At 44.6% G+C, this 72089-nt stretch overlaps 1 protein-coding gene across 2 annotated transcripts; it reads right to left on the bottom strand.

Annotated features, from left to right (window-relative positions):
* Positions 1–24270: 24270 nt before the first annotated feature.
* LOC136662722 (general transcription factor II-I repeat domain-containing protein 2B-like) lies at positions 24271–56241 on the bottom strand. 2 transcript variants are annotated; one of them, XM_066639841.1, is made up of 3 exons: positions 56180–56241; positions 44096–44203; positions 24271–25877 (listed from the first exon to the last, which is right to left on the bottom strand). In XM_066639841.1, exon 3 carries the CDS (start codon positions 25292–25294, stop codon positions 24362–24364), a length of 933 nt encoding a protein of 310 aa, XP_066495938.1. In that variant the 5' UTR covers positions 25295–25877; positions 44096–44203; positions 56180–56241; the 3' UTR covers positions 24271–24361. The 2 variants fall into 2 exon arrangements, 1 of the variants encoding a protein (XP_066495938.1); XR_010794996.1 differs by lacking the exon at positions 24271–25877 and adding an exon at positions 43212–43293.
* Between the last annotated feature and the right edge of the window lie 15848 nt (positions 56242–72089).

Raw genomic sequence — 72089 nt, forward strand, 5'->3', positions numbered from 1 at the left:
GCACCGGTCCCGGGACAGATCCTTGGGGCACACCACTTTTCTCCTCTCTCCATTGTGAAAATTGCCCATTGACACCCACTCTCTGCTTCCTGGCCTCCAACCAGTTCTCAATCCATGAGAGGACCTGTCCTCTAATTCCCTGACTGTGGAGTTTTTTCAGTAGCCTTTGGTGAGGGACCGTGTCAAACGCCTTCTGAAAGTCCAGATATATAATGTCCACGGGTTCTCCCGCATCCACATGCCTGTTGACCTTTGATACATTGGCTAGCTATACCACCCCTCATTCTCACCACAGGAGTGCAAAGGGAAGCACTGAACATGCCAAGGTTTCTTCACATTTTAGAAACCTGGCAGGACGTGCTGGGCTGTAGCTAGATGGCACACCAGCACAAGACATAGCTGGCTATGGCTGGTGCACTCTCCTTGGACCTCTTCCCCACATCCAGGTGCAACTTCAGAAGCTGCTTTGTGACATGGGATTTTTTTTTGTTCCAAGACTTAGATGTTATAAGGGATTTGAGGTGTCCACAGAAAATGACTCTCTCTTTCAAGTTTGTTCAATGTAGGAGCACTTACCCCATTTTGTGATGCCATTACTCTGAGCATTTCTCTACCTCCACCAGCAAGAACCTACCCACATGGAGAGCTGGGTGTGAAGATGCTTTCATACTCGTAGAAGTCTGCATTCTCCTGATAAGCCACCCCATGCTGGGCATTCCCCGATGTTGCAGCCAAGCCAGTCACAATGGACAGAAGCTGTTCCCTAAGAGCATCTAGCATCTGTTCTTTTCCAGGTCTTTGCCATGCCAGTTTTACTCTTAAGATGCAGCTATAGAGCTGCACACGAGACACTGGAGGGGTTCAGCTTGATGTAAGCTGTTTAGCCACATTAGGCAGAGAACAGCCATCCATCCAAATGTGGCTTGAATGGTTGTCTCTATGGGACACTCCACACAGGAGACACTCCACACCCTGCTTTTGGGGTGAGGTCTAGGACTGTGACCTGTTTAGTCAAACTCTGAATGTGAAACAATAGCACACATTAAATAGAGGTCAAAGCTCCCCATTTCCCCTTTATGACTTCATAAAAGTTGCCTTTATCCCAGAATGGATCTTGAAAACTTCAGCTATACAAGATCAAGGATCAAATCAGCTACTGAATACTGATTTATACTAAGAGTTTTCTTTTTTAAAATCAGGATCTTTGTATAAATGCCCTGCTCAGTGTCAGAGGGGAATGGGGATCCACCTATTGTCCCTTGAATAGGAACAGATGAAACAGGAGGCACTGTAAAGTTACAGGGCAGCTGATTTAAAGCCTCTTTCAATACATTGCACAGTTAAATTTGTTTTTCTTCTTGTTGTTTTATAGCTAGAGAGATCATTAAATGTGTGGGTTTCTTATCTTCCTGGCTATTGGTGTTATTAATTCATTTCTTTTTCTATTCCTATCATAAGCTATGTGGGACTCAAACTGCTCTTTTCAATTAAAATGGATTTCGCCAGCATCTTGATATTTCCCCACAGAGTTGATACACAGGAAGCCGGCTACAGTGGCTTGATTGAAACATGATCATACAGAAATATCATAGAAGGTCATTTTGGGCTGTTTTAGAGTCTGTTTGCTTTTCTAGTACGCTGTAATTAAACACTTTATGGGGCAATCCTATCCCCTGACAATCCATAGCAAGCAGTTACGCCAACAGAGTGCATGCGGAGTCCTATGGTGGTAGAGGGGAGGGGGGAAGCAACCAGTCAACTCAGGAAAGAAAAGTCAAAAATATTTTATACTTACCTTCCTGTAGGCTGCCATGTCACCAATGCGTCTCCTTGGACCTCCTCCAGCTATTTAGCTGGTTTAACCAATATCTGCCCAGCCCACAGGAATACACATTTGATTCCTGTTGCATATAGGCAACATTGGGCAGATATGGCTTAAGTCCGAGGGTCAGGTCTGAGCTGGGAAAGGGAGGCAGGATCCAGTGTGCACTGGTGCTGCCAAGTTCCATCCCCTTTTGTCCTGAACTGCCCCTGCCCTTCCTGCCCCCTGCCCCAACCCTTCCCTGAACCACTCATGGCTCACCCCCCCCACCCACACCTTACCTGCTCCAGTGCAAGTTGGGTCCATCTCTGATACCTTTTTGTTGCCCTTCACCATTGGATACAGCGCACCAGGATGAAGAAACCAGGATAGATATCAGAATGCAAAAAATGGAGCTATGCCTCTCTTGCCTCATGCTGTACACACATATAGCACACATAAACATACACGCACACAGACTGTGGTAATGGGAACTCTGCACACAAAGGGAGCACTTTGCACAAACAGCTTTCTGCTCTCACAACATGTATGGTAGGAACATTGTTAACACTTGTGCTTTCAGGATTGTTACTACAAGTATTCTGCTCCATGAGGACTCCACACCTAAGCACCCAAATGGAACCCAACAGCAGGAGCAAGGACTCTCCCTCCCAGGGAATATGCAGAGACTACATGATGCAGAGACCACATGGAGCTGTCTATGCCCTGCTACACCCTCTGTAGCCATCCAACAGGGGAAGAGGTTTCCTCCACCTGTCCAGGCAGACTGCAAGGGAAGCCTATATAATGCCTTATAGTTACCAACATGGTCCAAGTTGCCGGTTTGTGGAACTACTGACCTACTTGTTCCAGACAGACCCCGATGACTTTGCAAACTCCATGACAAACAGTGAATCAACTGTACAGCCAAACCTCACTGACACCTGCTACTTTTCTGTCTATTGGATAGCTTCCAATAGACTCACCTAGGAGGTGTTTGTGTGACAAGAGGACATGAGCTCCACATTCTGGGATTCTGAACAGGTGCCAGCTTTTGCCTCTTTGCTGTCTGCAACAGTGGCTCCCATGGAGGGGATGCTGTGGCATCTTTTTGTACTCTGTCTGTATTGTGTCACTGTGGCATCTCCCCATAGTGGGTGGCTGTGGTTATGACACTTGCTCCTGAGGAGCACGAAGGGGGCATTGTCCCAGCAGTCCCCACCTACTGGACCTGACCCTGCCACTGCCCCCTGCTTGGTTCACCTTGCAGTATTTCTCTGACTGCCTGCATTGGGGCTGGGTAAATAACAGTAATTGGTTCCTTGCAGGTTGGGCCAAGTTAGGCTGATATCAGATCATCACCTCTTGATTGGTGAGCTGTGCCAGAGTTTCCATGAGCTCTAACCGAGTCACTGAGAGGGCTGTATCAGTGTGAAGTTGCTCTAGTTTCCCCTGCTCCTTTGTGCTGGATGGGCTTATTATATAAAGGACATTGTGCCAATGTAGCTGAGACCATAGGTGCAAAATGGGCATAGGATTGCACTATAAAGTGTACAACTAACCATACAACCCTAAACATTTTTACGCAGATTGAATTTCCACTGTATTCAGTGGGGGCTTACTTTCCCAATAAGTGTGTCTAGAATTGCAGCCTAAGGGACACTGTTTTTGTGAAATGACATATATATCTTTTGTGTAGCTAAATACAGTACAGAGATAGACTCTATTATTAAAATACAGCCATGAGACCTGAACAGGAAAGTCATTCCCTATTACTGAACACAAGGCCATTCAATATTTCAGACTACAAGGTGCTATGATCTGAAGTTCAGAGGGTAGATTGTTTACCATGAAATGCCACATTTGCATAGGGTAAGTACTTTCTTTTATTAAAAAATCCAAGCAAATAGTCACACAAATGCTGGTGTAAATAGCAAAGTGGAATATGTACACACTTACACTGGGGATTTTCAGGACCAAGATCAATAAAAGAAAATGGCCAATGCATTCCAAAGTGCCCATCTTTAATTTGAAGCAATTATTCATTCAATTTATTTGGTTCATCTGTGCCCTATCATTTCATCAAGAACCTTGCAAAGTCATTTTAGACCCTCCATCATTCCTGTGAGAAACAAGCAGACAGTATCATGCTGAAAGCCATGCAATGAGTTTGACTGTTGAACAATTGTTTGAATTTTAGATTCTCACGTCCAAGACCATTATGATGATGATGATGATGATGATGATGATGATGATGATGATGATGATACTTTTACTGCTACAAGACGGGTCCTGCAACAAAATATTGTAAAGTACGAGGATCTTTACAACAACTTTACAATGAGGGACAGAAGTTCAGGATTGGGAAAATCTGATTTGGTAGCAGTATGTGCAAAAAGGATCTGGGCACTTGACAGCCCAATCCAGAACGGTAAGGCTAGTTTGCAGGACTTATTGCCAGTCCAGGCACCGGTTGGAGGCCGGTGGTCTGCCACCTGGCATTCTGTGCAAAGCACCAGGTGTTGGAGAGTTAGGGCAAGGCATGGGGGAGGCATTCCAGGGTGGGGGAGGGCAGGGAGAAAGTGTGGCAGGGGAAGGAGCAGGGCATCAGGGTTTGTTCTTGCCAGGTTCAGTTAAGGCCATCACCCAAGCCTTTGCCCAGAAACTAATTTCTGTTGTATCTGACCAAAGAGAATGCCCCCCTTTGGAGGCTGTTCTCTCCTCCCATTTTGACAGGAGATAAGACCAGCTGTCTGCCCTGATTTCTTCCAGTCCCTGCTCTGATGGGATAAGGAAGAGATTGCTCCTCATCACCTCTTCCCAGGAGTCTAGGGTTCCACTGATCAAACATTCTTCTCCCAACCCTCTTAAGGGCTGCTCCCACTCCTTCAGTCACACTCTGCCTTACCCTTTGACCACACTCATCCTCTTCATTATTTCAATTCTTCCTGAGACTGGGCTGCAGTCTTCTGTGGTACCACTAGAAGGCACCCCCAACTGTGATCATGTTGTCTGCCCCTTTCATTTGTGGCAGCAGCAATGCAAGAGCGTAGCTTACATCTAGGTTTGCTCTGCAAATGGATGTGTACTCTCAGGCATGCATCCTCCTAGAATAGATCAAACCCCTCTGTAGGGGTATGAAACTGCAAGGCAGTAATGAACTTGTCGCCATTGCGCCCCGGGTCAGGTCTGTGACATGTCACCCCCCAGACATGCCGTCCCCCCTCCCTGGGGTACTCACCAAGGCTCATGGAGCCTCGCACAACTCCCAGTACAGTTTAGAAAGCCTTCTGTGGTTTCTTGAGCTGTTTTAAACTATACTTCCAGTTTCTTGACAAAACTGGAAGTATTGCTTAAGACTGCGCAAGAAAGCTCAGAAGGTTTTTCATGCCCTAACGAGCACCACGTGGGGATTTTCCTGCCTGCGACTAAAATGATTACTGGGCTGGGGCAACTTCCTTATGAGGAAAGGCTACAACATTTGGGCCTCTTCAGCCTAGAAAAGAGGCACCTGAGGGGGGGACATGATTGAGAAATAAAATTATGCATGGGAAGGATAGAGAGATGCTCTTTTCCCTTTCACACAACACCAGAACCAGGGGACATTCACTAAGATTGAGTGTTGGGAGAGTTAGGGCAGACAAAAGAAAATATTTCTTTACTCAGCTTGTATTTAGTCTGTGGAACTCCTTGCCACATGATGTGGTGATGGCACCTGGCCTAGATGCCTTTAAAAGGGGTTTGGACAATTTTCTGGAAGAAAAATCCATCACGGGTTACAAGCCATGATGCACATGTGCAACCTCCTGATTTTGGAAGTGGGCTATGTCAGATGCAAGGGAGGGCACCAGGATGAGGTTATCTGGTGTGCTCCCTGGGGCATTTGGTGGGCCACTGTGAGATACAGGAAGCTGGACTAGATGGGCCTATGGCCTGATCCAGTGGGGCTGTTCTTATGCAGAATGACTCCAACAGACAGGCAGGATGATGCGGAGGGCAGAGGTGGCAGTGGCATAACGAACACAGCACTTGAGGCTTTTGCCCACCTGCCCCCATCCCAGGTCTGCCACTGCTGCAAGGGCAAAATCTGCCTTGGAAGTGCAAGGAATTATACTTGGTGACTACTTGCCCCTCAAGTACACATTGTCTGAGGACAAATTATTTCCCCTACACAGAATCCCAAGGACTGAGGTTGAAAGGACAGTAGGCTTTCACATGAAACCTCGTGTGAATCTAAATACACATCCAAATGCAGATGTGGGTCTATTCAGATGCCTTGCTTGAAACAGAGAGCCTTTAATTTGAAATGCACTTCCAAGGTCAAAGCCCCTTCAAATTGATGCAGGGCAGCTAGACTGGATTGGAACTGAATGTGTATTTGAAAGCGTACCCCATTTACTCCATCACAACATTTTTCACAGGTTTACAAGCATAAAAAAAAATACTTAGCATAGATATCTATGAGTCTTTAATTGCCTAATATCTTGAGAGAATAACATGAAAAAAGAGAAAACCTTACATTATTGCAAGTGCTTAAACAGCCCGACACCAGTGTCTGTAGGATATTAAAAAGGAACTAAATATTGGCTCTAATACATTTCACCTGTGCAACAGTGCTTTGGGCCTTGAAATATCAAAATATGTTGGATAAAAATATTTCATTTCTCTCCCTCTGGCTTGCAAAATGAGGATCCACTGCAACAGCAACTGCTCTTTGGGGGATTATTTATATTTACCGCAAAAAGTCATTAAAATGCCCAATTTCTGAACATTTCCAATAAGGTAACATATCCTAAGGATTAGCAGGGTATTGCCTCAGATTCCCAAATTATATCTCTTAATCAAAAAAGGTGCCACAAGGAGAGCCATAACCTACAATTTGCTGCACACAAGCTTGTGTGTGTGTGTGTGTGTGTGTGTGTGTGTGTGTGTGTGTGTGTGTGTGTGTGTGTGTGTGTATTTACACAAAAGAAGCTGGTATTATATTCATATCAAATAGATGGACTGATTAATTTCAATGCAAAACAATTTTGTTGAGCATTATAGTTTTTTTTACTAAATAAAAAATGTTCTCCCATTTGTTTGTTTGGGTCATACTAACTGAGTAAGAGGCACTTTTTCAAGTGGGTACTCTTCTTTTATTTAGCAGGGGGAGAGTAACTGGCCTTCCTCACCCCAGCAGTGTCTTCTCTAGTGGCTGCCTGCTGGTGTTCTTTTGCATCTTTTTAGATTGTGACAGGGAGCCATTTTTGAGACAGGGAGCCATTAGTTATTTGGTTTTCTCTGTAAACTGCTTTGTGAACTTATTGTTAAAAAGCAGTATGTGTTGAAAAGCGGTAATAATAATACAGAGTGCTCGTGGAGGTGGGAAAATATTTCTCTTCCCAACAAACCTTAATTGTGATACTGTTCTCCTTTTTTGATCAAGTCATCTGTTATTTTCCCCCATTTGCTAATACTGCTTCAGCACCATTGCAGTTTCCTTTGAATTACTGCACCTCCTTCATCCTAGATCAGTGTCTCTCAAGGTTTTTTCTTCCGCCATACCACTTCACATTGTCCACCTATTCAAAGTAACTGACATAATCACTAGTTACTTCTGTCATGGCTAAATGTGATGGAAGTTACTTCTACCTCCGCTGTCACCAGCCCAGGCTTTCCTAGATCTTCCAAAAGGCCCCCTTGGCAAAGCCATTTAACCTTTCAAGAGACTAGGAAGACTTCTATAACTAGAAGTTTTATCACCTGTTTTGCTAGATTCCCAGTCCAAGCTTCATGTAGAGAACCTATGCCCACTTTAACCTAATTAGCTCCCCTTTGTTCCCAACAATGGCCCCAGTTCTCCACTGCAGCACTGCTAGACCTCACCACCAGGGTAGCTCGCCTGTTCAAACTGCAGAGGTCCTCCTTCCTCCCCTCTCCTGCCAGCAGCTTCTCCAGCCACTACAGCAACACCTTGGTCCTCAGTAGGTCTTGGGCATGGCAGCCACACACCAATCCCAGTGTCTCCAGCAGTCTCTAGTAGTCCTCAGAAGTCCATTCATCCATCTGTCCATTAGTCAGCTAGTCCATTGGTGAGACAACAGGTTCAGTAATCTATCAGCTAGCCCATTAGTTCAGGGCTTTTCAAACTAGAGCGTCGCGACGCCCCAGCCTGTGGGCACTGGCCTCTGCCCCCTTAAGGGGTGGGAGCAGCCTGGAGGCAGGGAAGAGGCAGCAGCGCAATCCCCAGTATTGCTGGGGATTGCGCTGCTCATGGGGCTGCAGGGGTGCGGGGAGCCCGGCGCGCCCTTCAGCAGGGCTCCCTGCAGCAGTGAAAGTGGAAGTGGAGCGCTTTAGCAGAGGCAGGGCGCGATCACTCCGCTTTCACTTTCAGTGCTGTGGGGAGCCCTGCCGAAGGGCACACCAGGCTCCCCACATCCCGGGGAGGCTGCAGGAGGCTTGGGTAAGTGCTCCCAAGCCCCTGCAGCCCCCTGAGCGGTGCGATCCTGGGGGACGCGCCACTGCCTTCCACTCGCCCCCGCTACCTCCTCCCACCCCTGCAAGCACTTACAGTGGCTCATACTCTCCATGAGAGTTTGAAAACCACTGCATTAGTTCCATAGTCCATTAATCCATCATATCAGTTCAGTTCCCTTCCTCCCTCCTAGCTTTCCTCCTCCAACTATCCACCAAACACTTCCTTCATCAGGTGCTGCATTTATCCCTAAACAACCTGGTTGCCAATAGTGGCTGCAGCTGTGTAGAATATCCTCTGCTAGTCAGAGCCCTGGGATTAATCCTATGCTTGCCTGCCAGAGCAAGTGGCCACTGTTGACATCACACCCTATCTTGCGCATTTCCGTTACATCACCCATAATCCAAACAAGGGAAAGGTAAATAAGGATTTAATACTAAAAAAAAAGAAACAGAGGAAACAAAGCTCCAATCAGTGGTGTAGCTAAGGGGGTGCAGGGGTAGTAGTTGCATCAAACTTTAGGGGGGCAACAAGCTGAGCTTGACACTAGTGACCAAAATTGTGAAATTGTGAATAATACCATCATGTTATATATCATTGGAAAGCTAATTTAATGCAGAATGCAATTGAACAAACAGCACTGGAATATCTGTTTTCTATCAAAAGCTATGGCCAATTAACGAGAAAATGAAAACACAACTGAGGGCCAAATCCTATCCAATCTTCTAGTGCAGGTGTAGCTGTGCCAATGGGGTGTGCACTGTATCCTGTGGTGGGGAGGCAGTGACAGAGACCTCCTCAAGCTATGGAAACATTTGTTCCCTTACCCTGGGGCTGCATTGCGGCTGCACAGGTGCTGGAAAGTTGGATAGGATTGGGCTCTGACTTGTGGAACAAAAAGTGGATTTGCTTGACTCCAAACCAAACTATGAAACTGTTTGTTCTGAGTGCCAATGAGATGTTATTATGATACAGCATGGAACCAATAACTTTATTTATTTAGTTAATTAAATTTGATATTGTCATGCAGGGAGAACTACAAAATCTTCTTTCACCCCAGGTTGCAGAAGATGCCTCAGCTCTGCCACTAACTGGGGGGAGGCAGCAGAGCAAGTGGGTGATGAGCTGCTGGGGGGAGGAAGTGGGTTCCTCCCAGTTTTCACTTTTTAAAAAGCCTGGGTGTGATGTCACTTCTGGTTGTGACGTCACTTCCGAGGCAACATTTTGAGCTTGGCATCGGGCTACAAGATCATTAGCAACGCCAGTGGCTCCAATCCCTCAATTACAAGAACTATATTGGCAGAGCAAACTTTTGTCATGCATGGAAAAGCATGCATTGGAGTTGTGCCCACCAAGCCATTCTCCAGCTACTGTTTGTTGCATCACATTTCTTGTCTCACTGCCTGGTGGCAAATATTCAGAGGTCCTTCAAGTACCACCAGATACTACCTCAAGTACCACTGGTGGTACCTGTACCACTGGTTGAGAAACACTGTCCTAAATTAGTCATATGAGCAAACACTGGCAGAAATAGCCAGCAGCTCCACATGCATGCCAAACTTACCTAAACTTTCTGCTGGTCCAGGTAAGGTGGAATTGGGGGCAGTTCCTGGGAGGTTCAGAATGGGAAGGGGAGAGTGGGGGCTGGGATGTGAGTGGGAGGTGTTGGATCTCAGTGGCAAAAGGCATGCTAGATCCTCCCCCTTTTTTCCAATGGACGCCATCCCGTTCCTCTCCTTGGACTTACAATGGTTATATAGCTGGTGTGGTTCTGAGGAAATCCTTAGGCAGCCAGAAGGCCTACCAAGAGGTAAGAAATTTGTTTATTTTTTACTCAGTTCTCATTGGCCTTCTGGTCACCTCCTGCACCATATCAGGCTGTTAACATGACTACATGCTGTCACATGGCAGGGGATAGGACTGGCTGTTGGAGAGAACTACATAACCAGTTGGATTAGATTATGAACTGACATCCCTAAGAGGAAACAAAGTCAGTTCAGGGACATGTCGGAGATAGGGACATGCTTCTTGAATAAGCAAACACTTGAAATTGTTCAAAGCTATGACAAATCAAGAAATAGGGCAGGGGACTCATTTAGTTTTGACACTGTCAAAAATATTCAAGACAAGCAGTAAGTTATTTTACCCTGAGGTTTTTTTCCTTAACTTTTAATGAAATTCCTGATTGATAAATTGATTGATAATCGATGGATACCTATTAGAAGGGATAAACAGTTTGTTCATTACTAATGACTATATTAGAAAAGTAGCATGAAATAGAAAGTCTCAGATAATGTGTACATTTTATGAAAACATAATTAACATTACCTGCATAAAATATGGATGAAATAAACCAAATGCACATTCATATTTGCTTTTCCAGTGATGCTATGTGCAACATATTTGGAGTGCTCTCTCTCTCTCTCTCTCTCTCTCTCTCTCTCTCTCTCTCTCTCTTTCATATGGAACATGGCAAAAATCAAACAAAATTTTAGCCATAAGTAGATTTTCCAAACAGTCAATATGGCCCTGTGAAATGTGTGCTGAACTTGGAGTTTCACATTTTGGCAGAGTTTAATTGCCTAGTCCTATTTTCCCTACCACACTACAGCATGCACCTGCTCTAAAAAGGCATGCACTGCATGTGACAGAGACAGTGACAGGGTGACTTGAAGGCAAACGGGATAAGTAAAAAACGTTTTCACTTACCTGGAAGCAGTAAGGTAGGAGGAGGTCTGGTCTAGAGGGTAGAGCCTCCATTTGCCTGAAGATAACATCCACAAGGTCGCCAGCTCGAGGCCACAGGCACCGTGCGACCTTGCAGCAGCTGACAAGCTGAGCCGAGCTATTCCCATCTGCTCTGAGCGTGGGAGGATGGAGGCCAGGATGGAGGCCAGATCAGAACGAAACATCTGAATTTGTTGTGGCTCTTGAAAGATAGAGCCTTCTTTCAATTGTAAAAATCCCTCCAGGGATTTAAATTAGCCTGCCTATGTAAACCGCCTTGAATAAAGTCTTGAATAAAGACCAAGAAAGGCGGTATATAAATACCTGTATTATTATTATTATTATTATTACCTGTAAAAAAGGCATAAGCCTCCAGGCCATCTATGGGTCTCCTCAGACATACGCCATCCATTTTGGTGGCATATGTCTGAGGAGACAGACGGGGAAGAGAGGTTTTGAAAATAGAGAATAAGATCTGATGTATGTGACTGCCATCAGATCCCTCCCTCACCCCTGCTCCCCAATCCTCCCACAAAATGACCCTCCCTACCCACAAACCATCCCTGTGTGGTGGGCCTTCGATTCTGCTGCCACCACTTTGCTGCAGCAGTACATCATTGGCAGCTGCTTTACGATAGTGGAACAGTGTCTCTCAGCTGTAAATCCGCCAATAGGATTGGATCATAGAACTGGTAGTGTGATCCTGAACATGTCACTGATTCAGAATGCCCAAGATGGGCACTGCTGAGATTCTGTACATTTGAATTCAACCAATGTATGCTCACAGTTCCCAGTCTAGGCAGTAATATACCTGTCGGAGCCTGGCTGTTACGTGGTTCTTTTTTTCTTTTATCTTTTTTTTTTTTTTGCTGGATTTTGGCAAGTACATTCATGTATGAAACTGTGAATGTGTGTGTGTGTGTGTGATGTATGTGTATGCAAGTATATTCAAGTATGAACATGCAGTTCATATGTTCATAGTTTGCAAGTTTGCTATCTTGTTCGATTAACTTGCAACATAATCTACTGTGAATTAATTCAGGGGTTGGCAACCTTCTTATGCATAGGGGCCACACATAAGTTCCATCGATAGTAAGAACACATGTGTGTTTGATTTGCATGTGTGAACCTCCCAATTAGGCCACAGAATTTAGGAAAAAAAGAAATGTGCGTGGTTCAGGAAGGAGCAAGTCAATTCAGAAAGCCTCAGACAAAGGATACTCAGAGGAAGCTTCTGCCCTTGGTCTGTTTATACTATATGTCTTATAAAGGGAGAATTACAAACTTGAATTCTTTTTAAGACTACAGTGGATTGGGTGGATATATCTTTTTGGGACTACGGGCCAGATGATTTCAGGTGGCAGGCCAGAGGTTGCCTACCCCTGAATTATTTGATACAAAGTTATGGTCCACCAAGTCTGAAAAGCAGGAAGAATTTCTTTCCTCAACCCCAGTTCCCATTCACACTTACCTCCCTACTCCCTCGTCTGTCTCCCCACTCCCCAATTCATCATCCAGACCATTGCCAGGGGCTAAAGCAAAGACCCCTCTCCCCCACTGATTCCTCCAAACCAAATATGACATTCAGGAAAAGATAGAAGAATGATACTTCTTGTTCCCAACCTGGAAACTGCATTGCCTCTTTGCTTCCTCATCTCATATCTAGGACTGGGAGGCAGTGGTATTGCTAGGGCAGTGCGGGGGGGGGGGGGTGCAGGCCACACCAGATGACATGCATGGGGGGCAGGGTGGTGGAACCTCTACTCACCAAAAAATTTTTAATCTTGGCATTTTCAAATAATACCATACATCAACTGATGCATAATGTCATGCAGAATGCAATGAAACAAACTCTGTTGAAATAGCTCTATTCTATCAAAAGTTACCGTAAAAAAAAATCCACAGCGGAAGTGGGGTGATGGCACATCACCGCACCTACCTTCCGGGGCATTGCCCTGGCCCAATGCATGGGAAAAGGCCCATCATAGGGATGATGCGCTGGCCTCCCGCACTAGGTGATGCAAACCCTAGTGACACCACTGCTAGAAGGTGCTTTTTAGAAGTAAGAATGTTGGGAACGTATCACATTTTTTCCCACAACCCACTTAGGAAGGAAAGGAGACACCACAGGTGGCAAGCAAGCTCCTGTCCACACAGCACCACACTGGCTTCTTCTATTTCATGGTTGCGGTATCAAATATATTTATCAAATATATATTTAACATATGGATCAAATATATTTAACAATCTATGGTTCTTTTGAATATATTTTGTTATTCTTTTGAATTGCTACCTTCTCTTTTATAAATAGATATGCTCATCGCAGCTGAGAGCTTCCTAGCAGCCAATTGCTAATACTGTTTAGTCAACTTGATGAGCATGTATTCTGCGTTGCTCGTGACACCTGAAGGAAATGTACTGACACTTGCAAAGTATGCTTCTTTCCTAAAATAGTCACATTATTCTGGGTGACTGGAAGCAGGGCCAAGCCACAGTGGAAGGTGAGACCTGGGACCTTATGGTCTTTGCAGTTTCTGCTTCTTCCTCCATTACAGTGAGGTAGACACAAACTCAGCAGTTATTGAAGCAGGTGCACATGAAAAAGCCATGTGTTCCCTCTCAGGTGAGTGCCATTGTCTTACTATGCATCTGTTGTTTGACTTCTCAGGCTCCTTTGCTGTTTGACTCTCAAACACCTGCTACAGTATTTGACTTCTAGACCTTACTATCAGATGACTTCATTTTCAAGTGGGGAAAAGAAGGGGCAATGTTTCAAGTGTGAACCCGCCATACAAGGCTGCAAAAGGAAAGCTCTCCTTTCCCCAGTAGATGGCTGTCTTCTCTGACAATGTCAATGCCCGATACTTAATTTTAAAATAAGAAGTGCATGATGTCAAGCCAGCCTAGAAGTCACTCTCTTGACCAAGAGTGTCCTGAATGACACACTGGGCCCAGTCACAGCTACTCAGTGGAGTCAATGGAAAGCATTTGGCATGGTTTCTTCCTCTTGCCTTTTGCCGTCTTCATCTGTTGTGCAGCACAAGGTAGAGCAGCATTTTTCAACCTTTTTCATCTCATGGCACACTGACAAGGCACTAAAATTGTCAAGGCACACAATCAGGTTTTTGACAATTAACAAGGCACACCATGCTGCCAGTGGGTGCTCACATCCCCCATTGGCTCTACTAATAAATGACCTTCCCCCAAATTCCTGTGACACACCTGTGGACCATTCACGGCACACCAATGTGCCATGGCACAGTGGTTGAAAATGGCTGACGTAGAGGCTTGCACATCATGGCATTATAAGTGAAAGCTCCAGACAACAATGAAGAGGGGAGCCTATGGTTGCCTCCTCTCTTGATTCAGTGAAGGGATTCAGGGATGGCATACAAATAAAATGAACTGATGCGATTTCTTCAGACAGTGGATGGAGGAGAGAATGGAGCACTCACCACTTCCCTGAAGTGGGCCACTGGTTCAGCCAGGTTATATGGGTTGTTCACAGTTGCCTCATCCTGGCTGGTACCTGCTCTATAAAGAACAGGACATGGTGTCTTTCCCTGTGCCTGCCTCACTGACTGGGGCCATGACACCAAGAAAGGAAGAAGGCAGGGCACAAGGGAAGGAACTATGCAGCAAGGCCATCTGAGAAGGAACTTGGGATGCACTTGATCACCCATTCAGTTGCCCATCTTAAATATCATACCATCTGGAGGGAGTTAGCATATGTATGAGAATTGATCGTTATTATGATGTGCGTTATAAAAATATATATATCCTTATATATATATATTCCTGGCCAATTTCCTACTTCTAGTCATCTTTTAGTGTTATTAGTTTTGATTGGCTGATTATAGGCAGAAATGCTTTTAAGCAACCTACATTTAAATTTGCCATTGGATCCTCAAAGCGCTGTGCCAGCGGAGGACTGATTGTAATGAAGAGGATTCATGCCGGTGTCACCATGTGAGGATTGCAGCTTTCAGCTTAAAAAGAAAAGTGGCCTGATTATCTGAAGGACTGGGCAGACATGGGCTTCATTGCCAGCTGCAGGCACTCTCCTGCAGCCTTAAAAATCAAATGAATTCTCTAAGTGCCAAGCTTAAGACACTCAACTCTGAAAACGACAGCTTCCATAATGAGCACCCTAGCAGACTTTCTGTACCAAGCAGGCCCTTACCATGATTTTCCTCACTTCAGGCCACTAAGTGATTACTACAATTTAACATTATTTGTTACAAAAAGCAGCTTGTGGTTCCTAGGAATCAGAGACCCCATTGTGCAACAGACAGCACAGCGATGGAGAGAGAGGACAGGCAAGGTGACATAGAGAGAGACTCCGGCCACCTCAGGCAGCCAGATACCTTCTCATCTACAGACAAGACATGTAAAGGAGATAGTATCATTATTATTACAATGGTAAGAAGATGACAAATGGCTTGTATAACATGTCTAGTATCCTCACACCAACCTGCTGAGGTGAGATATTCATGTTTTCATGCTGCCAATGGTGAATTGAGATGAAGACATTGTTATTAGCTCAATCCCATGCAGTTGGTGCCTGCATCTTTGGCTGAGCTTTCAAATGCATCACACCAGGCTCAAATGAATTTGGGTCCCCAAACAAAGTGAAATCTAAGGGCTCGGTCTTATCCAACTTTCCAGCACTGATGCAGCTGGGCCAGTGTGGCATGCACTGCATTCTGTGGTGGCAAGGCACTTCACACTTCAGTACCTTTATTGGCTTATTAAAAGTTTACAGAGAATAAATAACGTAATAAATAGAACAGCTGTGGAAATGTTAACTTCAAACTTTGGCCTTAGAGACTACCGCTAAAAATTCCGCCACCAGGTTGGTAATAGGAGGGGAATAATCATTGAGAAGAATTGGGAAAGGATCGACAAGGGAAACATGGTGGGGAGGCTGTCACTGAGGCCTCCTCAAGATAAGGGACCATTTGTTCCCTTACCTTGGGGTTGAACATCAGTGCTAGAAAGTTGGATAGTCCTGGAGCCAGGCAGCCTTCGCATCCTGCGCACTTTGGGCATTCACTGGCGGCGCCTCAGGAGAAAGGGATTTTCATAGCCCCTACCCGATTAACCACCAACCAAACAGTTGGCAGTGAATCAAGAGCCTCTGTGTAGGGCAGCAAGCCCAGCACAGTGGCTCTGGATCGGGTGGAGCATCACTCCACCAGTCCCTGTTCCCTCCTCCGGCACACCTCCTCCTCGCCTGCCCCCTCCCTGGAATGCCTCACCCTCTGCTCACCTCCCCACCTCCCCCTCCCTGGAATGCCTCCTCCTCACCCTCTGCCCGCCTCCCCCCACACCCCAACTTACCTCTCCATGTGACCGCTGCGGGAGGTTGGGTGCCCGCCTGGTAGTAGCTCGGCGCTGGCCAGCACTGGGCTACCACCAACACTCACCTAGCAGTAGGGCCCGCAAGCATGCCTTACGGCACATTTGCACAGTGCACGCCGGCGGTGAGCTGGCGCACTGAGCCCAGGATTGGGCTCTTACAGCTCAATCCTATGCACACTTTTCCTGGGAGTAAGCCCCATTGACTCTAATGGGACTTACTTCTGAGTAGACATGCGTAGGATTGGGCTCTTCATTAGCCTACTGCAGCATTTTAACTGAAAAGCAGTGATGGAAGGGTCCAGTTTGGGTCAGAGTCGCAATGCATTGGGGAGAGGGGAGTTATGATTGCTAGGTCAGATACATCCCAAACCCTGAAATGTCTAAGGGGATACCTGGTGATGTCACAAGACTGCCAACCCTTGAAAAATGGGGGGGGGGGAGGAATCAGAGACAAGGCAGATAGTGAAGAGGTAGACACCAGTGATAAAAGTGGAGAATGGTAGTCCCAAGACTAAGCAAGGCCTGTCTCCTTAAGGGGGGGGGGGGAGAGGGAAGAAAAATGCTGGAGAAAGAGAGCAAACTTGACAACTCTATGGGTGAGGTGCTTATGTTATACCTTTCACTTCTATCTGCAGGTCCCCTTGCCAAAAAGGCACACACTGTATCCTGGGGAGGGGGGGGGGAGAATTGGGAAGCTTTGGAGGGGAAAGGGGATTTGAATCCCCTTACCCCTCCATGAGCCTCCTACTCTGCAATGGGTCTCCTAGGACCTGTGCCTGCTCTTTAGCTAGGACAAGTTCAAAGAGAGAAAGGAGGTGGGGAGGCTGCGAAAAGGGAGCATAGGATCTGGCAAGTGCCATTACCATGCATCCACCATCTCCCACAGCCTCTTTGCCCCTGTTGCTCCCCACCCTGCTTCGCCCTCTCCCTGTCCCTGCCTTACCTGCTCTGGTGGGTCCAGCTGGAGGTGAGCTGTCATCCAAGGAGTGCTGCCCTATCTTGTAGTAGTGATCCAAAAAAGGCCACTGATGGAGTGCTGTGCCGTTTTAAGATTCTGTTCTGCTGACATAAAGGGCTGTCCATCCTGTTGATGTGGCTGACTAATGGCCCAGTCCTATCAGGGCCTTATAGTGGCAGTTCTTATGAGCCACCATTGCAAGTTCTGGAACAACAATGCAAAAGTCACTCTATCATTCTGTGGACCAGGCATGCCAGTGCAAACAGCCAGAGGCTACATGTAGGCATAACTTCCTCTACTGTAGCAGATAGGCTGGCAAAGAGAGTAGTTTGGGGGTGGTTTAGGGGAAGATCAGGGGCAGAACAGGTCAGGGAGTTGGCCGCAGTGCAGGACCTCAGCTGCAGCTCTGCATGCAAGGTTTTATTCTCCCTTCCCAGCTTGGACCCACCTCCTGAGTTTCCTCAGACATACAGCAGCTAAATAGCTGGAGTAGATCCAAGGAGACCTATTGAAGACCAGGCAACGTATAGGGAGGTAAGTAAAAAAAGATTTTAACTTACTTCTCCTGGACCATCTGGTCGCCCCCTCCATAGCATCACATTTTATATGGGACGGTGGGGGATAGGATTGGACCCTAAGTCACACAGTGATGTACGCAGAAGGCGATTTCATCCATCTTTAAAGATGATTTAAGATTCCATCTTAAAAAAACAACAGGTGTTTTATATATAGTTATATAAACCGGAGAAGAGCTAAGACATTTCTATAACCATGAAAAATGGGACTAAATTTTGAGCATCTGGGTTCAGGACTTTGGACTAGCCATTTTTATTGTTTTATTCTGTTGCTTCCATGCTTTTATTGTTTTATTATACTTGTCACAATCCTGTGAGGTGTTTAACCTAAAAAAAAAAGATATAAATATTTAAAATAATAAGCACATAAATAAAATACTGCACTTCAGAAACAGCAACCCGAAACCCCCTGATGTATCAGGATGCGCATTCTGTTGGCTCTCTTATTGCATTTGCAAGTTCCTATTAATTCAACATGCAATCATCTTGTAGTGACAGAAGATGATAATAGCAGATAAAATCCAATTAGTTTTGCAGCAAATTAATGACTCTTTAATGTTAATATTTTTTCTCTTCTTCTTCAAAAAGGTTGTGCTGAAAATTTGAGGCATCTGAAAGAAATGCAGGTCTCAACAACCACCCTGCCCTCCCCAATCCACAGCCATGGGCTCCATTAACAGCACATAAAACTATGCTCCGTACCATTCTCATTTATTCATGCATATGGGGAAAGCCTGTGAGGTCACTGGAAGTTATACGTTGGCAGCCTTTTCATGTTTACAAAGGCTTGTGGATATAATTTGAATGCAATGAGTATTTGTCACTGGATTGGCGGTGGATAAATGTGTGTTTATTACAGCTATATTTGCTGAGCTCGATTTACATTAAGATATGTTGGTGTGTCCCCCTCCCATATTTTTTATATTTTCCTATATAAAAAGTAGAGTATGTTAAAAATAAATGGCATCTCTTTGGAAAACACATTTTCCACTGATATTGGGTGGTCATAAAAAATCTAATAGCGGGGGGGGGGAGGTTTGACTGACATTCTTTTGCTATTCACATATAATATCGCTTAATAATCTGCCACATCATTTCAGTATGCGCTTGCTCTGTTTATATGTTTTTGAATGTCAAGCATAGAAAAGTAAGAAAGATCTAAGCCCCAATCTTATTCAGATGCTGAACCAATTTTGGATGGATGCTGACATGAGCTCCATCATGCCCAGCCAGCAAAAACAGGGGAGGAAGGGAGATGGAGGAACCCAAGCCATGTCCCACCAGTGTAGCCAACCCAACACCACCACTGGTGGCTCCAGCAACCATGATACTGCCCAGATGCCACTACAGGCCATGGTAATGGTACTCACAATTGAGCTGCACATGCATGGTAGTTGCCTAGTGACTGAGCAATGCCACACAGATGCCCTCCCAAGACCTGCCTGCTAGACAGCAAAGATGCTGGCCAAGCCCATACCCATGACCTAGCCCCACCCCCATGGAAGCAACTGTACAATCCTAGCCTGACAAAGCCAGGCAAGCTGCACCACCCCTGAGGAGGCCCCATGGACCTTGATTCCAGACACAACTGCCTGGGAGCAAGCTTCCTGAAATGCAATGGAACAGACTCTCCTGAGGAGACCAGCATAGGACCAAGTTGATAGCAGATCAGATTGCCAAGGGGACCAGCAAAGATGCACTACTGCCAACGTTCAAAGGCCAGCCAGTTCACCACCCACACATGCTGCTGCCCACCAGAAACTGCTTCGCCCACACAGGCCAATGTGGCCCAAACAGGTCACAGGGGAGACTGTGTAAGAGAGACATAGGAGACATGCTGCAGGTTAATGACCCTAGGAAGGTCACACATGGTAGTGACATCCTGGCATGTGCCATGCCCTGGCACATGCCACCTGCATCAAGTGTAGCCACCTCTATGCCACAGTGATGCTTCATGAGGGGAAGGATGGGAGCAAGGGGAGATGCAGAGGCAATTGGAAAGAGGCAAAGGAAGAAATTGAGGTTCTCAGATTATGTCTGGGGATGCAGACGGTGGGCACTAGCCCTGTTCAGCAGGGCACCCACAGCAATGCCCACATGGGGACATGACCCCATTCCACATGCCTTATGACCTAAGCTCTGGTGTCCTTGGTAGGGGTTTCTATAGTGATATTAGTGTGATGCCATTGACTGCTAAGTGTAGTCTATTTGCCATGCTCCATCATGGTGGAGTGGGTGGGGCACAGAGGTGAAAGGAGTTGCAGTTTTCTGCTGCTGTTGCCTTTGCCATTGTTCCCTGTAGGGTTCCTCCTACCAGGTCTGTCATTGCCTCAGTATTTTTCCATATTAGGTGCGTGTATTCATCTGAAGAGGGGTTAGGATCTGACCTATGTCAACTACTCCTTGCCCTTACCACATCCCTCCCATATCATGCCCCCATCTCTTCACCATTTTCGCCTCTCTGCCAGCAGAGTTGCACTATTGTGCAAGCCCTGTCCAAGTTATGCCAGTACATCATTTTTCTAATGTGCCAGCATCCATCAGTGCATCTGTTGGCAGGGGGGACTTCTATGCTGGTGGGGTTCTTGCGCTGGCATATGTGGCAGTGTGCAAGTGTATCCCGAGGATAGGGTTGGGCCTTTATTTTACTTCACCAGAGTTGTTTTCTAATATATTTGAGCTTGGAAATTTGTCATCTCGTTTCTGGGAAAACAATGATTTGAAAACAAATCTGTAGTGACAGCTGTTCCATGCATTATGCAGAATAAGGTGGTGGAATAATGGATTTCAGTCTAAAATAGTCATATTTTTAATGCTTCCTTACATTAAAAAGAACTAATTCTGCATGTAGTTAATTAGCAAACCAGGGAAGGGATGACGCTAAACCTCTGTCCCTGTTGTGCTAGTTACTACATGCAGGGAGTTTTTTTTGTTTTTTTTACATAAACAAACACACAGTGTTCTATATGCCATCTGAAGAGGTAGAGCCCAGACTCCCTCACCCTACCATCTCATTGTATATAAATGTAAAAGCTGACTATCAACAAGTTGCCAGTCAAGTGAGGAAAGGCCAGTATATATCCAGGGAGCCCATATTGTGTCAACTGACTTCTAGATTGCAAATATGGTGTTTTTTTCAGAGTCAGCACCGATGCAACCTGGGAGTTCCAAAATCCGAACTTCTAACTTTTTTTCTGGCTGTAAAGGCACCATAAGAAATGTTGATAGGAACAGCAATGCTAGAGGGCTCTGTTTGTTTAATTCTTTCCCTGGTGCCATTTTTTTAAACCTTGGTTTCTAGTTCTTCATAGGATTGCAACTAAAGAGACCTTCTCTACATTCAAGACTCTTCTTCTTCTTCTTCAGTTCTTAGCTAGCACTTGGTGAGCAGGTTGACCTTTCAACCAATACACTGCTGTAGGTGCTGCTGGGATCCATGTGTCATTCATAACATGTTTCTATTCTTCACAATGGTTGGCAATATTTCTAGTCTCATTGATGGTCAATCGCTGGTTCCTTAGATCTTCCTCAACGTGTTTGAGCTGTGTTATCAAGACTAATATATTTACTGTGGCATGACTGTTCATAGGCTAGGCCAACTTCATCAGATGCATTAGAGTCATACAGGTGACTTTTCATGGCAGCCATGTGACTAACTTCGAGCTGAAGCCTTGAGTCTCGGTTTCTACTGGGAGTAGCTTAGTACTAAGGTCCTGGGAAGCTGTGAGCCTCTATATATCATTCTGGGCAAGGGTTGCTGCTTGAAATCATTGCCTCTATAATAGAGCACACCAGAACAGCAGCAATTTGCTGGCTATACAACAGTGGCATGGAAAGAGGGGAGGAGAATGTTTGGCTTTTCTTTGTGTTTGTGTACATGGGTTGGGAAAGTGTACCTCTTATGCGCCTGTTCATAGATAATAAACTAATACCTCATGAAGGTGATTACAAATTCAGGAAGGACCAGCATCTAAATTCAGAGAATCCGATTTCAACAGTTCTGCTGCATTTACAAGTTTGCACTGCATTTGGTAATGGTACTTAATGGTAAAAGAGATTTTAGTAAAAGGAAGCTGGAGTCCCAATCCTGTCCTCAATACATGCCAGCATATCTCCATGCATGAGCCCCACCAGCATAGAAGACAGCCTGCCGGGAGAGACACCACAGACACCCATGCAGTGGCAGAAAAATGCCATATTGATGTTGCTCAGATGTCATTCAGATATCAGAGCAACTCCACCAGTAGAGAGACCAAAACAGGGAGGAGTTTCAGGTCTATTGTGGAAGGAATGTAAGAGGGACATGGACACAGGCTGAGAAGCAAATGAGTCTAGTTCAGGGGCTCTAAGCTGTTATCTGCTTTTGACTCTTTGTTGCTGATACTACTGTTATCATTGTGGCATCACTGTGTCATGTTGTGTGTGCAAGTACAGGTGGCCTCCAGCATCCACAGGTGTTTCATTCTGGACCCCTCCCCCAAGGATGAAGAAATGGGGGAACACTATATACATAGCCCCCCCCCCGTGTCCATTACAAGTACCTTAGCCATACTGTAGTAGTTCTTGCAGCACAAGTCCTTCTTGCTTAATATTCTTGCATAACTGAAGAACCAAATATGCAGGCACAAGCCTGCATGCTACAGAGAGACTACCAGGAAGCAGGAAGTGCCATTTGCCTGCATGTTCAGTTCTTCAGTTAAGGCAGAAAGTTATGTAAGAAGGACTTGCGCTACAAGCACTACTGCAGTAAAACGAAGGTACTTCAAATGAGCATGTGGGGCGCAGAGGGTCACCCCAGATCCGCAGATTTGCAGATAAGTGTAACCATGGATTCCGGAGCAGCTGAAACAGGGGTCAGCCTGTGTGTAGTATCATTGGGGTATCTCTCCATGATGGGGGGTGGTGGTTCATTCAACTGAGTTTTTCATTTCTAGTGGATGGCAGGGGGGTGGGGTGGGGTATCCTCAGTATTGGCTGTTCATTGGCCTTGCACCTACACCTAGTCCCTGCTCAGTTCACCCTGGCAGCATTTCTCTGGCTGCCAGTGTTGGAACTGATTGAATGCAGTGTTTGGCTCCTTGGGCATCATACTAATGATGCTCAGATGTCCCACAGTTGACGTACCGACATCACAGTGACGAAGCACTGCTGTCAGGATGCTGCTTCACAGATAACAACCTGGGTTGATGTTTCCATGGATGCTGGGGGTGTTACTGGGGAGATCTGCACTGCCAGGGCAGGCTTGGCACTCAGCCCTTGTTGCATTGGTGTGCCGTCGATATGGCAATGCCAGGCAGGCTTAGGATATGATGGACATCACTCCATCATCCATGCAACATCAGCAAGGCGTTTGAAAAGAATTGGGTCATAGGAGAAGGACAAGACAGAAGAGATATTGACTCCAAATGAGTCTCAATTAAATTAAATGCAATATTGATTAGCCCCAGTCAAGAAAATTGGAATAAACAACCTTTAAGTGCTAGATTTTTTAAATTTTCTCAAAATGTAGACTGTAGGTGCAATAGGAAACTAAATAAACCAGATCTAAGATTCTCTCTCTCTCTCTCTCTCTCTCTCTCTCTCTCTCTCTTTTCCAGGCATTCACACTGCCTCCTAAATTAACCTATGTCTTAAAATAGGATTTGTCTGGATTTATCAACACTGACTTCTTCTGCAAAGTAATTTATTCCTCTTGCCTTCTTTATATTCTTTCAGCACTACCTGTCAGGTCAGCCTGTAGCTTAATCTGATTTGAGCGTCTGCATGTATGAGGCAGCCAGCATAGCAGAGCATCCCTTTTAATGACATGGGGGTTATGGGAAAAGTGAAGAAAACAAGTGGAGGAGTCACGAATGCAGTTCCTTGAATGTTCAAGGTAGGCTACCATGTATAATCATATTAGTGCATAAACACTTACGGCAGATAATACCAGTAGGGATAGCATTCTTTGACTTTCTTTGTATAAATTCTACAGGTTCTGAGTTACAAGAGTTCAGAAGAAAAAAAAAATTGGAATCCATTTCACCAAAGTGAAATGTTCTGGAAGAGTCTGTCTTGCTTATCATGCCTTATCTCAGGCATGTCCAACTTTGAACAGGTTGTGATCTACTTTTTCCGGCCAAAAATGCCGGTGATCTACCACCATGAAAATTAAGTTTCAAATTTGTTTCAAATTAAATTTTAACCCAATAAAGTTGGAGGATTCCCCCCCCCCATTTTTAATGAACCTTCTGTCATTTACTTGGATGTGATCAGCTGTTAAGCAAACTAAGCAAAAACAAAACAGAGAGACGAAGATCCAGTAAGAACTGCGAGGGGAAATGGAAAGTACATTTTTTCTTAAAGTTTTATTGAATAATAATTTTCTTTAACTGTCTTAATAACTTTCTTTAACTTTTATTGAGTAATTTGTGTTAAATTTAGGTCGAGTATTGATCCAGGCTGATCGTGAACAATCTTTAATATTTTGCTCTTGCTCATTAGTGAGACGTCTGAGCCTGCATTTCATCCACCAGCTTTTTGAAGTTGGGTGAATGTTGCGTGAGGGCCAGTCTCAGGGAATCCTGGAGATGTTCATCTGTCATGTTGGAACATTGTGTACTCTTTGTCATTTTCAGATGGGAAAACGCAGATTCACACAAATAAGTTGAACCAAAACAGGAGTGTACAGCTTCACTGCATCTTCTCAAGTTGAGAAATTTGTCTCTAGGCACTAGCTTCCAAAACGATTCTTGCTCAGCATGGGTCTTGAGAAAAATGTCATTTTTAAGGGTTAATATTTCGTTTTCAAGAGATGGCTTGTTCAATGAGTAATTTTTACTGAGAGCAGCTGCAGTTTCTTTAATGTCCACATCTACTTTGAATGGGTATGACAAGTACTCCACAACTGTTCCAATTTTTTGGAAGTCACAGAATCTATTTTCGAATTCCTGGATAACAGAACAGATTTCTGCCACATACTTCTCATTCTGAAAAACAAAATTTGGATATTGTCCCAGATGGTCCTGCATATTAGGAAAATGATCAAAAGTATTGTTTGCAAGGTCAGTCATCATTAGCTCAAATTTGCTCTTGTGGGATGAAACTGTACTCATCATCTTGCTAATGCATTTGTTTTTACCTTGTAGTTCAAGGTTCATATCACTTAGTTCACCTGTAAAGTCAGCAAGAAATGCCAGATCACATAACCACTCCTCATCTTCCAACTCTGCTTGGTCATCTTCCCTCTCCTTCAAAAAATTTATTTCATTCAGCAAATCATGAAATCCTTGCAGAAATTTGTGCCTACTTAGCCACCTTACATCTGTGTGCAAAATTATTTCCGCTGCCCCTTCATCAAGAGTAAGATTGAAAAGCCGTCTTTGAAGTGATCTTCCACGAACTGAATTTACAATTTTGAAAGCGATGTCCATGACAGTCTAGGTATTGAGCCTCTTGCTTGCCAAAACTTGCTGGTGAATGATGCAGTAGTAAGAAAGGAAATCTGGGAAGTTGTCATGCTGTCTGCAGAGGGCTATGAAACCGTTAACCTCACCTGTCATTGCTCTTGCTTCGCCATCAACTGCTGCTGAGTAGCCAATTTCGATTTAAGTTCTTGGAGCTTCAGTTTACGAATTTCACTTTTGGGTGGAAAATCAGCATCAAACTTATTGCTACGCAGAGCCTTATAATGACGTTCCAGATTACCCTTTTTGGACAAGGATACTGGGGCATCACAAATTAGACAACAACACTTGTCTTTCACCATGATGAAGAAGTAGTCCATTTCCCATTCATCACGAAAGTGATAGGTTTTGCTCCTCTTTGGAACACTCATCTTTGTTATACTGGGGTGACTGAATGTAAGAAGGCCAAATCTGCTAAGTTAGTATAAACACTGGCTGAATCTGGTCCAAAACTGTCACTGTCCCAAAGTATTAAAGATCAACAGGAACTGAAGTCCTCTGGATGATGTGCAATACAAGGACTGGAGATGCCAAAACCACACATGCAGTTCTAAAAGTAAAAATAAGAATTCATCATACTGGCACCAATAATCAAATGCCACCAAACAATCATCAAAAAGACTCAAACACCTGTCCAGCAAACCAGATAAAAACAAATACCGCCATACAAGTTCAAATACCACCACACGTGATTTAATAAATTCTGCACACAGTGTAGAATCAACGCAAAGGCTAGGCAAAATATAAGTGCAGAGGCAAGCAAAAGTCACAGTGGTTTGAACCAATTCGAAGGCAAGGCATAGGCAAGTTAGAACAAAATTGGAAAAGCCCGCCAAAATCACCAAATTCTTGTCACTTCGTTGTGTCTGCCCAAAGACGTTTAATGAAAGCAAACTATAAAGCGACCAACAACCAGCACACGACACAACTAATACAGTAAGTGTATTCAGTTAAAGCGCGGGCGAAGGGATATTGCCCGGTATATAACACACTTCTAAGGGGTGTTGGGGTGGGGGCAGGATTGGGTGATTCTGAGAGGCAGGAGACCAGGTATGATGCTGGGCCTGTGGCATCTCAGCGTGGGGTGCGGGCGGCGGCCCCCTGGGGTACCCACAAACTATTGGCACAAAAACAAGTGCCCCCAATACACCCGCAGGTAAGATTCCCGCAGGCAGGGAAAAAAGATAGACAAAGGATCAGCAGCGGTGGCAAGCCCTCGGCAGATGACCTTCTGGCACAAGCTCTCTCCTAGCAATGGGGTGAGCTGCTGGAGAGATGGAGCCAAGTGGGGCTGGCGATCTACCTCTGACCCCTCCGCAATCTACAGGTAGATCGCAATCTACCTGTTGGACATGCCTGCCTTATCTGATGATAAACTCTTGACAATTAAGTCCTCTTTTTCTTTTTAGCAAATATGTTTCCATATGATGGGAAGATGTACATCAAAATATTTGGATGGCTTCAAGTAGTCCCAGGGGATGAGATCAATCTCTCCAGACTTGACTTTTGTAGGATCGTGTCAAAGGATGCAATCCTATACACACTTACCTGGAAGTAAATGCTATTGAACTCAATGGGAATTACTTCTAAGTAGAGATGCAAAGGATTGAGCTGACAGTTCATATGTTTAATTCCCTCCAAACTCCTGATACAGACTGCTAGCTCTTCCAAGGTCAGACACTGTGGAAAGATACGCTGTACATCATAAGGGGCTACACTTGCTGATTTGATCTGTTGCTTTTTTTCAGCCATGTGATCCTTACTGACAGCTGCAGTGTTTAGAGTTCCATGTTTTTTTCTACCCATTCCAACAGACCAGAATATGGAGCCGTTCCAACCCAGGTTTTACTCAAGAATTCTCTCTCTCTCTCTCTCTCTCTCTCTCTCTCTCTGCACAAACTAGGTTTTCTAGCAGTGAGTGGCCTCCTGGGACAAAGTGCCTCATTGGGACTAAGTCTCAAGGTAAGACACAGTGAGTTAAGCATCTGTGCGAGTTTAGTAGCAGAGCGAGGTAGCCAGGCCCCAATCACTGCCCTTAACTTCCCTTGAGAAGAGGAACAGCAAACTACCAAAATAAAATGCAGTCAGACAGCCAGCAGTAGGGTGGGGGCTATGCTGTGTTATACAATGAGTGTCATATGTATAACTATATGTCTCTAGAGCATAAGTTATAATAATAACTTATTATTATTATTATTATTATTATTATTATTTAGTAATTATTATATCATTTTAATATAAAAATTTAATAAATTATTATTATTATTATTATTATTATTATTATTATTATTATTATTATTATTATTAACAACAGTATTTATATACCGCTTTTCAATGGAAAGTTCACAAAATGGTTTACAGAGAAAATGAAACAACAACGAATGGCTTCCTGTCCCAAAAGGGCTCACAATCTAAAAAGATGCAAAAGAACACCAGCAGACAGTCACTAGTTATGGGTATGTTCTCAGTTCAAGGAGCTCCAGGCTATCAGGAAATGGGTTTCCTTTCTTGAAGCCTCGGTTGCGAACCTGGAGAAGAAGACATGTGGAAAGAGACCACGGTGAACCTTCTGGGGATGTGCAGGTGTTGTCCCACCCTTAGGCAGGGAACTCCTCAGTTGCCAGGGTAGGAAGTCTCAGGGCTGGAGGATGTCATTTTGGGAAGGAGGGAAACAATTCCAAAGGGGGACCCTTCCTTCAGGTAATGGCCCTTATCCAGTTGCACTAAGGATACTCCTCAGGGAAGGAGGGTCAGAGGCTTCTTGTATTGGGTGATTCTAGAGTCAGGAACACGGAGAGGGAGGTCTGTGGTGGATGTGAGGACCGCATGGTGACTTGCCTGCAAGGTGTGAAAATCGCAGACATCACATCTCATCTAGATAGGCTGGTAGAGAGTGCTGGGGAGAACGTGGTGGTTGAGGTGCATGTTGGCACCAATGATGTGGGGAAATGTAGCTGGGAGGTCCTTGTGGCCAAATTTAGGCTGCTGGGGAGGAGGCTCAAAGCCAGGACCCCAAAGGTAGCATTCTCAGAAGTGCTACTTGTTCCATGTACAGGGTCAGCTAAGCAGATGGAGGTCAGGGGTCTCAGTGCATGGATGAGAAGCTGGTGTGGGGAGGAGGAGTTTAGATTCATTAGGCAATGAATCTTTGCCTAATCTTTGGGGAATGTTTTGGAGGGACAGGCTTTATTTGAACAGAGAGGGAATCAGACTGCTGATGTGAAACATTAAAAAGGTTACAGAGCTGCTTTAAACCTGACCCCATGTAATCCCTGACAGTGTCTGTGAAACATTTAACTATATTATTTTTCTCAGAAACAACAACAAAAGGAACATAACTGGATGATTAGGAAATCACAGAAGCCAACAAATGGTGGTGACGTAGGGAATGCGTAAAAAAAAATCTGCATAACTATAAATTATTCCAACAAAGGCTTAATAAAGACCAGAGTGTTGGAGTGATTTTCAGGCCTACTAGTGAATTTTGTTAATTTCTTTCAGGACAACAAGAAATTAGCCTATTTTCCATTTGCATGTATTTGGTTGGTCTAATTTTTGAAAACAGACGAGTATCTGGCATGCCTGGGTCATATAAAAACAAAACATGTCAAGTGCACATGCTGTGAAGAGAGAGTGCACAAAACAGAAGTGAGAGGACAGAGCCAAAAGGTGTAAGTGGGCAATTATCTAATCAAGCACCAGTTTTGTTAGGAGACTGGTTAGGAATAGATGCATAGCCTTTTCAGATAGAAATGACTTTTTGGTGCTAATTGACCCTCAGTGGCAGTGTTTCCTTCTGCTCTGAATTACTACAGGGATGACCAGTATATCTCTCATACTTCACAATGGTAGGCTCACAGGTTGTCAGTGAAAAAGGATGTGAATCTCACCCACATCTAGAATGTAGCTCTTGTCTCATTCACTGATGGAGTATCAAAGTGGCCCTTCTACTACAGATAAAAAGCTGAAAATTGGTACAGGCAAAGCTTAACTCATCTTGCTTCACACATAAATCCCATTTCACACCAGCAGCTACTACATAACAATACAAGATATAATGGAGCAAAATGGGCTGTGAGAGTACCAAATAACCCTTGGATGGTGGAGAGATTTGCTACAGTTTATGGCAGTGGTTCACATACAGTGGATCATGACCCGATTTGTGAAACTGACAAGCGCTGACAAAAATGTATTGAGCACTATGGAAACCGAAATGGAACAGCACATTTGTGTTTACTCATAAGTAGGCAACTGTTTCTTGGTCCAATTCGAAGGGCAGGCCAAGGGGAACGCAACACCACTAGAAAGGTACAGATCTGATGAACATAGTCCCCAACAAGCTCTCAAGAAGGAAGTCTCCCTCCCTCCAAGTTGACAATGAAAATGTATCAAGCCTTCTGGAATGCGAAACTGAGTCACATGTGCGCATTTATACATGAGTAGACAGATGCACCTTGGCTCAGTGGCCAAGCAAAGGGGAACATATGTCCACCAGATTGGTCCCGATCCAATAAATGTAGAGCTCAACAAGAGCTGCAGAAGGCAGTTGCCTGCCCCCACAGTAGTAAAAAGGATAAAAACAGATATTTGAGCAGCTGGTAAAGTAAAACTTTTTTTTTTTTTAATCTTGTGAAGTTAGGTGGAGCCCTATAAAGTGTCATTTTAAAATGTGGGTCCTAGTGCTAAAGCGTTTAGGATCCACTGGTTGACGGCATTAGATGTTTGGAATGTTCCAGCCGTCAATTTCAAAACCAAAAATTGTGGCAATTTAAATTGAAAAGACCTGCCATGTTCAATGTGATGTTCATTAACTTTAAGGGTATGTACTTTCACTTTCATCCCTGTAACAAAGGGGTTATTGATGAATCCAAATCAGTTAACTGGGTTGCAAAGAAACTGCACTCTTTGACATCACCTGCCGTGTTCTTTTTAGCCAGGGGAAGGAAGAGAAAATGAGGCCTCTGCTTTGTTTCCATAAAAGGAAAAAGACAAAACAGCCACCTTCTGTTGACCTCCTCACCTCTATTAGCACTGACTTCATAAGGAAGCTATATGTGGCTGTGTTCCATGACAGATGAATGACAGCCCCTAACAGGGAACAGACTGTGTGTTTTGTTTTCTTTGCTTCTTTCCATAACCTCTTCTAAGCTCAATTTTTTTGAGTCTAGGTTAAAAAACAACAACAGTGTCTTGCTTTTAAGCTGACGAGAACAAATTCTTCTAAATATTTATTTCAGAATCAGCCACAAATGATCCTTTCTAAACTTTCATCACATTCATCTGTTTTTTTAAGAAGGAAAAACCATCTGTGATCTGTACCCAAGCAGTAGGGCACATACTGGCCCAACCATAATGCAACTCAAGAGTGCAATCCTGACTATGCCTTGGGCCGGCACAAGGGACATGTTTATGGTAGCAAATGTGCCGTAAAGCACGTTTGTGCCTCCTCGAGAGTCAGCTGGGCTGGCACAGGGACACGTGTCAGCCTGTGGAGCCTGAATCCAGCCTCTGTGCCAACTTGGGCAGGGAGGATTGCATTGGCCAAGCTTGGTGATGCAAGGGTCTGGGGAGGGTGGGGAGGAGGCAGGAGGAAGGTGTTCCTGGGTGGGGGAGAGTGAGCAGAGGGCGGTCCCGGGCATGGGTAGGGAATGGGAGGCAGGGCTGGGACACGGTTGTTATGCCGGATCCCAGTCCTGTTCCCTGAGCAGTGCGGACTGGTTGCAAGCCGCACCACCCTCCTCAGACTTATGCCAGCTCCAGAGGTGGCGCAAGTCCAAGGAGACCCATTGGGACTGTGGTGACTTTCTCGGGGGTAAGGGGAAGAGTTTCCCCTTGCCTCTGGCTTCAGGCCCAAGTCTTGCTCTGGATACAGCTCAGGCCTCCTGGCCTGCCTGTTCCAGCGCAAGATTGGATTGCACATGGAGCTTGTGTCAGCAGTACATGTTGGGGAGCAAGGAGGCAGCAGATGCAGGTGCCCTTCGACCCAAGTCATAGGAAAATAAGCCCCGCTGGGCCAAGCCAAAGGCTCATCGAGTCAAGCTTCCTGTATCTCTCAATGGCCCACCAAATGCCTCAGAGAGCACGCAAGATCCTGGTGCTACTCCCTTGCATCTGGCATTCAGAAACAGCTTACTTCTAGGTAAGTAGGTTGTGTATACCCACCATGGCTTGTAACCTGTAATGAACTGTTCCTCCATCAATCTGTCCAATCCCCTTTCAAAGGCATCTAGGCCAGACATGATCACCACATCCTGTAGCAAGGAGTTCCACAGATTAAATATACGCTGGGTATAGAAATATTTCGTTTTGTTGGTTCTAACTCTCCTGCCACTCAACTTTAGTGGTGCTCCCTGGTTCTTGCATTCCCCAGGTGTGTTTAGTGGGTATTCCCCTGGTTGTGTGAGAGAGAAAAGGACATCCCTCTAGCCACTCTATCCTTCCCATGCATAATTTTATATGTCTCAAGTCTGCTGATGTCACCTCCCTTCAGCCCACTGTGGCCATGAGCCACATCGATCCATTTCCCACTCACTCAGTTGGGGAATGGATCATCTGCTTCCTTATAGTGCTTCTCATGCAGTTTTTATGAAATTGGGAGCATGGGACTTCTGGTTTTATTGACAGCAGTCAAGCCGCTTTTTGCCACACTAACAAAACGGGGTGAATTTGTCACGCATTTTAACAAATAATGTAGAAAGGAAAGTTGGACTGTAGACTAATAAATTAAATATAAATATGATCCATCTTGCTGTTTGATAGCCCAGCCACCTGCACTTATAAAGGCTATTGCTTCATCTGCTACATCTTCACCTCAGTGATGCTTCACCTGAGGTAAAAAAGAAACAGTGCTTTCAGTGGCCGCAGTTCCAACTCAGAAAAGACACTCCCATCAGGGTAAACAGTGCTCATAAATAAGTTAAATATAATATGGTATCAATTCCTTCTTGCAGAGATAAATAAATTATTAGAACAGAGGCATATTAAAAGGCTGAATAAGAAATACTGTACTTGCGTTTGGTTTCCAACAGGGTAATGGCAATGACTCAAGGCAGGAACTGAACGGTACATAAGGAGAGAAGCTTTTCCAAGAATCACCAAGTGAGAAACAGAAACCTGAGGCAAGAGCCATTTTGTTTAGCAGCATAAGAGGGCAGCATTCAAGCTCCCTGGTTACACAATCAACTCCCTTCTTTGCAACCTTAAGAAAGCCGGCAACACTAATAATACAAGCTATATGTGTGCAGAGGGGCCTTCGAGCACTGAAAGGTGGCATTGGAAAGCATCATCCATCCAAAATATGCCAATATCTTCACTAAGCAACTCCAGGTGCTTTCATTATCCACGTGGGTTTTCTCAGAAAACCACTATAATAGAATTCCGCTACGCTTCCCTCACATCTTATCGTGATTTCTCTGCAACATGTACCTGAACGCATTCCATTCAACTCACCTAGACCCAATCTCAACAGATATCATTAAGCAAGAATGAACCTCCTAAGAACAGCGTGTTACCTAAACCAACCTGTTCCACAAGCCTGTGCCATTCATTCAAGTTTTCGCAACACTCTCCTGGGTGCTTCAATTAGCATGACTGTTCGTCCCAAGTTTTCCCATATGCGATATTCATGGAGTACCATGACAATGTTTTTTCTGAAAGCAAAGACCAAATTCTAAAGACTGAATCTGAGGGGGAAAGGGTGAAAGTTATTGTTTTCATGCCTTCGCTCTCCAGGTAGTTAGTTGCTTGAGAAAGTGGTAGTTTCAGCAGGTACTGTGGAATGTCTGATAGGGTTTTGGCTAACTTCCTGGCTTAACTTTCCTCAAGGGCAATCATATTACAGACTCTAATAGGGTCCACTGGGAAAGGACTACACGAAAACCCTCTGAACCCTTTGACATGAAATACATGCCACATATTACAGACAAAACGCATTTTTGTCAATAGTTCAGATCGAAGGCACTGATTTCAATATGAGCCTGATTTCTGTATACAAGCACAGACTCACTGATGTACGTTGGGCTGGAAATGCTAACTGTAGGGATTTTTCTCTGTTGTCATCTTGTGCAGATCAGTCAGTCATTATTTATCTCAAAAACTAACCCATGACTAACTTGGAAGCAGAGATTGTTCATAACTTGCAGAAAATTTCTTCCCTACAATCTCATCCCCATGTCTCAGTTCAGGTGTAACGTTCACATGGGGGAAATCTACTACACATTTCCACTATGTCTACTATGAGTGCAAGAACTGAGGGCAGTGGTTAATGGCACAATTCAGTGGACTAACATACAAGAAAGAGGGAGATGATGATGATGATTAACAGTATTTATATACCGCTTTTCAACTAAAAGTTCACAAAGCGGTTTACAGAGAAAAATCAAATAACTAAATGGCTCCCTGTCCCAAAAGGGCTCACAATCTAAAAAGATGCAAAAGAATACCAGCAGACAGCCACTAGAACAGACACTGCTCGGGTGAGGAGGGCCAGTTACTCTCCCCCTGCTAAAAAAAGGAGCACCCACTTGCCCACTTGGGGAGATGAGGGTAAAGTTGCAACAGTATAGCAGAGAGAGCCAGGATGGTGTAGTGATTCTGGTGTTGCACTTGGACCTGGAAAATTCTAGGATTAACTCCCTGCTCAGCCATGAAGCTTCATGGGTGACCTAGGGTGGAAGAGGCAAAGAGGAAATGTGGGGGGGGGGAAGAGAGTGCTGTGGTAGAGCATGGGAGAGTGAGAGGCTGGCACTTCATTGGGTAAGAGGGGCAGCATTTGGCATACTTCCTGAGGTATAGGAGGTCTTTGGCCAACCCTTTTTTGAGACTAGCCTACCGCACAATATTGGTTTGAGGACAAAAGGAGGGACCCTTTGCTCAAGGAGAAAGGGTGGTATAAAAATCTAAAAAAAGAGAAATGAATATAGAACTCTTGTTGTGGGATAATAATACAATAATGGGAAGGGGGAATAAAAATGAAATGCAATACGATATGTTAGACCCGTGTTTCTCAACATTTGTCCTCCCCTGTACCACTTCACATAGTCCACCTATTCAAAGTAACACTGGAAGCAACTGGCAACGACATCATCACCAGTTATATCTGGGTTGCGAGGCCAGAGGCTTTATCGAGCATGGAAAAGCATGCTCTGGAGCTCTGCCCACTGAACTGAGCCTCCTACCGCTGTTTGTTGCATCACGTTCCTGGTCTTGCTGCCGGGGGATAGGTGTCCAGTAAGTACCACCAGACATCACCTCAAGTACCACTGTTGGTAACTGTACCACTGATTGAAAAACACTGTGTTAGACTGACAGTCCAATCCTAACTACAACTAGGCTGCATTTGACAAAAGCAGAACACAGCTGTGCAGCAAAATCCTACCTGGTGCTGAACCGGGCAGTCAGGAGGCCTGCACTGTATCCAGTGCAAGATTGGGGCCAGAAGTGGCTCAGATGGAGGCAAGGGGAAACTTACACCTGCATAAGCCACCTTACCCGTGCGTAAACCACCACGGCCGCAATGGGTCTCCTCGAACGTGCACCACCTCAGGAGGTGGCATAAGTCCAAGGAGAACAGAGCAACTTGCAGCCACTCTGCGCTGCTTGGGGAACGGGGTTGAGATCCGGCATAACAGCCGCGTCCCAGCCCCCCTACTGCTCCCCACCCACCCAGTCCCCGAGACCGCCCTCCACCCGCTTCCCCCCAGAACGCCTCCCTCCCGCTTCCTTCCCACCTCCTCCCCGCCTTCCCCAGACCCCTGCGTCAGGTGAGCTTGGCAGACACAACCCTCCCTTCCCAAGTCAGCCCAGAGGCTGGATACAGCCTCCATGGGCTGGTGTGCATCCCTGTGCCGGCCCAGCTGACTCTTGAGGAGGTGCAAACATGCTTTACAGCACATTTGGGCGCAGTCAGGATTGCGCCCTTAGTGTCATAAATGGCTGTTTAGCAGTGTGTGTAGTGCTCTTCCCTTTGGAAAAAACTGGAGATTTTGGGAAATAGCAGAAAAATTATCTACTGTTTCCCAAATGTAGGGAAAAACTAAAAAATTTCCCAGAGGAGATACTGCAAATTATGAGAAACATTGAAAATCTGTTCATTATTTATTTATTTACTGAATTTAAATCCTGCTATTCTCCCAGTTAGAGGCCCAGCTCATCCAAAACTGATGAACCCCTGCAACTACGTTCAGCACTAATTGCAGTTTCTAAACAGACTTTCAAGGCAGCCTTATGGAGAACATGTTACAGTAATATAATCTAGATTTCACAAATGCATGGGTCACTGTGGACAAGTCCAAATGATTCAGGTGTGGTTGCAGCTGTTGGATCAATCGAAGCTTAGCGAAGGCTCCCCAAACCACCACTGCCTCCTGGGACTCCAGGAGCAGCTATGCACCCAGAAGAACCCCCAGGCTGCAGACCTGCTCCTTCAGAGGGAGTGCAATCCCATTCAGAGCAGGACGATAGTCCAATATCTGCATTATGGATTTCTGAACCAGGAGAACCTCTATCTTATCAGGATTTGGTCTCAGCTCATCCGCCCACATCCGGTTCCCAACTGCCTCCAGGCAGCAATCCAGGACCTTGACCGCCCCCTTGGAATCAGGGGGGAAGGAGAGAAAGAGCTGGGTGTCACCAGCATATTGATGACTCTCCATATGACCTCTCCCAGTGACTTCATATAGACGTTAAACATGGGGGGTAGAAGCAAGCCTTGTGGCACACCACACCACAGAAGCCAGGGTGCCAGGCAGACATTCCCAAGCACCAAAGAATTCTGCTAAAAACAAAACCTTCTTTTTAAATCCCTACGTAGTAATAGGGTTCAACTTATTTCATGACTGAACATCGTGACACAGAGGAGGATTCCACCACTGCTCTGGGAAGGTGTCACTGGTTGCCGCTAAAGGGAATGGGAACTGCTTTGGGAACTGACACCAGAACACAAGGTCAATCCCACTGCACATTACAGAGAAGGAAATAAAACACAGCACAGGACAATCATTTTCACTTTTGAGAACATGGAGTTCATGGGCAGAAGTAGACAATTTCCTGAACAGAATGGAGAAAGCAATAAGGTATTTAAACTAGACATGACACAGAATGCATAATGTGGTTTGGTTTCATTTCTTAAAAAGCAAGTCAGGGGCAACAAAACAGTGTAGAACCATGGGGGAGGGTAGAGGCCTTTAGATCTTTGCCCCACCACAGTTCCAGTCCCGACTAGGCTTCCTGGATGCTCTTTTAATTGGGAAAAAAGGTTCAACTGAAAGTCCCAATCCACCAGGCCACATTACGTATTCCACGTAATAAGTTTGACTCTCAGGGAGTTGGCAGTCTCTAAAAGAGATGATGCCAGATGCACAGTCAGTGGCATGCATTGCGATGTGCAAAAAAAAAAAAGATGACAAGACTCACAAGAGAGCAATGTGGCTTTGCTCAAATCTTCTTTAACAAGCTGAATGTTAAAAGGGAATCATAAAGAAAAGAGAAGGAAGGGCAGGCCAATAAAAAGATGCATAAAAGAATAGCCTGAGCCAGTGGGAGGAAAAACAGAACAACAGAGGCACAAAATGAGCTACAAGTACCATGGGAAGGCAGGGACAATGAGATGTGAGCATGTGTATAATTGAAGTGAGATGAGGAAGAGTGTGAATCTCTTGCTCTTCTGCAAAGGGGAGTAAATAAACTTGCACAAAGATGCAGATAAGGGGCAATTGCTCAATAGCTATTTTCCTTCAGTAGGGAGTTTAAGATGTATTTTGAATGCATTTTCGTTACTGGAGTTGAATGAACTACATGCTTGAGGGCAAGAGTAGCTGCAAGCTTATAATATTCTTAGAAAATGCACAGAAATGGGCAACTAAACATCAAGGGGTTGTTGCATCTGCCGTACAAAGCAACACTTCAGAGTCTGGGGCTTCCTAAGGCAGAAGAAGAAGGAGTGGGGCCAGGCAGAACCTGATATGAGGATAAACAGTGTGAAATGAATTGTGGTCATTGTTTTTCATGGACATAGTAAACTTATGCTGCAGTGGTGGACTAAGTCAGGTAACGTCTTTTATAATGAATCTGCCTTATACTGAATAGGACCGCTGGTCCATCATTCTCATATTGTCTACACCAGCTTGCAGTGGCTCTCCAGCATTTCAGTCCTGGGTGGCAGATATGTTAAGAGACTTTTAAATACATGCTTTTCGAAAGCCTGCACATGGACACCATAATATTTCCATCATTCCTTAGGAGATCATACAGGCAAACTGTACACAGGAATAAGGCTTGTACTGGATTTGTAAAATAGAAAGTATCACCCTAGTTTAGTCAATTATAATTTCTTAAGAGGGTTTTTGTGTATGCATATATTTCAAGCTGCTGGTTTGCACTTAAGAAGCCCCGAGTGGCCTGAGTCCAGGAAATTTGTTTCCCATATGGCATCCCCAGTCAGACAACCAAGGTCAAGGAAATAGTCCTTAATGTGGCTATCACTGCCTCTAGGTTGATTTTCATTAGCAGTACAGAAGCACTTTTTCAATAGTGGACCCCACCTAGTGGAATTCTCTTTGGAGGAAGGCCCACTTGATCTGTCCTTCGGGCCCTTTTAGAAAAACAGTGAAAATGTTCTTATTTGAACAGGCTTTCTGAGTTTGTAGAATCTTCTGTTAGTTCACAGTATCTCATTATTGCTATTTTTGTATTGTAGTAATTTACTGTAGATGTTTCTTTGTCCTTTTATTTGTAGTAAGGCACATTATATAGTCAAAAAGCAGCCTACAAATAGACATTGTTTCCCAGAAGTTTCAAGAACGAAGGAAGTTTCCTCCAGGCATTGTACATTTTCTGAAGCGCAGCGACCATCAGTCTTGATGAATGTTAATAAATACAGATTCTGATTTAATCATACCTTATCAAAACCCCTACCTGGATCTTTCGTCTGATTATGTGTTATAAAAAATCCTGCTTTCACATTCCGCCTTCTCCCCCCTTCCTCTTTTCCCCCTGCTGTCAGGAAGGAAGGCACTGATGAGCTTAAGCAGCAGGTGAGCATTTTATCCCATTCTGAACTTTAAGGAATCAGAAGAGAAGAAATGGCTGAGACCCTCTGAGATCACGCTGTGATTAGTGTGGTGCCACAAATGGAGTTCTAAGGAAGTGACTGCTCCTGTCCTCCCTGTTTTCTGAGGCTGACACAGAGGCACCAATTCCAGGCACGCTTGTTTGTTTGATTTTGATGAAACCTACACCAAATGGCACATCAAAAGGAAAGTCACAAAGTAATGCCCCAGGCAGTACTTGCTCCGAAGACATCCCAAGCAAATGAGATTCTATCAGAAACAGCCAGGACAGGCTGGTTGCCACTCAAGTCACAAAAATATAGAGCTAAAGAACTTTAACAAACGGCATACGAGCACAGTTCAGCAGTGACTGCCCGGAACAGCAGAATCACTATCAGAGCCAGAACTAAGGCAGAACCTGAGGGGCACCTGTCCTGGGTTCTGCACCCAGGGGGGCACAGGGAGTGCCCCTCAGGCTCTGCCCTAGTTATGGAGAAGGTGCTGGCTGCTTTAACAACAAGGGAAAAGCAGATTAAAAACAATACACCACTAATAACCCTAACAGCACAGTTCTATCATCACAGGCTGTCGCAAACATGCCATAAAGCATGTTGTGACAGCGCAGGCATTAATGGCACTGGTGGGAAGGTCTGTGCCATTCCACCAGTGCCAGATCCCAATGGCACTTGGATCTGCATTGGCATGGGGAGGTTGGATAGGAGTGGGCTGCCCATAACAGCAGATTAAGTCAATAAAGTACCACATTTAAAGCATCTTAAGCCACTGAGAGATTATAGCCTGGCATGTGTTTATGTGTGCACAAACACACACGTCTTCCCCACCAGAACACCATCAAAGAGGGGGGCAAGTGGAACCTCCTCAGGGAGGAAGTTCCCTAACCCAGGTGCAGCCACAGCAAAAGTCCTATCTTGCTTCTCAAGGAAAGGTACATCCATTTGATATTGGTAGCATGGAACAGAGCCTCTCTAACAGATCTCAAGGCTTGGGCAGACTCATATGAGAAAAGGCTTTAATTTAAATAATTCCAATTCAGTACTTTTCAATATTTCAAAGACCTCACTATATAGATACCTTTGTCAGACACAAAAGGAAGTGTAAGATAGCTTACAGTTTAATGGACAAAAGGCATGACTCGCTGTGAAAAGGAAATACGCTCTTTAATATTTTCTATTTCATTCTTTGTTCCAGTAACAGACCAGAACTAAAGTAGCCCTGCCCCTGAAATAAAGAAGTGCACACTGAATTCTCTGATTAAAATATCCTGATTAAAATAGGCTTTAACAAATCAATCAACAAAAGATTGAAGTCTGCAATCTTCTGCACACTTGGAAGTGTCTTGCTATCTCACTGAATTCAATGCTTAGATGTAAAATATTGCAGTTCTGCCTTTGCATCACACATATGTTTACTCCAGGTATCAATGGGAACCTATTTGTAATTCACTTGATCATTGCTCATAGCCATTTCATTTGACTATTTTTGAGATGGAAAAGATATTGTGCTGGGGATTTGCTCCTGGGTTTTGTGCAAGAAAATCTAGTGGCTGTGAAACAGCTGCCACAAGTTCCCACAAATAGCAAGTTCACAAGTTCCCACAACCCAAAAAGATCACAAGTTAAAAAAAAAACACCTGAATTTTCATTTTGAGGGGGAGGGAGGGGAACACCAGCAAGCCCCAAAGCTACCCAACATGATATTACTACATACCCCCCCCCCATCCACTTTCACAAGTAGTAAGAAATTCTAGGACCATACTGCTAGGCTTAGGGTTTGTTTTTGGTTTCTTTTCAGTTGACAGAGTACTGGAAATGCATAGTATTTTTGCAGTATTTGATTTGTATAGAAATACAGAAGCAAGTGGAGAACAGCCATTTCTACAAACCAGTAGTTCCACTTCCCTTGTCAGATTTCCAGGGGCAGAGAGCAGAGACCCTGCATCCTTCATGTTCACCTTTCGCAAACTTAACGTCCAAACATTCAAACTGCAAAACTGCTGTTTCTTGCCAGAATAATACAGACCCCTGCCCTGCAAGTGGATTGCTGATTCAGAAAGCATTCACAACCATTAAAAAAAATGAAGTTTATCTGATAAACTGACTCCCACCAGGCACAATAGATCTGTTCAAAATATGTGACTCTGCCCAGACAGGTTATCTTTGGAGGCCCTTCTATGAGTGTCTACTCCATCTGAGGCAAGGTTGGTGGCAACTGGGGAAGGGGCCTTCTCAATGGTGATATCCCAGTAATGGAAATCTCTTCCTGGGGTAGTTTGCTTGGTGCCCACTTTGATGTCCTTTTGGCAGAGAGGCATCTGGTGTCAGTAAGATTGAGCATTGGCCAAGAACCCAAACACATCAGAGAGCCTATCTAGCCAGGACAACTTCTGAATCCTCAGTACTGGAGCAGTGGTAGAGCCCAATGCATCATCTGGGGGTGAGCAAGGGGGACGATGGGGGATCTAAGCAGAGGGCTAACCCCAGGGAACCCAGCCATCTGGCATCACCACGACCCTCCAACATTAAGCTCCCATTCTGACAGACCTTTGCATATGTGATGGGAAACATTTGCATTGCTACAGGTATCCTGTAGTCTTCTTCTTTGTTTTGTCCATATTTATCCATGATCAATGTTTATTATTATCTTCCCTGGAAATGTCTTACACTGAAGGGCAAGTTCAAGATTTTAAAATAAAGAAATAAATAATGAAAAGGGTCCCAGAATGAAATGTTGTGGCGTGCACAGCCTCCTGGGAGTAAGTTCTACTAGACTCAATTGGGGTTTACTTCAGAATAAACAAGTCTTAGATCACGATATTAAGTGGCAGGGACTGGATGGGAGTCTTCAGCACTGAACAGCCTTCCCTTTTTCCCAGCTTTTTTTTTTAAACCTCTCAATATGTTTCAAGTCTTGGAAATCCTCCCCCACCCCCACCCCCACCCCCAGGTGTTTCCAATCTTGCCAGGAGGTCTCAGGGTAAGGAGCAATATGTTGCATTGGATGGTGATACCTCTCTAGGAATCAAGACTGTATCCTTTTGAACTGTTAAACTCCCAGGAAGCAAATGAAATGCAAACAGTAAAAGAACAGTATAAAGTACACATGCACCATCAACCTGAATAGTTTTTCGGATTCTTTGGAGTTTATGCATACACTTGCACAATAGACACACACACACACACACACACACACACACACAAAGAGCAACCTATGAAGTTCAGTGAGTACCTAGAACATACATCTTCTTTGTGGGCAAACTAATTTTGGTTACAGTCCTATCGGCATGCAAGACTGGAATTTGGACATCAAAAGACTGATTTCACAACAATAAGACAGCAAACTCACAACAATACAAGAAGTCCACTTAGGCAAATCCTTGTTTGACAAACCACAGTGCTAAGACTTCTCTTTCAACCAAAAAAAGGAAGTTGACGTTCAGGTTCACATCTGCAGAATAACATTGTAGGAGTTCTCCAGTGCAAATGCTCTTTCATTTGCTCCCTTAGTAAAACTTAATGGAATTGATTTAAGCCCTTTTGTCTGATTAAAGTTAAACTCAGATGAATCATCCCAGCACTTTTCTGAACATTTTTCCAGCTGATTTTTAAATATACACAGTAGGATTCCACCTGCAGTTCCTTAATGCTATCTCACCTCTTGCAATAACATTTTAAATATGAACATTTTTTTAAAAAAAATTATTATTTAAATCCATTTTTTGTCAATTGCCTAAGTTTTTCATGTTATATATGTCATCGTATATATCACTCTGAGATACTGAATGCCAGAAAACTATATAAATTTGACGATGGCTGTATAGCTTTTTTCACCATTTAAAGCTCACAGGATCAGGGCTTGGATGTACTTGATTGAATCCATTCACATAGTTAGATTACAAATTCTTCCTATTCATAACCCCCTTCTGGGCAAAACAGGAAAAGTGGTAATAGAAGCAAGATGTGTTATTAATAGGAAAACTGAACTAAAGAAATGTAGTACAGCTCTTGGCTGTCTCCTAAAAATGATGGCTTTGATCATGATTTTTACTTGAAATGGAATTTGCAGTTCCATTCAGCTTTACTTTCCACTCCGTATGAAAGCAGTGCATTCTAATGATTTTAAATGTGCTTTTAAAGGTGTAAAAAAAAAAAAAACTCCAATGGAGAATCCATATCATTCCCTGCATGTAAAAGAATATACTAATGGGAACAAAAAGGCAATGCTAATATAATGTAGGATGAATCAGACTGGTAACCTTCTATTAAATCCAAAACGTTGACCTTCAAATGGGCAAAGATGTCATTCTTGACTTAAATAAAATCATGTCAGAGTACAGTTCTCATTAATGGAAACAAAACCAGAGGTTTGAACATCTCAATCTACCCTTGCTAAAAATAAAAACACCTGTGGATTAAAGAAAAATTTTTTAAAAAATCTATTCTAGTCACACTGAGAAAAGGTTGAGAACTTTTAGCTCAACATTACTCCAGTTTACTTTTAATATGATAGCATTTTGTTCTTTTTTTTTTTAATCCACAGGTGCTGTTATTTTTATTTATTTCAGTTGAGAACTTTCAGCTCAAACACTGAAGGAGAGGGGACACAGGAGGGAAGGCAAAAAATAAATAATAATAATAATAATAATAAAACTTTATTTATATCCCGCCCTTCTCCCTAAAAGGAGACGGTTTACTTTCCATCAGTTCCTCTTTTTTGTCATCACCCTAATGTGATGGTTGTAGCAATGGTCCTTCTAGTGGCTGTGGTCACAACTTTTTCCAAAATACTTCCAGAATCATTACGTGTCATTCCCAGGGGGCATTCTGGCAAAATACGACCACCACCACCACCAAAAAACAACAGTCTCAATAGTGGATGTGGCAATACCTGGTGATGCATGAACTGAAGAAAAAGAACAGGACAAGATAATGAAATAGAAAGATTTGCAAACTGAAGTCCAAAGCCTATGGCAGAAAATGGCTAAGATTGTATCAACTGCTGTCAGCGCCCTAACTGTAATACACAGAAGACTTCGAAAAACACCTGAATGTGCTATACACCCACGACAGAAAGCAGTTTTATTTGGAATAGCTCACATTTCATGAAAATATCTGTGAATATCCTAGGGCCTTGGGAAGGACCTGATGTTCAGCTAGCTAAATCCAGCCACTCCAACATCTAGTGGGCTGCGCATAACAGCCGTAATAAAGACTGCCAAGCTATGGTGTAAGTAAATGGTGGCACCAGTATAAGTAAAGGGCATATGGGGAGGGTTAGTGGTGGGGAGAATTGGAGTGGTGGGAGAGGGCATTTGCTAAGCTTCAGATTGGCTTGGAAACCGATTCAACTTCTATAAAATTTGGGGGCGGGCGGGATAGAAATCAGGTTGTCTCTTATACAAGGTAGGCAGGAGAGGGTTTGCCCATTCTATGTACCTTTCCTATTTGTACCATTGCCCATTCCTATCTGTACCATGTGTACCTATGTACCATTGCCCATTACTAAGTGCCGAAGGAATTACCTATGGCTGGTGATTCCTAGCTTTGCCAGGCATTATCCCCCAGTGTTAAGCAATAAAGGGTGGGACTGCCATCAATTTCTGAAGGTGCATTGATAAGCTGAGTAAATGCTAGTGAATCATCCTGGGTAGCACAGTCAAAACTCAAGACCAGAATTCAGCCAGACGACTTCCTCCGTTACATACCTGGTTACAGATACCTTCCATTTTTGTTCATTCTCAAGCAACAGATCCTTTTCTCTGCCTGAAGGCTCTATGTCACGCTTAAGAAAAATTGCTTTTCATTCCACTGAACTGTAAAATAAACAAAAGAAATGCATTCCTAAATGCTGTAAAGGCCAAAATGTCTCAATGAATGAAATGCAAATGGCTGTCTTGCTCACCAGCCAGAAACTCTTTTATTTTGCTAAGAAATGTTTCTTTGGGATGCTGGTGTGTTGATTTACATAATAAATAGGCAGAGTAAATAAGAAGCTGGAGATACCAAATCATCTAAAACTTTTATCAGCCTCTTCAATATACCAAACAATTTTGAAGGTAGTTTTTGAATGCAAAGAAGCAAATACACAGACCTTAACAGTGCTCATTATTTAGAGATCATTCTCTCCTACTCCCCCCCCCCCGTGAACATTTTCAATATCAGCTTCAAGATATAGGTGAGCTATTCTTTTCATATTGCACCCTGAGACCTCAGTTGGTTAGTGTAAAAAAAAAAAAATCCTTGAATCTGCAGCCAAGTCTTCAATGAAATGCATGATGAAATGTATTATTTGGCTTTTTTCATTTAAAAAAAGTTTAATTATTTGCAGAAAGCATTAAACTATGTAAATGTATTTCAGTCCGTATCTTTGAGAGAAAACACATAATTAACACTGTGTCCAGAGTGACTAATGTTAATAAGGTCTGCAAACACAGCAGAATAATAAAATTTCTGTTTGAAATACTTCTCTCTTTGCTGCCTCATGAACGCACAATGCTTTTATTGACAATAACAGGTGCTTTATCTCGTGTTGGTTTTTTTTTCCTCCCACATCAACAGAAAGCAAAATCCCTGAACAACCTGTTGTACTGCAAGCCCCAAAGTGGATTTCCAGGCTCTCAGCAAGATTTTGAGAGTTTAAATTCCCAAGTCAAGGGATTTCTTCCAAACAGATAGTCAGTCGGGACTTAAATCGGATGGGATTTGTCTTCTCCATTCCTATCAAGGGTGTTGTGTTGATTTATTTATTTTATTTTATTGAAAGAATATATACCCTGCCTTTCTCCTGGTAAGGTCAATCAAGGCGGCTTACAGAATTGAAAACAACAATAATAAACCATTACAAAAAAATTAAAATAAGAAAAACCCCAATAGATCACATAAAACAATTAAAATAACATTTGATTAAAATGCCAGCGATTGAGCACCATCCTGAAATAAAAAGGCACTGCTGAAAGGTCTCCAAGGAGGGGGCCATTCTTATTGAAGGATTTATATTCAAACTGAAGACATCAATCACTAAAAAAGTATCTTCAGGAATCCAATAGGCACATCCTACCTCACACTCTCAATGAGATACCTATCAAGCTTCCTTTTGAAAGCTCTTAGGTATTCTTCTCCTCAGTTGGGATTCCTCAGAGGATATGAAATCTTGGTGCTGTGGGTTCATGAAACAAAAATGGACATAGAGCAAAAGAGTTTTACAAACTCTGTCGGTTTTCTTTGTGTGTCAATGTATGTGATAGAAACTTGAATCATACCCAACATATATCTATATCAGCTATCTCCAAACTGGAAACCATTGCATGCCAGAAAAACCTTCCCCAACATGACTGGAGCTTATCATTCCACCGGGGAGCCTCTTTGTTATGCCTCCAATTATCCCCAGTGTTCGCACCAGCCAGCCGTGTCTGCCCAGAAATCTGGGCACAAAGTCTACTGGGGCAACAGAACCTGAAAGCGGCTGGCCAGCGCAAGGATTGGGGGCGATTGGAGGCACAATGAAGAGGCTCCCCAGTGGAACAGAAAGCCCCATTCATGCCAGGGAAGGATAGTAGAGGGTGCTGGATCCAGGGTTTGATGCCCACTGATCTATATCAACAGCAGTGCTTTGTACATGGCAGGCAGAGCTGTGCAGGAGAGAAGTGGAGTGCTACTCCTTATTCTCCACTTTTCTGCTTTTATTGTAATTATGCCATGGCTGCAAAAAGAACAGTGGGTAGGGAGTATGGGGGAAGACTTACCTCTCTCCTTGCTCTGCCTGTGGCAGCATCATTATAGGCACCATTGAAAGGATGCGCCCTCTTTGTCTGGCTTAACATAACCAAGCCCAAATATCTAAGGATCTCATTTAGGGAATGGATTTTAGTTCAGCGGCAGAGAGCATGTTTTGCAAGCCAATGACCTTGGCTTGAAACCCTGGAGGGCTGCTACCAGTCCAGTAGATAATCTTGAGTTACATAGACCAGTGCAATAAAGCAGGGTCGTACATTCATATGACTCTTTAACACATTGATCAGGCACATATTCTATAGGGAGCATTCCTGACCAAGACCAGTCCAACAGAGTTGTCTTTGAAGAGCATTAGGGTACACTAAATGCCTTATGGGGAACTGAATGGACCTCAGAGGCAAATGCCTCCTGCTGCTGTTGCAATACTGGCAGGAGCAATGAATGCTTCCACTACAAGGGTGAAATAGGCTGTCACCTTATACCAGTGCTGGGACTTTTGTCTTGAAACCAAGGAGCTGCTGCATCAGCCTAATGGAGCACAGGATTGTCTACCACTCGAATTACATGGCAGAAAGTTGCCACACTGAAATTTGGGGGGAAGTCCCAAGAGTGGTGGCAAAATTAGTGCATGTACATCCTCATCAGTCATGGACCAACTTTGAATAATTGAAAGCCAAAGATTAATAGAAAGCAAATCATTTTGTTCTTTAGCATGCTTGAAGTAACAGATATCACAAACGTTATCCTCTTGTCAGTGTAATCCTATTGGGTCCCTACTGGTAAAAATAAGTGCAATCCTACTGGTAAAAATAAGAAACTTGTGGAGTTTTTTTAGGTAGTCCTGGAGAGCAAATCAGAGATGCACACATAAAAAGAATGCTGACATCAGTCATCTGACCATGCTCATCAACGCAGTATTGTCTTCCCTTGGTTATCATCAGCAAAGCAAGCCACAGTGCCAGCATCCAGCAATCACAGCGTGGGCTGTGTTGCATTTATCTGCAGTCAGCTGATTGGGAAAAGCCACCGACCATGTGGAGAATGCCATGAATGTCTATGTACTGAGCATTTTGCATCAGTGCAGCGGTGAAAATGGTCAATTGGTTCCTTTCCTGAATTCAAAATTCTTGAGTCCACCCCCCCCCCAAAATTCTTAATGTAAAATTGCACTTACTTTCTACTGCATAAGCAAGAAAAGCAGTTCACAACAGACCCTTTCTAATAAAGCAACTATTTATTGTTGACAACTCATCAGAGTTCATGACCTTTTCTTGAATGACCCAGCTTAGTTATGAGATGTCAGGTTTTCTGTGACTTGATGTATTGACATAATGGTACAAAGTTGTTCCCCATAAGGCAGCTGTTTTTGTGGCTTCTGCAGCTAAAATCATGCACATTAATTTTGTTTTTTTAATGCGACTCTCAGAGGGGGGAACGATTAGACATGATTTGTTTTTAAATGGTTTGTAGCAGTTATATAAGAAAATAATTGTAGCCTAAGCAGGGCTGCATTTGGGCTCATTTAATTTGTATGGTTTATAGACATGTGTATTTTGTTTGCTAAAGTCTGCCTGCTTACATAATAGGATTGTATTCTTTATAATGAAATAGGTCTATGTCAATATGATGCGTGAATATCTGACAAGGCTCAGAAACAAGGACTCAATGGTTTTTTTTTTTAAGCCCCAGTTCTTTATGTTCTTCAAATTATTATTCATTGGCCAATTTCATTGCTTTTGGGAGACAAATAGAACTCATTTATGTTTTTCATGTTCCTTTCCAGAGTATAACAGATCCACTAGCTATGGATAGGAACTAGTTTTTTTCCTTCCGTGGAGCAAGATCCCAATCCTACACTTTCTGTCACCCATCAGACAGCACTGAGGTGTGTTAAGACAATTTGTGAGCTGTTAAATGCCAGTCAGGTGACATTTCTTCTTCCCATTGCCCGCTATTGTGGTACAGCACACCAGTTGACCGAGTGGTCTCATGTCGCATATCACCAGTTTTGTCCTCCTCTGCTCTCAGCATTTACTCAGGAACAAACTAAACATGACTTCAGTCATGTCATTGGCCCTTGTGTGCTTGCTTGCCCCCCTCCCACAATAAATAACTTGCACAGGACCTCCCATTCAGGCAATGGGAGATTTAACCCCGCCACCTCCTCCTCCACAGTCCCAATCCAAACTGCTGCACTATTTTAGGGAACAGGAAGCATGCAGAGACAGTGACCTTATCAAAGGCACCTCTAATTTATCCCTTATGTAATGTCTTTCATTATATTTGCATAGGCCTAATAAAGAGAACATTCCCTGGCTCATCACTCTCAGTGAGTTACAAGGCAAAGTACCATCTTTAAAACATGCACAGTTGTTCTATATTGAAAATAACTACAGGAGTTACAGTGAGAGAAACACCATCTTCATGTGTTGTAAGTCTGTGGATGCTGCACCCAGGTCTGGCATCTGTGGACCTTGAAGCCCTTATGCTGACATGCACTGAAATCCTGCCCACCATCTTTACACTGTTTGTCTGAAGGGACCAACACTGTACTTAAGAAGAGGCCCTCCAAGTATTAAGTATGCTAGGTGCTTATCGCATGATTCCAATGAGCGGTGCTCAGGGATCAGTGGCAGGGTGCTGGGATCTCAACAGTTGCCCAATAAAATGGATTCCTTCCTCCATCCTTGGATCTAAAATTACCACACGTGAGAGAGAGAATGACTGAAGTAGGCAGATTGATTTTGTGTGCTTCACAGAAGCACCACATCATCTCTATCATAGAGATGAGGGCCTCATCCCACTCATTTTGAAGCCAAAATCTGCAAGACGTTTGCAGGTGGGAGATAGTAATGCTGTAGAACAAGGTGTAGTGGAAAATTATGGAATGATTTTGAGGATTCAGTGGACTCCATTTTGAAAGCCAAATGCCCCTTCTTGACCCTTTAGGAGCTGCTGTTAACAGCCCGCCGAGGTAAATTGTAGAAACTTCTCAAGAGCACCATTTATCCTATTCTTATAATTTAAATAAGTGCCTCTTTTAAACTAGCGTTACTCTGGAATATTCCAGGCAGGTTTCCAGGGTTGGGCACCTGGAGGTGAGCGCATAGCTTGTTATAGTTTTTCCCAACATGTTTTTCCTCTCTGACTAATTAATGTGGGTAGAAATATATTAAGAGCTATGAAGGAGGCACAGTAAACATACATAGGAAAGACCTGAGTCTGTCATCAGTGAGTATCAGTGTAGCCCAAGGCTGCAGAAAGTGCTGTGCAAACATTGCCCATCAGAGTTCGCCGGCTGTTGACTTCCTCATGCTTCTGATGGCAGAAGGGGCATGAGCGCACTGTCTGTTCTGTTTGCTTTCTTACAAATGTTTGCTTTACCCACTGATGTGCTTATTGCTTCCGAATCCAAAAGAACCATTGCCCTCTAGCAGTACACAAGCAGAAACAAGTAGGCCTAATCCACATAAGGGAGAGAATAAGAAGGTAGAACACTGAAACAATCGTGTGGGCTGCATCGCTTCAGGTTAGGGGTGAATCACACTCTTGCATATTCCTGTCTGAAAAAAACTCCCTGCAAGTGGAAAACTAGCACAGGAGATAATTTTACCTGTAGGTAAGATTTTCACCTTTATTCCTGAATGTGATAGTGCTTTTGTTTTTGTTTTTTTAAAGAACAGCTTGCAGGGAGCTTTTTTAGGTTGGTGAACACTCCGAAATGTGTCCTCCCTTCATGGCTTGACATGGTTTGTCTCTTCACCTCATTCTTCTGTAGGCATAGACAAGAACTAAGTTATTTGGATGGTACAAGAGAGTAAGACCTCACTTTATGTCTCTCTACATCTTTGAGACTTCTCATTATAGAAAAGAGCAAAATTAAAAATGATATAGAACATCTGAATCGCTTCCTCCAGCTTATCTGGCATATAAAGGAATCTGTATTATTCCACTGGCTCAAGTGTGCCATCCATTTAAGTCAACATCTGGGTCTTTCGTACTGGAAACTCAGAAAACACTCTAATGGATAATGGAAACATTTTGTTTTGCAGGCACTTTCCTATCCTTGGTCATTTGTGTATTTATGCATCAGCTCTGTTGAAGCATTTTATTTTCACATCTAAAAAGATCATTTCAGGGTTGAGCAAACACAGCATATTCAGCCGCAGCTGGAATACATCTGCTGCAGTTCATTCTTTGGAAAGTTTATGAAAAAGGCTGGCATACTTTTGAAATATTAACGGGTCTTCTGAAGGCAGAGGAGAAAACAAGAAATGTTAAATAAAGGTCTGATCTGGTTGAGTAGGTAAGGGATAACATCTTTGCTGTTTTCGTGCTTAGGAACCTGTCCTCCCAATCCTCAAACTTCACGGACAATATAATGAAAGAAGTGTTTTGGGTGCTTTGCCTCCTTCGCCATATTCTGGCAAAGCCAGGAAAAAGCTGATCAGAGGGGAGATACTCACTTGATTCTGTGAACTAAGACAGCAGTTTTCTTGTACAGCTGTGGTTCCAGAGTGACCAGCTCCTTGGGGAGGAGCAGAAGATACATGGCAAATCCCATTCAATCCCTGGTATCTCCAAGGTCAGAAAGACCTCAGAACTCTTACATTCCAGAGAGCCACTGTCCGTTCAGACAATTCTAATCTAGATAGACCAAAAGTATGACATAAGATAGGGAAGCTTTCTGGAAACTACTGGAAGAGATTGAGACACCTCCCCCCCCCCCCCCCCCACAGCCAAGGCAGGATTATAATGTACAGGTTGCAATCCTATACACACTTTCCTGGGAGTAAGCCCTGTTGAACACAATGGTGCTTACTTCTGAGAAGACATGCATAGGATTACATTGTAAGTAATTTAACTATTCCACCATGTACTTCTGTAAGAACTGTCCTCAGCCTAGAAATACAACACTAAGAACAGCCCCAGATTTTAACACAGCAAATGTGGTTGTCATTGATGCACATGTAATGTGCAACATGTGTTGGAATACTGAGCAGAGTTGGTCCTTCTTGTCTGCCATGTGCAGAAGGGTATTCAAAGATACATATACATGCATGTATGTTGTTCACACTTTATGTGAAGGTGGCATGTAAGCATGGGGGAGATGCTGCAAGATGGCATGTGGTAAAAGGCACAATCCTATCCTGTGCTGGAACAGGCAAGCCAAGAGGTTTGCACTGTTTCCAGAGCAAGATAGAGGCCCAAAGTGGCTCAGACAGAGGTAAGGGGAAACTTTTCTCCTTACTTCTGGGTAAGGCACCCTGGCTCCAACAGGTCTCCTCAGATTTGCGCCACATCTGAGGAGAGTGGAATGGCTTGGAGCCGCTCTGAACTCCCCGGGAACTCCCAGCCCCGCTCTCCACTCCCACCCGCCTGCCCCGGGGCTGTCCACTGCCCGCCCTCCCCCTGCCTCAGAACGCCTCCCTTCCATCTCCTCCCCGCCCACCCCAGAGTCTCGTGTCAGCCAAGCTTGGTGCCTCCACAGGACTCAGTGCCTCTGTCAGCATGGAGGTTTATGCCGGCCTAACTCATAAGGAGGCACAAACATGCCTTACGGCACATTTGCAACTCTCATGGGCCGCCACGAGGAACTTGCGCCAGCCCAACATGCAGTCTGGATTGTGCTGACAAAGTGAGTATTTTCATAAGTGCTTCTGAAAAAGTTGGTGAAAGGGCCATGCTTTTCAGGAACAGGAAATGCTGATAAAATATTTCCTTTCCCCCTGTTTCAATTCAGTGTAACTTTTTTCAGAACAAACAATTGGCTAATGATCAGTTTCAACTGGGCAAATGAGAAATACATCTAAGATGCATCTGTTTAGGTTAAATAAAAATCATTAGGAAGAGTGAAGAATGTCAGGCTTTGTTTCTATTAACCAAATTTGCTCAGACCTATATTTTCTTACCACTGACAACTTCCTTTTTATTATTTCTCCATTTTGTTATCTTCCCCTCCCTGTAATAACTAGATGAGGCTATGAGGTAGGATCAATGGTTTTGCCCACTTATTGCCCACCTATTTTCTATATTTTATGTAAATAGTATCTTATCTATATCCTATTGGGAATTAGCCCCATTTATGATGTCAAATTTTCAGTGAATGGGAAGTCTAGATTTTCAGACAAAGGGCCAAGAGTCATATAAGAGTTCTGGACACAGTCAAAACCGGGTCCATGCTTTGGACATGAGTCCCGTGGACCAATTGTATACAATTCAAATAAAAGCCTATGAACCTTCATCCCTGTGTACCGAGTTCTTCTTGAGTTGCTGCTTATCAGCCTTGCAACAACGACTCAACAATTCTCTGCTGATTGAAGCTCTCTCAAGGGCTGGTTTCCCTCAGCTTCATCCTCTGCTTCCTCCTCCTTCAGAACTTTATCTTTTCCTTCTTCTACCTCCCCCCTGAGATTCTGTTTCTTGCCGATCTGTTCCAGTTTTCTTTTTATGTCATCTCAGTTTCTCCATTCACCTGGTCTGCCCTATAGCAAGGCTGTGCCTGGCCTCATATATTCTATGGCAGCGATTTCCAACCCTTTTTCACCTCAGGACATTCTGACAAGGTGCTCAAATGGTCAAGGCACACCACCAGTTTTCTGACAATTGACACCTCATTGCCAGCAAGGGGCTCACTTCCCCCAATGGTCCCAATAACAAATTACCCTTCCTCGAACTCCCACAGCACACATACATACCAGTCGTAGCACAGCAATGTGCCACAGCGCAGTGGTCGAAAATTGCTGGTTTATGGCCTCAGTCTCTTCAACCAGTTAACACACATCACCTCTCAGGCCTAAAGTCTTTTCATTATTAACCACTACCAAGTATACAAAATGGAGTGTTCTGAGATTGACCAATCCCTTTCAGATTTTTTGCATGCCGCTGTCCTACATAAATTCTGAGGGGAAACTATGGTTTTACTGGACCAACATATAACCCTGCCAGAACTCACAGACACATCTTTAGCAGTAACAACCATCTTCTACTTAGCTACAGTAACTGTTTATCTTTTGAGGGCTGCCAGCATGTAGCTTTTAAGCAGTTAATAGAGGCTTCATAACAAAACATTTACCTCAGAATGAAACTTTTTTCACCGCAAAGTGATCACTAGAGCCAATGTAGGGTAGCAATGTAGGGTAGGCATGTCAGGATAGGACTGAAGATACTTAGGTCTGATGGAAGTCAGCTTTCCCCCTTCTCCCAGATGCTTTCTGCTATGCAGGTCTACTTTCAAATATGGGGGGAAAATGAACATCAAGCCAGAACACAAACACAATTACAATATTAATGTTTCCACATTAGCATTTTCCCCTCAATATCTCCCTTCTGTAATTAAAAGAGACATTTGGGTAAGATTAATTAATCAAAGCCTACAGAGGCCTGGCGATGCCTATCTTATAGGCTACGTTTGCACACCAGTTCAAGCAGCTTTCCCATGCATTAAAACCTGGTGATGTGACAAAGGTTTGGAGGTGCATGCATCAGCTTTGATGGCTTCCATGCTGACTCTGCAGTGATAAAAATGCAATGAACCAGTAGGTTAAAAGATAGTTATAGACATAATAATCAATCAGTTTCTTTTCATGCTTTCCCTTCTCATCACAATGCTAAACTTCCTGGTGCTTCAGTGCGAAAACATTTTCATACTCCTACAAGTGTTTACAATCTGCCATCCAAATCAACATAAAATGGTAATGAACAGATAAGCAAAGTAACACTTGGTTGGCAAATGAAGTCTCCTTTCTCTCATGGGACAGAGAAGGAAAAAATACTTCTTTGTTGAATATATCATTCTAAGATTATCTGTGTTTTTATTAAGGCTTTTTAAATGTTCACCTTCTGCAGCAGGGAGAATTTATTGATAAATAATTTAAACAGCATCTGAGCAGCTCATCTCCATATGCAACAATGTTATCTGATTTAATTATGGGTCTCCATGGCAAAAATAATATTAAATGGAATCCACTTCATGCATGACTTGAAAATATTCTGTTTTGTGAAAAGTTTAGTAGAAAGCATTGGAATAGACAGAGTGCAGATTTCAGATTCCAGCTCCATCCCCAACAACTTCTTTTCAGGTACTTATCTGTCATTTCTCTTGTACAGAGATTTGCTCTATGATCAATAATAATGTTGCTGAAGTTGTGGTTTTTCTTTCTTTGAATTGTTTATTTTATAACAAGTACATGCCAATATGGCAGACACTGGCATAGCACCAAGAAAAAAAATTCAAATACACATTGAGAACAGCAAGTTGATCAAAATCACATAAGCACATAGACAGAAATAAATGATAACAAACTTCTAATACAGTGATTTTCAACCTTTTTCATCTCGCATCACACTGGCAAGGCACTAAAATGGTCAAGGCATACCATCAGCTTTTTGACAATTGACAAGGCACACTGTGCTGTCAATAGGGGCTCACATCCCCCAATGGTCCTATTGATAAATGACCCTCTCCCAAATTCCCATGGCACACCTGGGGACCATTCGCAGCACACCAATGTGCCGTGGCACAGTGATTGAAAATGGCTGTTCTAATATAACATTAACAGTACCATCCTAGGGCCCAATCCTATCCAACTTTCCAGCACCGGTGCAGCCACAATGCAGCCCTGAGATAAGGGAACCAGCATTCCCATATGTTGAGGAGGCCTCTGTGACTGCCTCCCCACCACAGGATGCAGTGAAAGCCCTATTGGCACGGCTGCACCGGCACTGGAAAATTGGATTGGATTGGGCCCCTAGGCAGGCTCAAGCAGAAGGAAGTTTCATTGAATTCAGAGAGATTTATTCCCAGATAAGTGTAAATAGGATTGCAGCCTAATGGCTTGATCTTTTCCTGACCTAGTGGTGATGGAACTTGAGGACTGTCATTGCAAGGCCTGAGCCGCTGTTATGGCAGCCACTGCGATGATGCACAGACCAGGGCCAAATGGCTGGCAACCCTGCAAATGTTCCAATGTCTGCTGCTCCTTGGTCCCCAGTCAACCTATAGCATTCAGCAGAGGGTGTGTCAGCATTGTTGTATATTCTGCACTGGCCCTGGATAGGGTTGGGCCATAAGTTATCACTCTCTAAATTAGGAAGGAAAAAGAAGTGTAATGCATTTATAACTCATATAAATGTATGTCATCTCAGGAACGCATTCAAAACAATGCTTTAGTACCTGTAAGAACAAAACAAAGCCTGAAATACATCATGACAACACTGAATTCAATACAGCAGTGTTTCTCAAATTTGCTCGCAAGAGCCCTGTGGTTCTCTGAGACATGTTCAGGGACTCCAGGACAACACCATAAGTGGCTACCACCTACTCAGTGCTGTACCACTCCACACATGGACTGGCAATCTGGGGCTTCCAAGCATGGGTGGATTGGGGGGGGGGCATGGGTGCATGGCTCCCCCAAACTATCACACCAGCATGGAGCAAAGTTAGGAGCCAGAGGAACACCCCCTGTGCAGGAGACTGGTGGCCGACAGCTGAGTTGGAATGGGAGCCCAGGTTGACCCAGCAGGTAAGATCTGGGCTCCATGTTCAGGCAGGAACCCAGGTCTACCCTGCCCAGCAGATAGACACAAAGGCCATAAGCTCAATCAGGAGACCAGGTCTACCCAGCAGGTAGATCTGAGCTCCAAATCCAGGTGGGAGTCCAAGTCTACCCACCCAGCAAACAGTTACAGAGGCCATAAGCTCAACCGGGAACCCACTCCACTCCAGGCTGGAGCCCAGATCTACCCTCTGGTTGACCTGGACTCTGGAGTTAAGGAAGTGCTCATGGTCCCCACCCCCCAATCACAAATACTGGATTGTTCCCTGTATCCAAGACTGACATATGCGCAAGCAGTACTCCCAAGACTCCTTTTAGGAGTGTAAAGAGCTCCAGAGACCAAAACACTTGAGAGCTGCTGCTCTAGAGAAGAAAAGAATGGCATGCATTTTAGTCTGTTCTAATTTTTTTAATTATGTTTTTGCAGCCACATGAATGATGCTCTATTTAGCTTTATGTCTTTTATCATTTTTTTTTTTAATTTCAAAGCATGTCACATACCTTTGAATTAAGGGCTTGTTTCTAAGGGCTTGTCTCTTGTTTCACTGTATTTTGTGCAGTGTATGCAAATGTTTAGTCCATTTCATTGGTTTGTTAGTCCTATCAGACTTCAGCACATTTGGAGAGCCTGAAAGAGGTGTCACATGAAGCCTGGAATGCAAAGCACTGTAAAGAACTTTCCAGTCCCTTTTAATGTCCGTGACAAAGCCCAGTGGCAGATGGAGTTCACATCGGCTTTGCTAATTGCAGTTCAACTATCAGCACATTTCAATATGGAACAATGGCATGCTGGGAAAAGCAACAAAACCCTTTCAGCAGAAGTTGTGAAAATACAAATTAGGCAGCTTTGGCAGATACCCTCTCTGCCCCATGAAGTGGCACCAAATGTATTTTAAAATGCCTGGGAGAGATCAGATTTTCAAATACCTTTTATTACACATCAGCTGCATTCAGTGATATCTCTGTGCTGGAAGGGGCAGTGGGCCTCCCTTGGGATTGAAGAGGCATGTCACCACACCATCTGAGTCTCCCTTCAGCAATCTTCAGCCTGATTCAGGCCCAGCCACTGTGAATTCTTGCCATGGATCGTGTTTTCACTGGTTGCCAGCAAGAGTGCATGATGGCTGGGCCTGAAGCAGCCTAACGATCTCTGAAGGAAGGTGTGCATTTTGCATTTAAATCTACAAAAGAGCCTGGAAGGTCAGGGTGATGAGCTGACATCATTATGTCACTCTGAACTTCCAGAAAGCCAAGCTCTAGGTAAGCGCCGCCACCCCAGGTTCAGTTTGCAGTAGGGACACCTCTGGGCACATTCAAATATAGCAGGGATAGAAAGACAGAATCTGAGCCCTATGGGTGCAGTCCACTTGTCCCTTTGCAAAAAGTAGGGCTTTGGAGGCTCTGCACTGAAGCCTCACCCTCACTTTCACTGGCTCCTCTTCATTCCTTCACATCCATCCAACATGCTGTCATTACATTTGTCACACTGACCATGCACATTCAATTCTTTCGCTGGTTTCCTGGGTCCAGCACAACCTCCTTGTCCTTACCGTCAATGCCCTCCACGTCTTTATTCTTAGTGCTTTCTCACTGTTCCCTACTTCTCAGCTCCATGACATTCTGCCTTGCGATCTTCATTCTTCCACTATACTCAACCACCCAAAGTTCTCATAGCCCCTCCAACACTGTCCTTTCTACCTTACCACTCCTTAGGCTTGGAGCTGCCTACTAGAAGATTTGTGGGAGATTTCCCCACTCATGTCCTTCAAATGACAATGATGACGACAATGATGATGACCATGTTGATGATGATGATGATACAACCAGAAACATGATAGCATGAAAAGGCTTAAAACCCAATAACTGAAATTCTTTCTTTCTATCTATCTAAAACCAAATGTTCTGACTGACTCCTCAATGCCTAGCCCAAATCTCTGGGCATAAAAACATGACATTCAGAGAGTATGTTCCTTCCGTGACGTAAGGATCCACTAAGAAGGGATTTTTAGAAATTTGACCCCTAAGGGGGTGAAAAGAGATAAAATGTGTTTTCATGGATGTGTTTTCATTAGGCTTAATGTGATATTGACTTGGTTTTTGTTTACAAAGTGTGCCTATACAAATGCCTAAAAACATAATTCAGGATTTCACTCTAATCAACCCCTAAAGGGGTAAATCTAAATTGGAGGTTAATTATAGAATCCTTCCTATTACTTAGGCTTGGCTCGCTTTTCCCCCTGTGCTACTGCCTGAGAGAGGCCTGTGGCCTATATGACAACTGAGGCCAGGCAGGCCCTTTTATCTTGAAAAGGGTTGTTTTTTTTTCAAGTTGATGTGGCAAGGGGTAGTAACAGTAAAATGACAGAAAAATAACAGTCATTTTAGTGTTTACCCAGCACCCCCCAATAAAGACACAGGTAAGGGCATATGGTACAAAGGGCCACTTTATAACTATTTAAATATACTTCAGATTGCAACAAGGCCTAACAAATAAGTCATGCGGGTTCTGCATGGGGGAAACGGAGCTGCCCGTCTACATCCCCTTATGGTGATTTGGGCGACCACACCAGACTCTGGGCAGCGTCAGTACAAGCCTGTCGCCCCTTCATTGTCACTCCGAAGGGGCAGGATGGCAGGCTAGCTCAGGCCACCCACGGTGTGCCTTTACCACCAGGCCGAGGTTCATCCAGCCTGCATCACCCAGCCGGGAATGCCAGCATGACCAAGCGTGGAGTCCACCCAGCCCTTGCCACCCTGTGGTGTACACCAATATGACCTTACCTACCCAAAACCCGCACAACACCTGCCTAAAGTGACCAACAAGACCTGTGGAAAACCCCCATTCTGCCCCTAACTCCACAGTCCGGGGTAGGCAAAAAACCACCAACCGACGTGCCAATTAGGCTGTGCAAAAATTCCTACCCGGCCCCAGATGGCGACCAGCTAGCCTCGGACTGCCAAAGGGTGGGCGGGTGGGTGACCGCTGCCTGGTCCCGACTGCGCGGGCTTCTCTGAGCAGCCTGCACGTGGACCCAGACCAATTAGCCCCCAGCCAATCGGCTGCGAGGCTGGCCCCTCCTGTGCCTCGTGCGGGGGCAGGGCAAACGCCGGTGGCGCGCTAATACACGTGCCACCGGAATTACTCTGAACAATGAAATGAAGTGTATTTCTGGCTCAATGCGAAGTTCTGCTACCCTAAGATTTTGATAAGCCTTTCTCCTGGGAACTTGTGTTATTGCCAGCCCTTGCTCTGATCCACATGTTCCAGTGCAAAGAGAGTTAGGGAGGGGCAGTGGCTCAAGAGTTGTGTGACACAGTCTAGCTTTCCTCATAGGAAGCATTTTCTCTTGACTGTAGTTGCTGTAAATAACAGCAACTCAATTTAAGTAAATATGGCAATTTAGTATTTAAACGTCAATGGGGAGATAGTTCCTCACAATATTGTCCCATCACAGGTGATGGAGCCTGCTGGTTCCAGTCCCTCACCTATCTCATATATGACACTCAGCTAATTGGTTAGGGAGGTGGGTGAACTCATCATCACCTTCATCATGTCCCATGACAGCGAGGGGGACAACTATACCAGCTGATCAGAGGACCTCACTCACATGTCCTGACCCTGTATTGGTTTATGTGATTTTGGTTTATTTGGTTTATGCAAGCTGGTGGCAGCTGAGCAACTGTTCAAGTTACCACAATGGGGAGCTCTATGAGAGACTCGATGCTGAAGGCAGTGGCGTCATTAGGATTCGCGTCACCCGATGCAGGAGGCCTGCGCATCACCCCATGTAGTGGGTGGGGCAATGCCCCAGGTGGGTGTGGGGATGTACCATCGCCCTGCCCCCACCGGTTTTTTTGGCTGTACCTTTTGTTAGAACACAGATATTTCAATGTGGTTTGTTTCATTGCATTCTGCATGAAATTACGCATTGATTGATATATAACATGATAGGATTATTCCTCCAAATTCTGATTTTAGTGATTTTGAAAACTTGCAGAGTCTCACACACACACACCCCGTGTCAACTTAATAACACCTTATTGCAGCAGTTCTCAAACTTTTAGCACTTCCAGGGAGTGTCAAGCTGCAGCCACTGAATGGACTGAATGCAGTCCTGAATGGACTTTGGAGACTGCTGGAACAGACTGCTGGAGACACTGGAGTTTGGTGTGTGCCTGCTGTGCCCAAGACCTGCTGAGGACACAGGGTCTGCTGTAGTGGCAGGAGGCTGCTGGCAGGAGAGAGGACCTCTGCAGGTTGAACAGGCGAGCTACCTTGGAGGTGGGGTCCAGCAGGACTGTAGGGTAGAACTAGGGTCATTTGTTGGGGGAAAGAAGGGGAGCTAATTTGCTTAAAGTGGGCATAATTCTCCAGGCAGAGCTTGGCCTTGGAATCTGGCAAACCCCCCCCCCCCCTAAAAAAAAAAAAAAAGACAGAAAAAGAGGCTTGAACTGGTAAGGGGAAGGTTTTCTATTTTGCACTTGCAAAACCAGGTGGGTCTTTATATGTATATGCCTGAAATATAAGAACTTTAACTGGGCACTGGGAGGGCTGGAAATCTCACTGATTCTTTTTTTTTCGGGGTGGGGGGGTTATTGCACGCAGGCTGCGGAGTATGCTCCATTGACCACTATGGGACTTACTTCTGAGTAGACATGCATTGGGCTCACAGGCTGCAATCCTACCCACATTTCCTGAGAGTAAGCCCCATTGACCACTACGGGACTTACTTCAGAGTAGACATGCATAGGATTGGGCTTGCAGGCTGCAATCTTACCCACACTTTCCTGAGAGTAAGCCCCATTGACCACAATAGGACTTACTTCAGAGTAGATTCACTTGGTGGAACAGGACTGGCTCCCCTTTATTTATTTCTTTTATTTCAACTATTTATTTTAATTTGCTTGATGATGTCACTTCTGGCCATGGCATCACTTCCAATGGGTCCTGGACAGACTGTCATTCTAAAAAGTGGATCCCAGTGCTAAAAGTTTGAGAACTGCTGCAATAAGGTGTTAGTAAGTTGACACAGGGTGGGTGTGTGTGAGACTCTGCAAGTTTTCAAAATCACTAAAATCAGAATTTGGAGGAATAATCCCATCCCATTATATATCAATCAACGCGCAATTTCATGCAGAAAGCAATGAAACAAACCACATTGAAATATCTGTGTTATAACAAAAGGTACAGCCAAAATCAGTGGGGGCTGGGCGATGGTACCTCACCACACCCACCTGGGCGCTGCCCCACCCACTACATGGGGTGGTGCGCAGGCCTCCTGCACCGGGTGACGCGAATCCTAGTGATGCCACTGTCAGTGAGATCTTCAGCCCTCCCAGTGCCCAGTTTAAAGTTCTTCTATTTCAGGCATATCAATACAAAGATCCTCCTTGCTTTGCAAGTGTCAAATAGAAAACAATCCCCTTACCATTCAAGTCTCTTTTTTGTTCTTTTTAGGGGAGGGAGGCTGTCTTCTGTTGAGCTCCAGCTCCATAGGATCAGGACCCTTCTGATGTCCTCACATTCCCCTTTGCCTGGCCTGACTAGCAGCCAAGGCACATCTGCCTATTCGTGAGTAAACGCGACTGTGAGGCTGCTTTGCTTTCCATAGGGCTCCACAGACTGGGAGGGAGGCAGCTGGGTGGGAGGAACCTCCTTCTCTGGTGTTTTTGGGGGCTGCACTCATTGGATGAGGACCATTCTGATGTCCTTGAAACCTCTCAGCCTGCCTCCACTAAAGCAAATCCGCCTACTCACAAGTAAAAGCAGCCACGTGGCTTCGTTTCGGGCTCAGACTCAGACTCGCAGCTGGTAGGGGGGAGCTTCTCGGGCGTTTTGGGGGGGCTGCATTCATTGGATCAGGACCTCTCCAGTGTCATTGGATTCCTCTCAGCCTACCCTTTCCGACAGACTATGGCAAGTACGCCTAATCACAAGTAAATGTGCGATACGACTCACTTTCACTTTCCATAGGGCTCCATGCATTTTTTCCTTCAGGTTTTTTGACCATACCTTTTGACCGAAAGGTGCTATTTCAATTCTGTGTTTTGCGCTGCACTCCACTGGCCATTCCACATCTAATGGTGTATGGCATCACATGGTAGCTCCTAACCCCACGATGTTAGCGCTTCCTGCCCCAGGGCACATCACGCCCCTGGCGCATCACCTGGTGTGGGCCGCAACCCCTAGTGACGCCAGTGGCTGAAGGTCACCCCATGAGGAAGCTAAGCTTTATGCAGGACCTTTCTAGGGGCCATTTTGATGCATACCTGTCATGTGAACCTGAAGAAGTGTCCACCACACCAGCCCTCTCTGAGCCCAACTGCGCCTCACTGCTCTCACACCATCACCTCTTCCTGTCTCCCAAGAAGGCTCCTGGCAAACATCATGTCAAATACATCAATGCTAAAAGGAGGAAGCAATTTAAGGGTGTGACAAGGAAATATGCGCAGAAGAATCCTGCAGAGCACCTTGCTGCGGTGGCTGCATACCAACAAAATTACCACAAGGACCACAGAGCAGCAGAGTCTGGATATGAGCACAGCAATCGTGGAAGACAACTAGAAAGGTCTGCAGACGCGTGTGGCCTCTGGGAACCAAGTGCCTCTGGGAACTAAGTGCCAGGTAAGGCACAAGAGTTTAGCATCTGGGCGAGTTCAGCAGCAGGGCGAGGAGGCCAGGGCCCCATACACTGCCCTTCCTCTTCCCTTGAGAAGAGGGCTGCTATCCAGTGTACGGTTTTTAAAAGGACCCATAAATAAAACAACAACAACAACAACAAAAAAGCTATGCAGTCAGACAGCCAGCAGCAGGGTGGGGGCTATCCAGTGTTCTGCATCGAGTGCCACATGTATGATTATATGCCTCTGGGGCATAAGTCATGGGTGTGTCCTCGGTGCAAGGAGCTCCAGGCTCTCAGGGAACGCGTCCGCTCCCTTGAAGCCTTGGTGGCCGACCTGGAGAAGCGCAGGCAGCCAGAGGAGGACCGTGGGGAGACTTCCGGGGACGATCAGGCTTCGTCCCAACCTCAGGCGTGCAGCTCCTCGGCTGCCCGGGTGGGAAGTCTCGGGACTGGAGGACGTCATCCTGGAGAGGAGGGAAACAATCCCCTAGGGGGGATCCCTTCTCCAGGGGATGGGCCCGTATCCGAGCGCACTCGGGATACTCCTCGGTGGGAGGGGGGTCGGGGGCTTCTTGTAGTGGGGGATTCGATTATTAGAAACATAGAGAGGAGGGTTTGCGACGGATGTGAGGACCGCATGGTGACTTGCCTGCCTGGTGCGAAGGTTGCGGACATCACTTCTCGTCTAGACAGGCTAGTAGACAGTGCTGGGGGAGAGGTAGCGGCTGTGGTGCATGTCGGCACCAACGACGTGGGCAAGTGTAGCTGGGAGGTCCTGGAGGCCAAATTTAGGCTTTTAGGCAGGAAGCTGAAAGCCAGGACCTCAAAGGTAGCGTTCTCTGAAGTGCTACCTGTTCCACGCGCAGGGCCAGCTAGGCAGGCGGAGATCAGGGGTCTCAATGCGTGGATGAGACGGTGGTGTAGGGAGGAGGGGTTTAGATTCGTTAGGCACTGGGGAACGTTTTGGGACAAGCGGGGCCTGTACAAGAGGGACGGGCTCCATTTGAACCAGAATGGAACCAGACTGCTGGCGCATAACATTAAAAAGGTGGCAGAGCAGCTTTTAAACTGATCCCTGGGGGAAGGCCGACAGGAGCCGAGGGGCATCCGGTTCGGGACTCCTCATCCCTATGGGATGAGGATGGGGAGGTTAGAGAACAACAAGACAAAGGCAGGGTAGGAGAAGAAATTGGGAAAGGTAGGGTGATGGGATGTGATAAACGGTTTGGCACAGTGAGAGGATGCGGGGACAAAGGAGCGAATAAGCAGCCCATCCTGGGGCATTCCGTGTATAAATGCTTTTATGCGAATGCCCGAAGTCTACGAGCAAAGGTGGGAGAACTGGAATGTCTGGTGACAAGGGAAAATATTGACATAGTGGGCATAACGGAAACCTGGTGGAATGCGGAGAATCAGTGGGATACCGCAATCCCGGGCTATAAACTCTACAGGAGGGACAGGCAGGGGCGTGTTGGAGGAGGGGTGGCCCTTTATGTTAAGGAAGGGATAGAATCCAGCAAAGTAGAGATTGAAGGTGGGTCCGACTCCACCGTAGAATCTCTGTGGGTTAAATTACCAGGCTTGTGCAGCGATGTAATACTGGGGGTGTGCTATCGTCCTCCAGACCAGAAATCTGATGGGGACCTTGAAATGAGGAAACAGATCAGGGAGGTGACAAGGAAGGACAGGGTTGTAATCATGGGGGACTTCAATTATCCTCATATTGACTGGGTCAATTTGTGTTCTGGTCATGATAAGGAAACCGGATTTCTTGACGTGCTAAATGACTGTGGCTTAGATCAGCTAGTCAAGGAGCCCACCAGAGGACAGGTGACTCTGGATTTAATTTTGTGCGGTACGCAGGACCTGGTTAGAGATGTAAACGTTACTGAGCCATTGGGGAACAGTGATCATGCTGCGATCCGTTTTGACGTGCACGTTGGGGGAAGAATACCAGGCAAATCTCTAACAAAAACCCTTGACTTCCGACGGGCGGACTTCCCTCAAATGAGGAGGCTGGTTAGAAGGAGGTTGAAAGGGAGGGTAAAAAGAGTCCAGTCTCTCCAGAGTGCATGGAGGCTGCTTAAAACAACAGTAATAGAGGCCCAGCAGAGGTGTATACCGCAAAGAAAGAAGGGTTCCACTAAATCCAGGAGAGTGCCCGCATGGCTAACCAGCCAAGTTAGAGAGGCTGTGAAGGGCAAGGAAGCTTCCTTCCGTAAATGGAAGTCTTGCCCTAATGAAGAGAATAAAAAGGAACATAAACTGTGGCAAAAGAAATGTAAGAAGGTGATAGGGGAGGCCAAGCGAGACTATGAGGAACGCATGGCCGGCAACATTAAGGGGAATAATAAAAGCTTCTTCAAATATGTTAGAAGCAGGAAACCCGCCAGAGAAGCGGTTGGCCCTCTGGATGGTGAGGGAGGGAAAGGGGAGATAAAAGGAGACTTAGAGATGGCAGAGAAATTAAATGAGTTCTTTGCATCTGTCTTCACGGCAGAAGACCTCGGGCAGATACCGCTGCCCGAAAGGCCCCTCCTAACCGAGGAGTTAAGTCAGATAGAGGTTAAAAGAGAAGATGTTTCAGACCTCATTGAGAAATTAAAGATCAATAAGTCACCGGGCCCTGATGGCATACACCCAAGGGTTATTAAGGAATTGAAGAATGAAGTTGCAGATCTCTTGACTAAGGTATGCAACTTGTCCCTCAAAACAGCCACAGTACCAGAAGATTGGAGGATAGCAAATGTCACGCCTATTTTTAAAAAGGGAAAGAGGGGGGACCCGGGAAACTATAGGCCGGTCAGCCTAACATCCATACCGGGTAAGATGGTGGAATGCCTCATCAAAGATAGGATCTCAAAACACATAGACGAACAGGCCTTGCTGAGGGAGAGTCAGCATGGCTTCTGTAAGGGTAAGTCTTGCCTCACAAACCTTATAGAATTCTTTGAAAAGGTCAACAGGCATGTGGATGCGGGAGAACCCGTGGACATTATATATCTGGACTTTCAGAAGGCGTTTGACACGGTCCCTCACCAAAGGCTACTGAAAAAACTCCACAGTCAGGGAATTAGAGGACAGGTCCTCTCGTGGATTGAGAACTGGTTGGAGGCCAGGAAGCAGAGAGTGGGTGTCAATGGGCAATTTTCACAATGGAGAGAGGTGAAAAGCGGTGTGCCCCAAGGATCTGTCCTGGGACCGGTGCTTTTCAACCTCTTCATAAATGACCTGGAGACAGGGTTGAGCAGTGAAGTGGCTAAGTTTGCAGACGACACCAAACTTTTTCGAGTGGTAAAGACCAGAAGTGATTGTGAGGAGCTCCAGAAGGATCTCTCCAGACTGGCAGAATGGGCAGCAAAATGGCAGATGCGCTTCAATGTCAGTAAGTGTAAAGTCATGCACATTGGGGCAAAAAATCAAAACTTTAGATATAGGCTGATGGGTTCTGAGCTGTCTGTGACAGATCAGGAGAGAGATCTTGGGGTGGTGGTGGACAGGTCGATGAAAGTGTCGACCCAATGTGCGGCAGCAGTGAAGAAGGCCAATTCTATGCTTGGGATCATTAGGAAGGGTATTGAGAACAAAACGGCTAATATTATAATGCCGTTGTACAAATCGATGGTAAGGCCACACCTGGAGTATTGTGTCCAGTTCTGGTCGCCGCATCTCAAAAAAGACATAGTGGAAATGGAAAAGGTGCAAAAGAGAGCGACTAAGATGATTACGGGGCTGGGGCACCTTCCTTATGAGGAAAGGCTACGGCGTTTGGGCCTCTTCAGCCTAGAAAAGAGACGCTTGAGGGGGGACATGATTGAGACATACAAAATTATGCAGGGGATGGACAGAGTGGATAGGGAGATGCTCTTTACACTCTCACATAATACCAGAACCAGGGGACATCCACTAAAATTGAGTGTTGGGCGGGTTAGGACAGACAAAAGAAAATATTTCTTTACTCAGCGCGTGGTCAGTCTGTGGAACTCCTTGCCACAGGATGTGGTGCTGGCGTCTAGCCTAGACGCCTTTAAAAGGGGATTGGACGAGTTTCTGGAGGAAAAATCCATTATGGGGTACAAGCCATGATGTGTATGCGCAACCTCCTGATTTTAGGAATGGGTTAAGTCAGAATGCCAGATGTAGGGGAGAGCACCAGGACGAGGTCTCTTGTTATCTGGTGTGCTCCCTGGGGCATTTGGTGGGCCGCTGTGAGATACAGGAAGCTGGACTAGATGGGCCTATGGCCTGATCCAGTGGGGCTGTTCTTATGTTCTTATGTTCTTATGTTCAGATTCTTCATTCAAATCTCACTCAAGCATGGCATATGATCCTGACATGGCTTAAGAGGCAGACAGCAAGGTAGCTCTGGTACCATGAGCCACAACTACTGCAATACCCTCAAGTGGAAGGAGGAGGCCCCCAGCATGTGCTGCAGTGCTGGCAAGGGGCAGCTCCCAGTCTTCAAACCTCTACCCGAGCCTCTCTACAGCCTACTAATGTTCAGCCACCCCAAGTGCATCCACTTCATGAACTTTACTTTTGTGAATATGTTTGCGAAGCAGGGGTACTGTGCTATTATAGAACAAAACCAATTCAAAATACAAAAAATTGCAATTTATTAAACAAAAAAATGTGATGGAACCATGGCTTTCAATAATTTCAAGGTGTCGCCTGACATGAGGTAGCTCTGCTAAATTTCAATTGTTCATTACAACCAAAGGAAAGTGTATTGGAGTCAAAATGGATTTGAAGTAGTTGAATACTGTAGTGAAGCACAGGTATCATGCTAGTAATTCTATAATTTCTTCATTCAATTATAGAGCTTCAGGTATCATAGCTGACATTTCTTGTTCAGATACAATAACCAAAATGTATGCATGAGTTATATCAGTTAATTCCCCTCTTCCCCAGAGTGAGGTCTTTTAAATTCAAAGTAAATCATACAAACCAGTCCCAAGTTGCACCACAATCGCAGAGCAAGAAAACCGCTTTCTGCAGCACTCAAGGCTAGAGCACATATGTGGCATGACTAGGTCCCAGGTTTAAATCCCAGCATAACCAGCTAGAGCTAGGAGCAGGGCTGAGAAAGACCTCTACTCAAAACCTTGGGGAACTGCTGTTCATAGGAGCAGTCAACACTAGCCTAGGTGGACCAGTGCGCTGATTCATTAGTGCACCATTGCGAGCTAAGTGCAGGGTAGCAAGTCTCAATAATTCAAGCACGTTTGGAAAAAAAAAAAAAAACCTCCATGGTTGTGAATCTATCCCAGGGGTGCCCAAACCCCATCCCTAGGGCCACATGCGGCCCTCGAGGCCTCTCAATGCAGCCCTCAGGGAGCCCCCAGTCTCCAATGAGCCTCTGGCCCTCCGGAGATTTGTTAGAGCCCATGCTGGCCCGACGCAACTGCACTCAGCATGAGGGCGACTGTTTGACCTCTTGTGTGAGCTGTGGGATGAGGGCTTCCTCCACTGCTTCCTGTTTCACAACTGTGATGCAGCAGCAAGGAAAGGCCAACCTTTCTTTGTGCAAGGCCTTTAATAGGTCTTGAGTTATTGCAAGACCTTCATTCATTCATATAAGTTCATCTTTAATATATTCATTTATGTAAACTTATGTAAATTTATTCAAATTTTAAATGTAAAATTGTTCCCCGGCCCCCAACACAGTGTCAGAGAGATGATGTGGCCCTCCTGCCAAAAACTTTGGACACCCCTGATCTATCCGACCAGCATTAATCCCATAAAAACTCTTTTTTTAAAGGGATCACCAGCTGTTACCAAATTACAGATTCAGAGACCATCTTCTCAATCGTACTATCCCTGACTGCCTAGAAATTATGGTAATTAATGTCAATATTTTCTAGGGAAACTTGGATTAATAAAATATATGTACTTCTAATAGAGAGAACAATCATTGTTGGCGAAAAAAGAAATCACTGCCTGGAATTTGGTTACGTAGTTCAAATGACTTTAAAGGCAGTTAAAGGAGCTTCCAAAAAGAAATATGGAAAAAAAAAAGGGAGGAACAGAAATTGACCAGGAGAGTTTGAAACCTCTTATTTATCCACATACAGGAGAAAAAGAACTAGTGATGGGTTAAGGATACTCTTCAAATCCATCAGAAAGAAATTAAAATGATATTGGGAGATATATGGGAACGTATAGAACTACATTTGTGGCAACTTGTGAACTGGTAGGATAACAAAATTCCACGGCAAGAAACAAAATTAGCATTTTCCAAGCAGGAGATTAGGAATGGAACACTAGCTGAAAACTGTGGCCAACTGGCCCTTTGTAAGAAAGAAGTAATAAAAAAATATTTGAGGATACTGAAAAATATTTTGGCTAGAGGAAGGACATACTTGAACTTTGAAGGCTACTTCAAAAATTAACCACTTCCAGAACATCAAGAAGGGGAAGAAAATCAAAGCTCTCTCCTCTTCTACCTAAATAGAATGAAAGATCTGAGTGGGTGTGGAGAGGACAAGTATGTTACCATAAGTGCTCCTGCACACATGTATTGACAGTACACACATTTCCCGGGTCATGCAGATTACTTTGACTTTTGGCTGTGGAGTAACCTGAGAACAAATGTAGTCAGAGCTTAAATGTAACTGAAATGATTTACTAAGAGCAGTATGTACAGTATTAGAGAAGTGGGGAGGGAGCAGGAAGGGCAATATAGTAACCAGTTACTGAAACTGACAAACAAGCTGGTGCAGTTCTAAAGACTATAAACAAGGTATTTAGAGCATTGGGAGGTGCAATTGGTGAGGGAACGCAGGCTCAATGACTTGGCACATATGCAGAGTGCTTGATTTCCCAGGATTCTAAGAGATTCTTTCCTATAAGGCTCTAAAGTGAGCAAGAAAAGGATAGTAGAAACTGATGGATACATGTGGAGAAATGTTGGCCAAGACACAGAGATGTAACTGTGGCTTGACTGCTATAATGGCAAGAGGGAAGTGGAGAAAGATTCCCTGGCAAATAACCTGCAAGGCCAAGCTTGCAATTTGGGGGAGTTTAGTCCTGCATTTAGATCTCTTTAGATCTACTTTAGATACTTTAGATCTCTGAGAGGAACTGGAGTAGAATCAAATATAAAATCAAAAAGTCCTTGTTGGAGTGGACAAGACGGCCAAGTCTAAGGCAGATCTCCAGGTTCCTGCCCTAGCTGATTAAAAGTCAGTCTTGGGAGGGAAAAAGATGGAGAAAAGATCACAGTGTACATTTGATTGCCTCCAGGAAGGAGAAGATAAGAGGGGACCAGTCCATATAATGGAGTATCGGTGAACTCCAGGCACCAACATGAATTCCTGGGGAATCTCAATCAAAGGCCAATGAGAGATCCAAGGGACCTCAGTCCAAACAGGCATTTAAGATACTTGTAAAAAAGGTGACTTATTGGGGAAAGGGGGTGGACAGTGTCTACAAGGTGCTTAAGGCAAGGGGTGGCAGGTAGAAGGAATTGCTTGCCGGAATGCAAAGTCAAAATGCAGAACTGAATGCAAGGTCTGGGGGTATGAAGTTGCCACTTAGACATAACAAAAGAAGTCTGAGGCTGAGTAGCCCAGGATGGCTGCAAGGGTTATTTTACCTTGTAAAACAAAAGAGCTTGATTGGGGACAGAGATAGGTTTTGAGTGCCTAACAAGAGGGCTGCTGGGCAGAACCAGGTGTTGGTTGCAAAAACAAAGGAGTAGTAACACTTCAGCAGAGGGTCCTTGATTGGGTGAAGCTAGCCCAGGGTTAGCACAAGAGCCACCTCTTTACTGTTTGGGAGTAAAACACTCAAAGGGTCTTGTCATGCCTACAGAATTAGATTTCAGGCAGAAGCTCAACCAACTTATTGACATGAGAAGCAAGAAGGCTACTCTCCTTCTCATGACTCACATCAGGCACTGTCTTTGGCCAAGCTCCCAAGGCAGTTCATGCAAAAGGAAAAACAGAATGGAAATGGAACTGTTTGGTAACAAATTCTGTAGGCTAGCACAAGTTTGGGTGGGAATAGTGGTATGTCTATGGGATGGTGATACAGAAGAGAACTGGGAAAGAAATGCTGAGGGCCACTGAAGCCCCCTGCCTTCTTCACCACCCAATTTCCAAACCTCCTTGTCAGGCCACACGAACTTGTTCCCCCTTAAATTTTCACATTCCGTTAGCTCACAACCAGATGGCTCCTTATCTGACTCTTTTGATTGATCCTAAGGAACTTCACAAGCGAGATTCAATGTTGTTCTTTCGGCAGTGACCTCAGGAAGGTACCATAAGGTCCCTCTTCTTGATCGGCTCTGCCCTTGTTCTCTGCTTCAGGTCGAAACCCTCTGCCATATATTTTTCTGTTGTCCAATCCATTCGGCTGTGCGTTCTATTCATCTAGCATTTAACCTAACAAAGAAGAATGGGCTCCCAGAGCTGATGAAACTTTTTTACTTATTAAATGATGGCCCAGTAGACGTGTTGCAGGGCACTGCTAATTTCCTTTTGTCAGTTGTAGAAAAGTATGGAAAGAGATTGGTGTAATGTTTATTTGTATGGTCTGTTTGTATTTTAACCTTCAAATCTGTGTGACCTTTATTTTATTTTTATTTTATTTTACATCTTGTTTTACCTTGATGACTCATTTGTTGAACATGAATTAATGCCAGTAAAGGTCTCTAAGTCTAAATCTCTTTTCCACTTGTGCCTTAGACTAACAAACACTCCATGCCCCAATCCAAACACCCGTTCATACTGTAAAACCTCCCCTTGGATGTCTAGCCTTGCTGAAAAAGTTTCAGATGAACCAGTCTTAACCATGGCTATTATAGACACGGTCCTGTGCATGTGTGCAGTGGATTCACTAGAGTTGGTGTCACCCAGTGTGGTAATTCATGGTGTCACCCCCCCCCATGTCTCTGTGTACCACACTGCTAGTGCTTAAATAATGTAGGGCACAATCCTAACCAGGTATACTCAGAAGTAAGTCCTATTTGTTCAATGGGGCTTACTCTCAGGTAAGGATTGCAGCCGTAGACTGGTAAGTGGAATGCTTAGTTTTATATTAAAATACCTCTAGCCATCTGTCTAGATCTGCTGCTCTTGCCTTACCCAGCTCCTTGCACACAGCCTAGCATGCGAAGGCATGTGCTGCTAATACTGCTCACTGTTCACACTTCTCTTCCATGACCTGCTGCTGGTGCATGTGCACAATGGTGTTCTGTGTCTTTCTGGATCCTGGTGCCTCTCTGATACATTTGGACTAATTAAGATAAGTGCTGGCTATGTGTCAGCATTGAGTCAGAAGAAGCAACCAGGCTTGGCTTTCTTACCAATGCTCACAGGGGTGTGTGAGGAAGGAAAAGTGGGATGAGATGTAAGTGTTAAACATTTATCACTGTGGAGTGCCAATAAGAATTGACACCTTGTGAAAAATCATCTTGAGAATATCAGAACAGCATTATAGCTATGCTTAAATTTCTGGCTGCTTCCCCAACCGGTACAAATCTCCTCAGATTCATATTATTGATTTGGACAGCAAAAGGAGATATGGCAAATAAAATAAGGAAAGACCTCGTGCTCTTGCTCTTGCTGTGTTCTTGCTCTGTACTGACTTCCAGCCCATAAAGCTACTCCTCAGTACCTTATGCCTTCTACCATTTGATGTAGAGCACCAATGGCCCATATAGATATAAAGACCATATGAACTGCTTTGTGGGATCTGCCCATCTAATCCAGCCATCTGTCTCCAGCAGTGGCCAACCAGGTGTCCCAATAAACATCACTTGTTGTTTATTCTCATCATCTAGT

Source organism: Tiliqua scincoides, chromosome 1 (assembly GCF_035046505.1).
Source record: "Tiliqua scincoides isolate rTilSci1 chromosome 1, rTilSci1.hap2, whole genome shotgun sequence".
NCBI classification, from domain to species: domain Eukaryota; kingdom Metazoa; phylum Chordata; class Lepidosauria; order Squamata; family Scincidae; genus Tiliqua; species Tiliqua scincoides.

What these genes read in the sequence shown, in the direction of transcription:
- LOC136662722 (XM_066639841.1), bottom strand. Translation starts at nt 25,294, where the DNA reads ATGGACATCGCTTTCAAAATTGTAAATTCAGTTCGTGGAAGATCACTT.